The sequence below is a fragment of the Schistocerca serialis genome, chromosome 1 (assembly GCF_023864345.2).
Source record: "Schistocerca serialis cubense isolate TAMUIC-IGC-003099 chromosome 1, iqSchSeri2.2, whole genome shotgun sequence".
NCBI classification, from domain to species: Eukaryota; Metazoa; Arthropoda; class Insecta; order Orthoptera; family Acrididae; genus Schistocerca; species Schistocerca serialis.
This window is the reverse complement of record NC_064638.1, coordinates 94,471,207-94,543,295: the sequence shown is the minus strand read 5'-3', so window position 1 is coordinate 94,543,295 and position 72,089 is coordinate 94,471,207. Positions and strand designations below refer to the sequence as shown.

At 39.6% G+C, this 72,089-nt stretch overlaps 1 protein-coding gene across 2 annotated transcripts; it reads right to left on the bottom strand.

The window, feature by feature from the left end:
• Positions 1-14,791: 14,791 nt before the first annotated feature.
• Positions 14,792-71,761, bottom strand: LOC126462677 (UPF0692 protein C19orf54 homolog). Of its 2 annotated transcripts, XR_007585959.1 has the most exons (5): positions 71,232-71,761; positions 61,306-61,560; positions 54,948-55,143; positions 26,624-26,791; positions 14,792-17,573 (listed from the first exon to the last, which is right to left on the bottom strand). XR_007585959.1 is itself a non-coding variant. In XM_050096092.1 (4 exons), the coding sequence occupies exons 1-4, from the start codon at positions 71,492-71,494 to the stop codon at positions 17,478-17,480; spliced, it is 810 nt and encodes a 269-aa protein (XP_049952049.1). In that variant the 5' UTR covers positions 71,495-71,759; the 3' UTR covers positions 14,792-17,477. The 2 variants fall into 2 exon arrangements, 1 of the variants encoding a protein (XP_049952049.1); XM_050096092.1 differs by lacking the exon at positions 26,624-26,791 and having other exon boundaries at positions 71,232-71,759.
• Positions 71,762-72,089: the final 328 nt, after the last annotated feature.

Sequence of the window (72,089 nt, the reverse complement as noted above, 5' to 3'; positions counted from 1 at the left end):
TTCGTTTTATATACAGACACGTCTGACCGCCTGGCCAGGCACATGGCTTTGGGTGAGTGGTTCTGCTTTGGGCGAGTGGTTCTGCTGAGTCCGCCGGTGGCCACACGGCAATCAACATGCTGAATTGTTCCTCTCCTGTACCCATGATGTCACAGAAAAAAAAAACACTGTTGATATTTATTTTTTTATATGTAAATACACTGCCTGACAAAGTGAAACGCCTAAAGACATGGTCAGATGTCAATGCAACTTAGTGTATGTACACACCATCGGAAGATATATAAATGATTGGAGTTTCAATTCTTTGTGACAGGTAAACAACCACCTAAGCACATTCAAGTTGTTACTTGTCTTCGGAGGGTATGTAAGGAGCACAAATAGTGTCAGATCATGTCGATCACCAACGAGGACATGTAGATGCTGCTTACTTGTGTAAGGCAATGCATTCTGCTCCTGACAAAATTTTGAAGAGGTCTCACTGCCATTTGGCTGGCTGGTTGAATCATGCAAACTCCACATTTCTGGGGAATTTGGTTGTGGCAGTGGCCTGACGTTGGACTTTGTGAGAATGTAAGGACTGGCATACTTTTGGGGAGCCATCTTGTATGACTTCAGGTCATGTCTGGCAGTGATTGAAGGAGCTCTGACAGCACAACAGATACCTCATGGACATCCTGCATCCTCATGTGTTACCTCTCATGCGACAGTGTGATGATGAGGTACTCCTGTGGCCAGCAAGATCTTCACATCTGTTTCCAATAGAACATGCATGGGAACATGTCGGACGTTAGTGCCAACATAGCGACCATACCCAGGATATCGAGGACCAGTTACAACATTTGTGGGCTAGCTTGCAACATGAGACATTACGACAGGGTTACGACACCCTTCCAAACCAAATCAATGCATGTGTCAAGGTAAGAGATGGTGCAAAAGAAAATGGGGCCATAATGCCAAGTTCTTTGTAAATTTGACTTGATTTTGTAATCATTGAAATAACATCACACACCCTTCCCAAACTGGTGTCAGTGTCAGGCTCTGCTGTGGCCCATGGCAGGCACACAATGTAAGGCATGAGGCTCTGCTGTGGCCACCAGCAGCCTCACTGCCATCAACATGTTAAATTACAACTGAAATACACGGTGTCTGTAAATGTTTACCCTGATTTCAAGATGAAATATTAATTACATTTATAATCGTAACATTTGTTATTGTTAGAGGTCTACCAGGGAATCCATGAAGTTCCTGTACAGCTATGTCTCATTCAACACTTTTGCCAGAAGGTGCACTGTGTGAGCTATGTCATAAAAACACCTTTCCCCAGGAGAAAGCACAATGTGGTGCATGACTAGCAGAAAGCAAATCATCATTACTGTGCAATGGAAGTTTGCGTCCCATTACGGAAAGAGGCACCTGATATCAAGTTAATCAGAACATGGATGGAAACTTTTTTTAGCAACGGGGTTAGTTCAGAAATGGACAAGCGCTGGCAGACCATCAGTTTCGGAGGAGATTGTGCAGGCAGTTCAAACCACATTTATGAGAGTATCACAGAAATGGATCAGACAAGCTTTGTGGGAGCTTCAAGTGCCGAAGAGTAAAGTGTATAAAGTGGTTTGCAAACGTCTTCAATTGTATGTGTACAAGGTCCAAATTGTTTAGGCATTACAACCAGATGATCACCTAAAACAATTTGCAATGGACATGTTGAAATGTTTGGATGAGGACAATGATTCCTTGAAGCATGTGTGCTTTCTGGATTAAGCTACATTTCATGTCTATGGCTCAGGTAACTCCCATAATGTCTGGATCTGGGCATCAGAAAATCCTCATGTTGTATGACAATACATTCAGGACAGCCAAAAGTTAATATATGGTGTGGATTAATGTGTGATTGGCCCATTTTTTCCTCAAAAGCATTGTAAATAGATATGTTTGTCTGGACATGTTGGTGAATTATGCTTTTCCCCAGCTGCAAGATATGCAACGCATTATCACCTTTCAGCAAGAAGGTGCTCCCCACCATTGGGCTCTAGAAGTCTGCTATTTTCTTGATGAAACCTTCCCCAACAGGTGGGCTTGCAGAGAGAGCCTAATTTCATGGCCCCCGAGATCACCTTGCATTACCTCCTAAGATTTCTGTCTTTGGGGGTATATGAAAGCTACTGTGTACAAAAAAATGGTTCATATGGCTCTGAGCACTATGGGACTCAACATCTTAAGGTCATAAGTGCCCTAGAACTTAGAACTACTTAAACCTAACCAACCTAAGGACATCACACACACCCATGCCTGAGGCAGGATTCGAACCTGCGACCGTAGCAGCCTCGTGGTTCCGGACTGCAGTGCCAGAACCACACGGCCACTGCGTACAAAACAGCAGTTCCTCAAATTGTAACATTGCAACAACACATCAGAGAAGCCGTTGGCACAATCACACCAAGCATGTTGCAGAGTGTGTGGCAAGAGATTGTATACCAACTTAATATTTTGCATGTTACCAGGGGGTGCACATGCTGAAGTGATTTAATGTTGTGTATTACCTGTATTAAACGTGTACATGAGGTTCAAAACTTAATGAGTTGAGGCATATGTGGTACAAGAGATGTCATTTACTGTATCCAATAAAGAGTTACATTGTTTTGTTATGAGGGTAAACATTTATGGAAACCCCATACACTATTTTGAAAGCAACAGATAATTTCTGTTCTATCACACAGACATATTTCACAATATTTCCAATGTTTCATTTGTTTTAACATGCTCGAGCTGTGTAATCATTGGCCTGGTGGTGAAACATCCACTAGCATTCATACAGCAGTCAACTGTTAAGATGAAATAAAATTAAGAGTTGATGAAATCACAGTACCACCCTTGAAAAATTTTCAAAAGTGTTTAGGGAGTTAATTAACAAAAGCACAGCTGCATTTCCATAGATTTGCATCATATATATTGCAGACTGACAGCTCTTGTACCATATCTAAATGTCCATGCTTCACTTTGTTAGCTTCACTCTTGCTCTCTGCCTGAATCCTTACTTTTTCTGAAATTATGTAAATCAGTCCTTCAATTTGAGTAGTAAAAATTCAATTTAGAGTCATATATGAGGGTGGTTTGAAGCCTGGTAAAAAAAAAAGCAAGAAAGTGTTTCTTTCATAAACAAGTCACCTTACTTCTCCTATGAGGAATACACACTCGGTCCAGCAATCTTCCGGCTTTATCATCTCATCAGATAAATAGGTTCTGTCATACTCTGCAAAATACTCATCAACTGCAACTATTACTCCATAATTTGATGAAAATTTCTCTCCAGTAATTCAAGGTTTCAATTAGTGAACAGGAAGATGTCACTTTAGGCTAAGTCTGGAAGATGAGGAACCAATTCAAAGGCCAATACATGTACTTTCACCATTGTTGTGGCTGGTGTGGGGGATAGTACATTATCCAAGTGAAAGAGCACTTCTTTGCACCGATCATGGTCTTTTGTCAGCCAACGTAAGTTTCAAACGATCATCAATGAAGCATGATACAGTTCACTTATGGTTCTGCCTTTTTTCCCCTCCAAGTAATCTATTAGGATTATTCCTTGGAAATCCCAAAAAACAATGGCAATCACCTTACCAGCTAATAGCTTCGTTGGTTGATTTGGGGGAAGAGGACCAAACAGCAATGTCATCGGTTCCATCAAATTTGGGAAGGAAATCAGTAGTGCCCTTTTCAACGCAACCATCCCCACATTTGCCTGAAGCGATTTAGGGAAATCACAAAAAACCTAAATCAGGATGGCCAGATGCGAGCTTGAACCGTCGTCCGCCCAAATGCAAGTCCAGCTAACAAAATCGTTTTCTTTCAACAGCATTCATCCATTGTTTTGACTGCCATTTTGACTCTGGTATTGTTTCAACAGTCACAAATCAGTGCAAACAGTCTTGCAGATGGTCATTAAACATTGCCACACATTGTGCTGAAATGTTGCGTTGAATGTACTTTTGGTCAACTACGAGCAGTCGCGGCACCCACTTTGCACACATCATCTTTGTAGGCAATTCTCCTTGTGGGATATTAATGCACTCACTCAGTTGGAATGCCTACAGTCTCAGCAACCTCTCAAAGTTATATTTGACAGTCTTGCATTACCATTCCAATGATTGTCTCAATGGTTTCCTTTGTGGTGAGCTCAACTGGACAGCTGGAGTGCACGTCATATTCAGTGGTTGTCTGCCCATGTTTAAAGTCATTAACCCAAAAATAAATTGTCTTCAGTGACGATACAGAGTCCACACGAACTTCATCCAATCCCATTTCAATCTGTGCAGCAGTCCAACCCTACAGATGAAAAAAGTTTAACAACAGCACAAAACTCTGTTTTCTCCACTCCCAATTGCAGTTGACACACTGACCAATTCAGACAGCTGTCAACAATGAGCTGTACACTGTACATTGTTGAAATTATTTGTACAATTCTTGGAATAATCAAGCTTACCAACCACAAAGACGCAACAAAACTGTTCTTTTATTCTGTGGAAATTTATCAGACTTGTGAAACCACCCTCATATAAGTCATTATTTACTTTCTAGCAATAACAGTTAATGTGTCTAAACTGTGGGCGAAATAACATAGTTGCTTCAGTTTAATGTGTTACAGCCAGACTGAACATTGTTAGTGATAATGTTTTACTGATGCTAATATAAACAGCTACTTCATTCACATTACCTGTTAATGATTGTAACTCACTGGAGCCCTTCTCACATAAGGGAGGTGTCACCTACACAACTTACATGTGAGTTAAGAGGTTTGGTGATGGCAGCAACATCAGCAAGATCTAGGAAAGGACCTGGATCTGAAGTCTACTTGAATTCAAATATTAGCTAAGTTATAGAAAGAGCCTCACATCAATATTCATGTAGCTACACACATTTTGTACAGCAAAACTTACTAATTTCAGTATTCTCAAATTCAGCAAATTATGGTAAACTTATTGAACATACATGTCTTAGTAACCTACAATAATGTGTTTCATATGCAGACCAAAAAGGTTCACACATTTTATCCTTTTATTATGTCTAGCTGGAACACTGTATTACTCAAAAGCGAGGTATTACTGATGCTACTGAACTGGATGTGTTGTTTGTTTTTCAAAGTTTACAGTGAACCAATTTGTATAAAACCAATTAATAAGTAAAATAGCATCCTTTGCTATCTTCACCACTGTTGCTTCTTTGACTGACTTATTATTTGTGCAACCCATAAAAATAACTAATTCTGTCTCTTTATTCAAATAAAATGGCAGATCATTAACATAGGCACAAACAGTAATAGGTCTAGTCAAATGCTTTTGAGACTTTCAACAATGCGTATTGCCTGTAAACATTAATCTACAAAACTATATGCTTAACAGAAAAAATGCTGTGGTTTTCAGCCAACCCTACAGTCCTCAATTTACTTTTGAATTCACTGAAGTCTTCAGAAGCTTAGATCATATATTCTGAATGATACATTGGTCACTGCAGGCGAAGCTCACGCTGTAGGCAAACTTAAACAAAATTTCGGCTTGTTCAGTGATATTTTCTGCGTACTGATGTATAAAGAACCACTCTCCGGTGCCTGGCTACAAGGTAATAATGCAAATACGATTTATTCAATTTGTTATGCCAACCTATTAAAATACCTTCACAGCAGAAACAAGCCTACCATATACAATCACCAAAACGTACAACTCAGAACACAGAGTAACACAACAACATTCAGGTGCTAAAGTAATGTGATATGATTGTTGTTGCTCAGCGAACATCTCAGCATATCGTCATTGTGCAGCTTGTCCATTGCATTCAATGAATCCACACACAAGTTGCAAGTCAGGCAATTCATCATCCGTAAATTCATCACTGACTGGAGTGGCAAACGCCAATTCCTTCAAGTGTTCCCTAAAATCAAAATTCTGAAGTATTACGATTGTTTGCTGACCTGGCAGAGTCGGCATCAAAGTAGGAAACATATTAATGAAGAAGTCCTGATAACAAGCCCCATTTAACCTTAGTAGTAAAATATAAGACCCCATTATCTACAGCAAAATAAACATGCCCTTATATTGATTGAGAAACACTCCTTCTACAATTGCATGGGACTTTTCATCATCCTACACATGTTCATTATGAAAATTTGTGACACCATCTCTTGTGAACAGTGGATCTGCACTACTCTTTTGCCAGAGCCTCTGACAAATGTAGTGTGCCTCAGTAGTTTTGTTGCCTCAGGGCTGTAAGGCAGTAATGCCCACTGCTCAATGTTAAGGCAGTAGTCATGTGGGCTTGGCTATCAGCCACTGACGATGATCCAGGCAGTATGCCGGCTACTATTTTGAGGAAGGCGAATGGCTGTACTTCAATATCTTGAAGTGTTGGAATGAGAGAAAATGACTAGTGAAAACTTCTGGCAAGCTTGCAAATCCATAATGACATATAACACTGCGGTATGAAAAATCGCTGAAAACAGAAATAATGCACCACAACGAGCAATAGGCACACAATAATGCCAGATATATCAGAATGGTTATGACAATGAAAAAAAATTATTTCTACTTAGTAGATGGTTGTATAAACAAAATTACAAAGTTACATTAAAAAACATAGGTGCTCTGACTTACCGAACGAGAAGGCGCTGGTAGATAGACACAATAAAAAACACACACACGAATTTGAAGCTTTCGCAACCCATGGTTGCTTCATCAGGAAAGAGGTAAGGAGAGGGAAAGATGAAAGGATGTGGGTTTTAAGGGAGAGGGTAAGGAGTCATTCCAATGCCGGGAGCAGAAAGACTTACCTTAGGGGAGAAAAAGGGACAGTTACACACACACACACACACACACACACACACACACACACACACACATATATCCATCCACACATATGCAGACACAAGCAGACATATGTAAAGGCAAAGAGTTTGGGCAGAGATGTCAGTCAAGGCAGAAGTACAGAGGCAAAGATGTTGTTGAGGGCGGCAACTTCAAATTAGCGAAGGCTGAGGCCTGGTGGGTAATGGGAAGAGGATATATTGAAGGGCAAGTTCCCATCTCCGGAGTTCTGATAGGTTGGTGTTAGTGGGAAGTATCCAGATAACCCGGACGGTGTAACACTGTGCTAAGATGTGCTGGCCGTGCACCAAGGCATGTTTAGCCACAGGGTGATCCTCATTATCAACAGACACTGTCTGCCTGTGTCTGTTCATGCGAATGGACAGTTTGTTGCTGGTCATTCCCACATACAAGGCTTCACAGTGTAGGCAGGTCAGTTGGTAAATCACGTGGGTGCTTTCAAATGTGGCTCTGCCTTTGATCGTGTACACCTTCCAGGTTACAGGACTGGAGTAGGTGGTGGTGGGAGGGTGCATGGGACAGGTTTTACACCGGGAGCGGTTACAAGGGTAGGAGCCAGAGTGTAGGGAAGGTGGTTTGGGGATTTCATATGGATGAACCAAGAAGTTACGAAGGTTAGGTGGACGGCGGAAAGACACTCTTGGTGGAGTGGGGAGGATTTCATGAAGGATGGATCTCATTTCAGGGCAGGATTTGAGGAAGTCGTATCCTGCTGGAGAGCCACATTCTGAGTCTGATCCAGTCCTGGAAAGTATCCTGTCACAAGTGGGGCACTTTTGGGGTTCTTCCATGGGAGGTTCTGGTGGCTCTGGTTATTTGCTTCTGTACCAGGTCGGGAGGGTAGTTGCGGGATGCGAAAGCTGTTTTCAGGTTGTTGGTGTAATGGATCAGGGATTCAGGACTGGAGCAGATTCGTTTGACACGAAGACCTAAACTGTACGGAAGGGACCGTTTGATGCGGAATGGGTACTGTTGCTTGTTGGTGGGTTTGATGTGGACGGATGTGTGAAGCTGCCCATTGGACAGATGGAGGTCAACGTCAAGGAAAGTGGCATGGGATTTGGAGTAGGACCAGGTGAATCTGATGGAACCAAAGGAGTTGAGGTTGGAGAGGAAATTCTGGAGGAATTACAAAGTTACATATTTATGAACGTATGAGTATTATCCACAATGCTTTTAAAAATTTATAGCACATACAAGCATCGAGTTACATTTGGGAGTGCGAATTGACATTAAAACTTTCGAAAGACAGTTCCCCAAATACCTGCAGTGTCAATTAATGAACTTCTTAATTTTATCAAAAAACTGGACCAAACACAAACTGAAGCCATATGAATGGAAGTATTCAAATCAAAGCAGTGATGATGACACAGACTGCATCATGAACAACATCTGAGGCTTATGGTACCATGAATTACAGACCTCGAAGACAAAATAGGAATTCAGAAAACTAATATATGTCGCATCTCAGGTTTGAAGATGTATGAATAAAACAGTGATAAAACAGAAACAAAGACAACAGGAAAAAATACCACATGCAAGGGAAAAAGCACATATGTTCACTGTGAATGGAATACTTATCGATAATAAATTCTAGGGTAGATGGAACAGACACAGCAAGAAAGGTAAGGTGCAAAGGAAGACTGGAATAGACATCTTATTTAGTACTCCAGGAGTCAAAAAGGAGAACACAGAATTAATTCAAGTGGAGAGTTGCATGTCTGAACTAGAGACAGAAATGAAACCAAATGATGCAGAAATTGGATGCACTGAGAAGTCTGAAGAGGTCTCACGCAGCATCAACATCATAATGAAGTGAGGGAAGATAATTTGGTGGTTCATGTTGTTGGAGAAGTCTGCTTAGCAATGGGCACATAAGCAGTTGACACTCTAGATTAATGAATCTGCACTGACATAAGCAATATAGTAATGCACAGGAGAGGGGAATCTGATGATTTTCAACATGTACAAGTAATTTATGGTGAATCAGCATTAGGTAAGTACCTACCAGGGGAAAAACTTCAAAATGTTTTACGTGAGGCAGATGTAAGTGTGAGTGATATTGTGACTTCTGTCATGGGCACTTCTGAAGAAGGGATACGTATGTGCAGTAGATGAGGTGTGTGTGTGTGTGTGTGTGTGTGTGTGTGTGTGTGTGTGTGTGTGTGTGTGTGTGTGCGGGAGCACGCACGCACGCACGCAGACGCGCCCCCCCCCCCCCCCGCCCCCCACACACACACACAAACTGTGTAACAAAAGAAATGCGGTAATCTGAAATAACCCAACTGTGTTCCTAGAAAGCAGTATGTTGTTACTCTAAGGCAAGCTGAAGTGGATCAACACTGTTCACTTTCTCTTGGGATGTTATATGAAAGTGTCAAGAATTTGTCTATTTTTCTCAAGACTGTAGAGTGAAGGACATTCCTATTCCTAATAGGCAGCCACTGCACTGGGAGGCAACAGTGATAATGTGAGAATGTTTATTGGCTCAGAAGAAGGACTTTCTCGAAAAGACAGACAATTTTCAGTATGTTGACACGTCTGTAAAAAATATTCATTTTAAAAACAAAAAGTGGAAATAAACAGTTATGTTGTGTATGTTATACCACAACCTAGCAGATAATCGAGGTCACTGCATAAGTACCAAGTACTTTATCCAGTTCTGAGCAGCAGTTGTCAGATGTTATCAAAAAATCCAGCACTTTGGAACAGCAGTACAATTTGTGAAACAAGAGGAAACATCATTCAAATTGCCGTTAAAAATATCCATTGTTTTTGAAACACGAGAGCAGCTACTATCTTTGTAGCAGGTGTTACATGTGAGGTAAGAATCTCTCTGTAATGAGCAAACATACACACACCATGTTGATTGGGGTCCCGTAAGATTAGGGAAGGATGGGGAAGAAAGTTGGCCGTGCCCTTTCAAAGAAACCATCCCAGCATTTGCCTGAAGCAATTTAGGGAAGTCATGGAAAACCTAAATCCGGATGTCCAGACACAGGTTTGAACCATAGTCTTCCGGAATGCAAGTCCAGTGTGCTGACCACTACACCACTTCGCTCGGTCACACAGCATGTTATGGCAGAGGTTGCTGCTGTTCTTTTCTGTTTTTGAGCTCATTTCTGTCAACACCCAAAGTGAAATTAAAAAAAAAAAAACAGCCATTCCTTTCCATAAACTCCTCTACCACCCTCAAAAGAGATTTTTATGTTGTCATGTCTAGAGAGCTTTTTGAGACCAAGGATGTCAGGAAGTATCACACATCTCATTTAGTATTGAGGCAGTGTGAGATTGAGGACCTGATGTATGTCGTTGTGCCAGTGTAAAGCTCCATCCAACTGGAGCATGGAAAGTTGTGGAAAAAGTCACATCTGCAGCATTTTGTGATAAGTATCTGAAGTCCCCATGTATATATGTTAAGCTGGTTAGTTGGTTTGTGGGATTGAAGAGACCAGACTACTAGGGCCATCGGTCTCTTTTTCCACAAACTTGAAATACCTACAAAGAATAAAAACAAACAATGGAGATGACAAGAAATGACAGAGAACAAGAAATGACAGAGAACAAGAAATGACAGAGGTCAAAAAAACACAGAGACCAGAAAAAAGGAATTAAAATCGCACCGAGTGTGACAGTGGTTGGCCAACAATAGAAACAAAAATGGAAAAGCCAACCACCAAGAAATGCAGTAAAAGCCCCAGTCTAAAATCTTAAGCCAAAGGCCAGACTCAACACAAAAACAGGACGAACACTTACATCAAGCGATAAAAATCCCCTGCACGAATAAAACTCAAAACTAAGTCTGCCATCGCAATGTCATCTGATAAAAGTGCAGGAACGTATCAGGCAGCGCAAAGCCTGTCTGAGCGGAGTTAAAAGCGGGCAGTCCAACAAGATGTGGGCCACCATCAAAGCTGACCCGCAGCGACATAAAGGTGGGTCCTCGCAGTGCAATAAATACCTGTGTGTCATTCTAGTGTGCCCAATGCACAGCCGGCAGAGGACAACAGAGTCCTTGTGAGAGACCCGCAAGGAGGAGTGCCACGCACCAGTAGTCTCCTCGATGGCCCGAAGTTTGTTGGGTGAAGGAAGTGTGCGCCATTCTTCACCCCAGGTGCTAAGTACCTTCTGCCGCAAAACTGACCTGAGGTCATTCTTCGACAGGCCAATCTCCAAGGCTGGTGCACTGACAGCCTGTTTGGCCAGCGTGTCAACACATCCATTTCCCGGGATGCCGACATGACCCGGGGTCCACACAAAGACCACAGAGTGGCCGCAATGGGCAAGAGTATGGAGGTACTCCTAGATAGCCATCACCACACGAGAGCGAGGGAAACACCGGTCGATAGCTCATAAACCACTCAGGGAGTCACTACAGATAACAAAGGTCTCACCTGGGCAGGAGCAGATATACTCTAGGGCGCGAGAGATGGTGACCAGCTCGGCAGTGAAAACAGTGCAGCCAGCCAGCAATGAGTGTTGTTCATAATGATCCCCTGGAGTAAGAGCATAACCAACAAGACCAGCAACCATCAAAACATCAGTATAGACAACATCAGAGCCTCGAAACGCGGCAAGGATTGAAAGAAAGCAGCAGCGGAGGGCCTCAGGAGGGACCGAGTCCATCAGGCCCTGTGCCAAATTGAGCCAAAGGCATGGGCAGGGCATGCACCACAGGGGTACACGCAGAGGGGCTCAGAAAAGAAGTGGAAGAGGGATAACCTCAAGCAGAGAGAGAAGAGCTCTGACGCGAACCGCAATCGTACACCCTGACCGGAGCCGCTGTTCCAGAAGATGGACGACAGACTGAGGGAACAGGAGATGGTAATTGGGATGCCCGGGCAAGCTGAAAACGTGTGAAGCATAAGCGGCCAGTAATCGTTGGCACTGGAATCGCAATGGAGGGACACCTGCCTCCACAAGTATGCTGTTGACAGGGCTTGTCCGGAAAGCTCCACTGGCGAGTTGGATCCCACTGTGAAGGATGGGATCTAGCAACTGCAATGCAGAAGGGGATACCGAACCATAAGCCAGGCTCCCATAATCTAGACAGGACTGAATTAACGCCTGGTACAGCTGTAGAAGGGTAGACCGATCGGCACCCCAGCTGATGTGACTCAAGCAACGAAGAGTGTTAAGGTGCCACCAGCACATCTGTTTAAGCTGCCGAATATGAGGGAGCCAAGTCAACCGGGTATCAAAAACCAATCCCAAAAACCGATGCATCTCCACCACAGCAAGAGGTTCGCCGTCAAGATAAAGCTGTGGCTCAGGGTGAACAGTGCGTCGCTGGCAGAAATGCATAATGCAGGTCTTGGCAGCCAAAAACTGGAAGCCATGCGCTACAGCCCAAGACTGTGCCTTGCGGATAGCGCCCTGCAGCTGCCGTTCAGCAGCTGCCAGGACAGTGGAGCTAAAGTATAGGCATAAGTTGTCAGCATACAAGGAAGCTGAGACAGACGTTCCCACCGCCGCAGCAAGCCCATTAATTGCAATTAAAAAGAGGCAGACACTTAAGACAGATCCTTGTGGCACCCCATTCTCCTGAACTCAGGAGGAACTATGGGAGGCCCCAACTTGCACGCGGTAGGAACGAAGCGACAGACAATTTTGTATGAAAATCAGGAGCGGACCCCGAAGACCCCAACCATGAAGCGTAGAGAGGATGCGATGTCGCCATGTCGTATCGTATGCCTTCCGCATGTCAAGAAAGATGGCGACCAGATGCTGATGGCGGGCAAAGGCCGTACAGATGTCAGACTCCAGGGACACCAGATTATCGGTGACAGAGCGGCCCTTATGGAACCTACCCTGAGACGGAGCCAGAAGGCCCTGAGACTCTAGTAGCCAACTCAACCTCTGGCTCACCATGCGTTCAAGCAACTTGCAAAGAACATTGGTGAGGCTAATGGGGCGGTAGCTGTCCACCTCCAGTGGGTCCTTGCCAGGTTTCAACACGGGGATTACGAAGCTTTCCCACCATTGTGACAGGAACTCACCCTCAACCCAGATACAGTTGAAAAGGTTTGGGAGGCATCACTGGCAGTCCACTGAGAGGTGTTTGAGCATCTGCATCCTCCCGAGTTCACGAGAATGGGGTACCGCAAGGACCTGTCTTAAGTGTCTGCCTCTTTTTAATTGCAATTAATGGGCTCGCTGTGGCGGGGGGAACATCTGTCTCAGTTTCCTTGTATGCCGACTACTTATGCCTATACTTTTGCATCAGTGGATGCGATTTGGCTCGGGAGCCGTATCAGGGCAAGCGGTTAGGGCACTTTGGAATTCCCATCGACTGAATGGAGCATTGTACGATTCAGGGTGGCGCTTGTGAAATGAAAGGCTCCGACGTTCCAACCGCTCTTTCAGGGAGCGGAAGGCCAGTGGGTAATTCGCAGAAGCAGAACTCTGAGCAAAATGCTCCGCTAAGTGGTTTGCAATTGTGTCGGAGTCAGTACAGACTGCTCCATTCAGTGAAAGTGCAGGTACGCCTAATCTTGGCCCAAACATGCGATGGAGAGGTACAGAGGCCAATACATACCTTTCCCAGCATTGGCGAATAAGGCGGCGGGCTTGCGCACGGAGCTGTTTAAAGGCAATGAGGTGTACCAATGAGGGATGCTGCTTGTGACGCTGGAGTGCCTGCCTGCGACCTGTAATCGCCTCGGTGATCTCGGGTGACCACCAAGGCACAGTCCTCCGCCGAGGGGACCCAGAAGAACAGGGAATGGCAGATTCTCTGGCAGTAACAATGCTGGTGGTGACCAAGTGAAGCACCGCATCAATGGCATCATTGGTAAGAGGCTCAATAGTGGCAATGGAGGTGAACAAGTCCCAGTCAGCCTTATTCATAGCCCATCTGCATGGGCGCCCAGAAGAGTGACGTTGTGGCAGTGACAGAAAGATTGGAAAGTGGTCACTACCACACAAGTCATCATGCACACTCCATTGGACAGATGGTAATAGGCTAGGGCTGCAGATCGAAAGGTCAATGGCCGAGTACATGCCATACGCCACACTGAAATGTGTGAAGGCACCAGTATTTAAAAGAGAAAGGTCAAGTTGTGACAATACTTGCTCAACAATGCTGCCTCAGCCTGTTGCCACTGATCCACCCCACAGAGGGTTATGGGCATTGAAGTCACCCAGTAACAGAAAAGGTGGCGGCAATTGGGCTACCAGCGCAGCCAAGACATGCTGCGGGACATCACCATCCGGTGGAAGATAGAGACTGCAGACAGTAACAGCCTGAGGCGTCCAACTTAACCGCCAACATGGAATTTGCTTCATCACCAAAAATCACTTGTAGTATAATTCATGTCTTCTTCTCCTCTTCCAAGTTTCTAAGACTGGCAACACATTTCCTTCCTTCCTCAACATGAAGAGCTTGCACTAACAGTAGCTGGTAGGATTTGCAGGCCAAATGTCACCTCATCACTCACCAGACAGTCATAGGGGATATTGCAAGTGCTCTGCTTGCATAGTGAATAGACTTTTGTGATCTCTGCTCAAAGGTTTCCCAAATAAAAAGCAAGAGGTCAATCTTGAGTCTTAGCTTTGCACTGAAAACCTCTCTCTTCAAGCTGGCAAAAGAAATGACAATTTACTTCTTTTTTCCCTGGGGCAGGGGCAAACCATTTAAAAATCTAATAAAACAGAAACTGGATTGTAATCACCAAGTTACTCATTGAACTACATCAGACACAAAAACTTTTTGTTGACTTGACACTATGCCCCTTCAGATTGAAGTTATAAATATGATAAATGAATAAACTGGCATCTAGCAGTATTTCTCTAAAATTATACGCCACCTCATTCTATCAACACACATTTTCTTCCCACACTACTCATTGCATTGTAAATTTATATTGTTTTGCAATTGAATTTACAAACTGATCGTAACACAGAAAAAACTAAGATATGGTATTCTGGAATTTATCCTTGTTGTGCAGCATGTATCAATAGATATAAATGGCTACAATCAGTTAATTCATTTTGAAACACCCTGTACATCTGTCTTACATATTTCTAGTTTTTGTTATTCAGTGATGGCTGTTTGCAGTTATAACATTACCCACTGCTTACCAGTGCTCTTACCTTATTATCATAAACTCAATGTCCAAAGAGAGTCTTTCAGCTCTAATAAGAAGTCAAAGTAGTAGACACCGACAAAAAAATAAAATATTTATTCCTTATATACATTTTCGAAGGATAATATACATTCAATATCAAGTATTAACTACAGTGCGTCAAATTTTCTTCCATTGTATTCTACAAAAACTCAAATATAAACAATCCAATACAGTACAGTACTTTGTTATTTTGGAAAGAAAGCAAATACTGTCCACTTGAATACCTTCTAATGCATGTATACAATGTTCATAAAACTTTTGTATCACAGACTGTTAATTATGAAAGGCAGATATGTTATAAAATACACGTATCATGGAAGAACAGTAACAATACAGGTTACACACACATCACAAATTCAAAACTAACACCCTGAAATTACGCACAGCGAAAACAATTACTCGTCCAGTTGTCACAATAGGTAACATCAGGAAGATACAGTGCATATATTCTGTAAAAGCCAATTCTTCTAAAATTAAAATTGCTTTCTCTATGTGCGTAGGCCAGATTCATCAGCAACATCTTCAGATCACTTCCTGGTAAAGTAAAGGATATAGCCAATGAAGAGCTCGGTACTACCTCATCCCTCTAACTGTATATTTGTACTCTAAGTACTTGGAAACAATAATTAACAAGTCAAGGAGGGGAGCAGGGTCAGAATGAAATGTAAATCACACTAGCCTTTAAACATATGTGGTGAAAGAGATCCTCAAGAAGAAGCAGAAAACAAACAGGATTTACTATGTTGCACCAGGACACACAGCAACAGAATTTCTTGGTGCAGCAAGACGTGAATGTTCACTCCAATACTCCATTGATGGAAGCCTTTAAAATGTGGCACAAACTGGTACTTTTAGTGTACAATATTATGACTAGAGTATGCTAATTTACAAATGGAAAGCAAAGCTGCAATACAATAAAACTCAGTAAAGTTTTATATATTTTCTGTAAATAACATAAATGAGAATCAAATGCATTTTTATTCAACTCTACCTTAAATTTGAAACTAGCTTTAAATGAAGAAGAAGAAGAAGCACGTTAACACCATCAGTTTCAAGGTGGTGGCATGTTCATTTCGTAAGGAAGAACGTGAGCTTAATTGACACCAGAGTATTTTTTCTATAATGGTTCCACACCACTGAGAGCAACTGAAAAATGAGACATGCTCCAGGTGTAAGTAAAAAGTAAAACTGTCATCAACCTGAAGGTTGGTCTGAACACCACAGTACTTTATGAAGCATGGTCCTATTGGAGGTGATAAGTTGTTGCCTTCCTCAAACCTTTGAACTGACTTACAAATGTAATGAGGCAATAAAAAAAAGTAAAGAGAAGTTAAATGCAGGCTGAAGAACTGTATGGTTATGATACTCAGTGGTGCACAATTTCAAATCACATTATGAGAAAAATGTATTTCAACAGGAATACAAACTTTGAAGTAATTCCTTTTCATATATTTGCAAGTTCTCATTCACAATGACAAAAACTCTTGATTGCAGCATTGCAAATGTTAATGGTGATGCAAACCAAATATCACTCAAGTCATCACATTCATGTGATCCCAGAAACCAAAAAAAGAATGGCCAAAAGAGAAATTTTTGCAACAATATAGTGTCACAGCTAGAAATGCTGCTTTTAATTGCTATTCGGTGAGTATTATACGTCTATCAATGAGTCCAAAAATTCCATTACACACGACTATTCAGTTTCATACTGCACAACACGTTGAAATATTACAATACACGACTTAAAAATCTGCAAATTGCAGTATTGTCTTCTAATCGACCCAGAAACTTTTTTACATTTAAGACTGATGAGAAAATTACATACCACAAAATAAAAAAGAATATTTTAGTTTACATGTTTGTCGTCATTAACTTGTAGCATCAGACTAGTTCAGTTTAACAATGTAAGCTGGTTTACATTTAAGTGTTCACAAAGTTGGCACATACAGCAACTAAAAAAATTAAATGACATTAAGCTGCATGTGAAGGTAAGCCATTACCTATCCCAATAATCAATGTACCTGCAATGCCTACTACACATAGTGTAACTGTACTTATTTCAATATACCCAAAATAATGCAGCCACAGAAGAAACAAGGCAACCAAATAATTGACATCAGTACCAAAATATTACATAATAAATCCACTGTCTAAATGCCACAAATTAACGCCTGTGAGGTAAAAAATCTTGATCCATGATAAGAACAGAAATAAATTCAAATAATACCTTAAATAATAAAAGCATGGTTCTGTAAAGAAATCATTTTGCCCCTATCTTTATCTCTCTCCTTATAAGCAGGAAGTTAACTCTAAGCAACACACAACTGTGAATGAAGAACTTCAGTGAACACTAATAATTTAAAAGAACTACTATTTGTATCAGTAACATCAACCGTGACAACCATCAGTAAGCAGCAATGCCCAGCACAAAAGGATGGATTATGGCACTGGTGTGCACAAAATATCTAGTAAACTAATTGAGGCCATGTAAGAGAATGGCACGTCCACGTAATCCTGCTGCGACACCACCATGAGGCAATACATATCCACGGCCATCAGCTGCTCGTATCTGTAACAGGCACATATCCAAGTGTAAGCTTATATGACATCACAAATGCTGTTTGCAATCCAATTTGAAGAACATTTAAAATGGTCAGCCCAAAACACAGAACCATCAGGTTATAGTTGAAGGCATTGTTGTTGGTCATTTTTTAACTACTCCAGCTTTATTTGAAGCTGAAAAGCTTTATTCATAACTGTATCAAATTGGCTTTGGTCATTACATTTGCAGCATTACGGCATTTAAAATTACGGAATTTTTGAGGTGTCAGTTGTCTTATATACCAATTTATTTATTTATTTATTTATTTATTTATTGTTCCGTGGGACCACATTAAGGAGAAATCTCCATGGTCATGGAACGAGTCAATACATGAAATTATAACACGATTGTAGAAACAGATAAAATGAAATATAAGAAACATATGCAGCTGACACGTTGTTAGTTTAAATAAAGAAAATCAAGAATGTAACACTGGAATTTGCTTAATTTCTTAGCTCTTCCAGGAGCTCCTCGACAGAATAGAAGGAGTGAGCCATGAGGAAACTCTTCAGTTTAGACTTAAAATCGTTTGGGCAACTGCTAAGATTTTTGAGTTCTTGTGGTAGCTTATTGAAAATGGATGCAGCAGAATACTGCACTCCTTTCTGCACAAGAGTCAAGGAAGTGCATTCCACATGCAGATTTAATTTCTGCCTAGTATTAACTGAGTGAAAGCTACTAACTCTTGAGAATAAGCTAATATTGCTAACAACAAACGACATGAAAGAAAATATATACTGTGAGGGCAATGTCAAAATTCCCAGGCTATTGAATAGGGGTCGACAAGAGGTTTTCGAACTTACACCACACATAGCTCGAACAGCCCGTTTTTGAACCAAAAATACCCTTTTTGAATCAGAAGAATTACCCCAAAAAATAATACCATATGACATAAGCGTATGAAAATAGGCGAAGTAGACTACTTTTCGTGTTGAAATGTCACTTATTTCAGATACTGTTCTAATGGTAAATAAAGCGGCATTTAGTTTCTGAACAAGATCCTGAACATGGGCTTTCCACAACAGCTTACTATCTATCTGTACGCCTAGGAACTTGCACTGTTCCGTCTCGCTTATAACATGCCCATTCTGTCTGATTAAAATATCAGTTCTTGTTGAATTGTGAGTTAGAAACTGTAAAAACTGAGTCTTACTGTGATTTAGCATCAAATTATTTTCCACAAGCCACGAACTTATTTCATGAACTACATTATTTGATAATATTTCAATATTACACACGACATCCTTCACTACCAAGCTGGTGTCATCAGCAAACAGAAATATTTTTGAATCACCTGTAATACTAGAAGGCATATCATTTATATAAATAAGAAACAGCAGTGGCCCCAGCACCGATCCTTGGGGAACGCCCCATTTAACAGTGCCCCATTGGGACTGAACATCATTACCACTCTCAATATTGCGGAGAATTACCTTCTGCTTTCTGTTCTTAAAGTAAGAGGCGAACCAGTTGCAAGCTACTCCCCTTATTCCATAATGTTCCAACTTCTGCAGTAATATTTTGTGGTCAACACAGTCAAAAGCCTTCGTTAAATCAAAGAAAACACCTAACGTTCGCAACCTTTTATTTAATCCGTCCAAAACCTCACAGAGAAAAGAGACTATAGCATTTTCAGTTGTTAAGCCATTTCTAAAACCAAACTGTACATTTGACAGCAAATTATGTGAATTTAAATGCTGCAGTAACCTTGTATATACAACCCTCTCGATAACTTTAGCAAACACCGATGGCATAGAAATAGGTCTATAATTATCAACATTATCCCTGTCTCCCATTTTATAAAGTGGCTTCACTACCGAGTACTTTAATCAGTCAGGAAACTGACCACTCCTAAAGGAAAAGTTACAGATATGGCTAAGAACTGGGCTAACATACATGGAACAATACTTCAGTATTCTGCTAGATACCCCGTCATATCCATGAGAGTTCTTGGTCTTTAGTGATTTAATAATTAACTCAATCTCCCTCTTGTCAGTATCATGGAGGAGCATTTCAGGTAACAGTCTCGGAACACTTTTTTCTAAGAGCGCTATGTGATTCCCTGTTGGGACTAGGTTTCTATTTAGTTCACCTGCTATATTCAGAAAGTGATTATTAAATACTGTACATATATGCGACTTATCAGTAACACGGACATTCCCACTACACACTGATTCTATATTCTCGACCTGTCTCTGCAGACCAGCCACTTCCTTTACGACTGACCATATGGTTTTAATTTTATCCTGAGACTTAGCTATTCTATCTGCATACCACATACTTTTTGCCTTCCTAATAACTTTTTTAAGCACCTTACAATACTGTTTGTAATGGACTACTGCATTTAGATTGTGATAGTAGGGTTAAGTGACTGCCATACTAAATCTTTAGTGCAAAATAATTTGAATATATCTCTATAGGTTCCACTGCTTTCACAAAAACTGTAAAGACTCTGCAATTTGATAAATTTTACTATCTGCTACACTATCAATCACACAGTAGCAAAATGCACATTTTTAAAATCAATAATGGCTGAGTAGCAGTGAGTACTGCAACTAGCTGTTGTTATCCTCCAACTTAAAAGACTTTTCTGGGTATACTGTAATGGGAAGTTATGTACCACATGTTTAGTTGTTTGCTCTTATCTTCAAACAAAATGTCTAAAATTTACTTGCTACCTTCTTTTTTGTTGCCTTATTCCATGTCTTCAGGAGGTCTGCATGTTATTTTGAATTTGGTATTGTCTGTGGTAGGGGGTGGCCATATACCTTCCACCCTGGGATGGAATTCGTGTACCCAACCTGTTTGTATCTAGCGTTAGCCTACGCAGAAGTGTGAGAACGTTTTTGAAATATTTGTGAATTGTGTAACATGGGCGCCAGCTGGATATTCGCATAGCTGGATGTGAGACACTGCCTAAAAATGACATACAGTGTGGCCAGCACAGTCCTCATCATTAATCCGCTAGGCGAATTTGATCCAACATCTGTGTGCCTCTGTAAAGCCTGGAAGCGGCATGCTAAAGCACATGGTTAACCACATGGCTTCACAATTGCCTTGCTATATATTACCCAAACTGTGCTGCCTGACCATGCCTATGGATGCTTGTGTAATTCAGTACCGAAATTAAAGATGACATTTCACTAGCAGTAAATTTTTGGCTTGCCATTTTAGCACAAGACTCAACTTGAATATGTTGCTGTTGCATCTCTATCACTGTAAATTTCTATTTTCAAGTTGCACCCACCAGTAGCAAACATTACACCTTCTGCCAACATTTTTTGGTACTACTACACATGTACTTATCAAATAACGTAAGCTGCTATAACCTGACATGATATATTGGACAGTATTTCTTAAACATCCTTCAGTGAGTCATGCATGGAACTTCAAGAACCCATACGTGATTGCTGTCTATCAAAGGTTTTTTTTTTTTTTTTGTGGGGGTGGCTGCATTTTTGACAGTGCGATTACCTGAAGCATCTTACCACCAGTTTTTGTGTACCACACTCACGGAACTGTTTGACCATCAGCTGAGTGCAGTAGCTTCTGGTTCCACTGTGATGGAGAATCAGCATATTTCAGTGTTGATTCATAAACACAGTTTACTGTTTTTGGAGAATGGTGGATGAGACTAGCAAGACCTGTTGGCGAGGCTGTGTGTTTAACTGATTGAAACATTTTAGAATTTTTTTTCTTTGGGGGCATCCCAAGAGTTGGTTACGCATTACTCAAATCACCAACAGAGTTGAACTGGTCACTTTAATTAGTGCTCCCTTTCACAACAAAAATTAAATCCTACAATACTCAATAAATCTGCACAACTACTGTGCAAAGGTTTTCCTTGACAAAGGCTGAGCACCTGTAGTGAATTGATTTAGATATGCCTTAAAAATGTAATTTCTGTGTGAAATTATTCATTCTCAGTACTTTTTGAACTAATTTTCAAAACAAAACATGAACAGGGTGTATCAATCTGCATCTACATATACAAACATACTCCACAAGCCAGGGTATTGTGAATGGTGGTGGGTACCTTTTACTATTACAAGTAATTTACTTTTCTGGTCACACTTTTTTTCTGTTTTTCATGAGCCGAAAAACCTGTTACAGCTCGGAATTGAGTGCACAGCAAATCGAAGTTGTGAAAAATGGTACTGGGTGCTGCCAGAACAAAATTTTGCCGTTGAATACAAGAGCGCTATATATGCACGCTTTGTAGGAGCGAGGCTAAATACTGGCACCAAAACTTCTACATTAGTAAAAATAAATAAAAAAGTAGAAGACGAGACTACTTTATTCTAGTTTCAATCATTGAATTTTAATAGAGCTTTCAACAAAGGAAACATAAATTCAGTGTTGCTCATCTTCAAGTGTCAATATGGATGACACTACATCCCCGTGACAAGAGATGTCGCCTATGAATGTTGAATCGCACACACTTTGTGCTATAAGAATGTAAATGTTACGCCATGTAATTTTACATACTAACTGTTACCTCATTTAAATCCTGTCCACCTAACAAACTAGAGTGAGAAAACAGCAAACACAAAAGAAAATACATATCATTTAATGTTTACATTTGTATTATTGTTATGCTGAATAGCGATATAGTCACGAATGCAGCATGACAACTGACTTCTCGCACTGATTTTTCAATCTTCTACGACTGGAAATTCTATGCAGACAAGTGGTTTTAAATGTCTGAAAGCGTAAATTAATCTACGAAATAAGTTTCGACTGCTAAACTTATGAGTCAAACACAACTATTGTAGCTCTACCTTGATCCATTCTATCTAATTTGTATCTTGTGTTAGAATGAACCAACTTTGTTTTGGTTTTGAAGTGTGGCCCATAACTTTCTCCCCCCTGAATTTCGAGTCTTTTTTTTTTTTTTATGCGGCTTATACTCAGGCATTTTTTTTTTCCTTCCTTCAGGTGCAGCTTAGATTTGGGTAAATATGGTAGAGTGAGGGAAAAAATGACTTTACGCCTCAAGGAAATGTACTCTGGTAGCATTAGAATCATTCTGCAGTCTGCTTCAAATGCCAGTTCTTTAAATTTTTGCAGTAGTGTTCCACACAAAGATCATCGTCTTCCCTCTAGGGATTCTCATCCGAGTTCACTAAGCATATCCGTAACATTCGCGTGTTGATCGAACCAACTGGTAACAAATCTAACAGCCCGCTTCTGAATTGCTTCTATGCCTTCCTTTAGTCTGACCTGCCGGGAATCCTCAAAATTCTAGCAGTACCGAGGAATAGGTCGCTCTAGTGTTCTACACACAGTCTCCTCTTCTAATAAACGTTAAGTTGACAATATGCCTTCCCTACTTCCATCCTTAGGTGCACATTCCATCTCATCTTTCTTTGCAGCATAATGCCTAGACATTTAATTAATGTGACTGTGCCAAGCAGCACACAACTAATGCTTTATTCAAACATTATGGGATGTTTTTCATACTCATCTGCATTAACTTAAGTTTAGAGAGAGCTGCCAGTCATCACAATGAATTTTGCAAAAGTCATCTTATATCCTCCAACTGTCACTCAATGACGACACCTTTCTGCCATTAAACTAACCCAATGAAGATGCGGTTTCCAACGGGTGTTGCAAGTGAAGTAGAGTGAGGGATGGAAAGAGTATCAGAGATAAGCATCAGTTCAATGTGTGTGTACAAGTGCTGGCCACACAGCTACACTAATGTAGAACATGCAGATACTGTGTGCGTTGGGGCTTCTACAATGATAAGACTCCTGCTGCTGTCGAAGAATACCATTGGAGCTTTCAGCCGCATTGAATCCCTTATTACAGAGCGTTTACCAGACTTTTCAGCACAATGCATGAAGCAGGTATTCTTTCAAGTTCCTACTTGTCTTCTGAATGTGTTGTTCAACAACCTGGACAGGAACAACAACACGTTGTTGAAATAGTGCACCATAGTCCTGCTATCAGCAAATGGCAACTTTCTGCATGTATCAATGTCTCGTGAGCATGCATATGACAAATGTTACATGCAGAAAACTCGTACCCATTTCACAATCAGCATGTCCACGTCATTGGCAACAATGCCACACAACTTGAATTTTGTCATTTGTTAAATAACAATCATTATTCGTTATTCACTGATGAAGTCACACTGGAATCAACAACACACTTAATCATAAAGGGCCACACAAAAATCCATGCACTACAGTGGAAAGCAACTTCCAAGTTCATTTTTCGAACAATGTTTGGTACAACACGGTCGGTAACATGTTGACAGGTCCAGCCATTTTCAAAAAGGGAGTGATGAGACAGAATTACATTTTTTTAAGAGAATTTGTACATTGTGGTAGTACAATTAACAGGCCACCAAGATTGCAAGATTTTACACGATTAGATTTTTGTTTAAGAGGTTGGATAGTCTGTGGTGTACAAACAAATGCTGACTATGTGAGATTAATTGCTTGGTCACATCGTGGATGCTGCTGCCACCATTAGAGAATGTATAGAGGCACTACGACAAGCAGCTCACCATATTCTCCCAAGATTGCATTGAATTTATTATTGATTGTATGCGTATACATACAATTCAAGGCAATATTTTCACACCAAACTATAAAAGAGATATGCAAAAGCTCTAGTCCCAATTGACCTTACAGAGTGATGTTCAAGAGAGGTTATCCATTCCAATATTGCTGGAGAAGCATCAAACATATCCTCTCAGTCTCCACTGAAACATCTCTTGGGACACTCCTCAAAAATGTGGCCAATAATGGTCTGCTCTGAAGATTCACACTCACGTAATGCAGAGTAACTATTTATACATGGAGGACTTAGTTCTTCCAAATCAGATTCTGTTCCGTTTACACCAAGTTGTTCTATGTAGTTGCAAGCCTGATATATGCGTAGCGTGTTCTACTTTGGAAACCATTCAGAGTGGGGCATATGTCCATATGAAGTTTTTTTATTTCAAATTATTGTTCCTGTCATATTCCTGAATACTGACCATTCCTCCTGGGACATCCTGTACATGTAGATGTAGTAGGCAAATGCTGAATTTGTATAGTAAAATTACCTTGAGTAATGAGAGTAAATCACATAGCAGCCAAATTGTCCAACCATTTAGACTCAATGGTACAGATCTTATGGCGAAAAATCACAATTTGTAAACATAATTCAGAGTATAGTCCTTCCTTTACTTCAGGAACTCTGCAGTACTTAAATCTTTGAGGGAGGCAGTCTGTTCTGTGGTTGAACAAAGTAGGAAGCATGCTTTTTTCAACAATTATGAATCCAATTCCTTTTATGGAACATGGAAAAGATTTACTGCGTTTCCTGTTAGTTTTATATCCCTTTTTTCTTATCTCTACTCTGCCTTCTGTTTCTATCTGAAAGTGTTTCTTCTTTCTAAATAAACTTTGTAAGCAGTTTGTATTATTTTGGTTGCAGTGAGATTTTTATGTATTAGTAAATTTGTCAAACCAGAAAAATCTTTCTCATTTTAAATGCTTTTGTGTGTACAGGCCACTTTATAGCAAAACAAAGTAAACTGCAAATTTATGAAAGAACCAAACTTAATAAAATAATATGAACTAAAATGTTTGCGTAAAAAAAAAAAATTTATGCCTAAACTGCAATTTTCAATATTCAACTAGAGCACAATGAGTAATTCTGGTTGTTTTCTACAACTCTCTTCTGATTAAATTATTTCTTTTGGAACATTGTTCTAGGAAAAACAGCAATCTATTAATATTTAAACTTATTTCGATGCACACTATCACAATCGTATTTAAGTTGTCTACTTTCATTTTTAAATGACCGGTTTTGATCTATCTTCTATGAGATCATCTTCAGATCTTACATTCCTTTATGACTACAGGAACTGTTGGTGGGGAGCAGCTGTGAGGCATGGAGAACACTGCCAGAACTCCAGTCTGCCTGGCCTAGACATTTTTTGCCAGGCAGAATGAACTAGTGCCATTTCACATTTTATAAAGGTGACTATTTCATGACCCATGCTGGATCACTCCTTTGAATGCCATGCTGTGGAACAGCAGACAATTCTTGTACCATTGCATACATTGTTCTCACTATAATTACAACTGTACAATTACAAATCATGGGCATGTGATGCAAGTTTTAGTAATGCAACCAGCAATTTTCATTCTCTATTACCATCATCTTGCAAGATTATCATTCACAAACTGGCTTGCTCATGACGAAGTTTCTGATCACACACTGTCAGTGTTGTTGGCACACATTTTGAATGCATTTCATTGTGTGACTACAGTTAATGATGATGTTCTTCATCACTTTTTTATGATTTGAACAATCTGAAGACGGTTGTAGAAAACAATTGAAACTAATTGTCATTCTATAATTGTACACTGAAAATTGTGGTCTAGGTATAAACAGTTTTTTTCCATAATTTTTTTATGTTAATAAATTACATTAAGACTGCTGTCTCCTTCCTGACAATATTAGACTTCACTAACTTCATGTTGGTTAATGTCTCTAGCGAAGAATTTCACTTTCTTTTCCTCCTACATTATTCTGCAAAATGTAAGCAGAAACATGCGCTCACACACATTAAGTCTAATAAAATGCAAGCTACAGTACACTAAGAAAAATAATTAAAAATCATGTGGAAGATAAATTTAGTTGCAGGCTTACTAGGCAGAAAGGGGTGGGCCTGCCACTTGTTAATAAATTAAAGAATTTAATCCAACAGTTATGGGGCTGTTCAGACAGGTATAAAACTTTTAAATATGATTAACACTTATATGATCTCATCTCATCACATTCTGTAAACCCCAATTCAGTTTTAGAATTGCTCTCTTATCCAAAACAAATAAGCACTTGTTTAAAATAATTTACCTTGGAATGTTTACATTGTAAGTACAATGAATTGGTGGGAAATAGATCAGAGTATAATGCCATGTTTTGAAGAGCAGTACTGCATATAAAGACAAATCATGGCACATCTGACAATCAAGAGTATGCTGTGGTAAGACTGTGTTGGTTTTACTAACCTCATCTTCTTGTTCCTCACCTCCACTCTTCCTCCAACAGACACACGGCTCTCTGACAACACTGATATATTATCCTGCAAGGGAATGGCAAATTGTGCAACAGTGTTTCCCTGGAAGTCTCCTTGGTTGATATATCATTTTGCTCACTTCCCTGGCTTACAAAATGTCCTGAAACCCAGCAAAATCACATAGTCTTAGCCTCTTTTTGAAGCAAGAAAAAGTTGTCCATGGTGTTTAAGACCATTTTGTCTGCTGGATGAATCTGATGAACTTTGAGGAACAGAGAGAACTGAAGTAGGTGAAAACATTGCTCCATACATCAATTCTCATTTGTTTCAGATTGTGTGATCTGGTACAACTCCTCATTGTACACTAAACTGATTAGGAATGAGATTCTTAAAAACAATGTAGCTAAAATGTCTTACCAACAATTAGTTCACAAGAAATAAAGCACATTAATTAAAGACAAATAGCAAAACAAACCACCTATGGCTTGGAGGAAAATTAATCCCATAATTTGCCTAATATGATTTACATTACCTATTTGAACACAACTCCTCCTAAATTTGCCTTCATTCTCACGAACACTGTATTCCATCTAGCTCTGCAGTTCTAGCAGGCATATTCAAGGCCAAGAACTAAACAATTCTCTACATAAACCATATTCCATATATTCAGAAGAAAAGAGAGACATAAAAACAATAACAAAGTTCACACTCTGTTACAGGGTGCACATTGAAATGAAACTACCATTGAAATGAAACTACCTACACTCTGTGACAGGGTGCATACTGAAATGAAACTACCTGCAAACTTCAGAAGAGAACCATAGTGTAACGTAACAGGTTTACATTGGATATAAATTTTGAATGTGCCCGGAACTTCACTGCAGCATACAGTCCTATTACGCAGTGAAATATTTGTTGAGAAAACTGCACCTAAGTGCAGCTAAGTCATTCTACGTCATAACCTCCAAGTTTTAATGTCAGAATATTCTTCATGAATTAAATATTGAATGTTTTCCTCTGTAAGACTGTCCAGTTTACAACATTTCTGAATCTCTCTTGCGGCCAGAGATTGTTAGTTCAAACTTCATGGAAATATCAATGTTTTCTTCATCTAATTCTACAATGTGCATATTGAAGCAGACAATCTCGTGATGTACTGACCAGGTGACACAGCACTCCCATACAATAGCCACGCAAGAAAGGCACTGGTTGCACCTTTTGTAGGCACGGGCCCAGGGCCAAGGGGCCCCTGGGGCATTTCACTCGGTCACTATTGTATGGCACGAGAATAAACATTCTTAACACTCTTCGCAGATGTCTTCCTGCTATGATGAGTGTGGGAGATGTAGCCAACTCAAACAAACATTGTCAGCCTGGAAAAAAAGGGGATTATCAGATGCAGATGTGGAGGTGGCAGCTGGGCAACTCCACAGGATGAGAGGCATCAATGTTAAATGGATGACATGCAATTTGCCAGGTGAGAGGACACCTTGTCAGAAATAGCCTTTTTAGCATCTGCATGTACTCTCCTGCCAAGAGAATTCTGAGAATTATTGCAGAGCCAAAACACTATCAAGCTGAAGTGAATAGAGATGTTGGCAGTGGCAGAGGTGACAAATGGGTACGCTGGCAGGTCATAGGACGTCCATTCTTGATTGACAGCTTGCAGTTTGATAGGCAAGAGGAATTCCAGCTACAGTAATGTGCATGTGGTTGTCCAGCCATGGGAATTGTGGTGGTTACAAAGCTTTTAACAATGATACTGAACAGTAATTTGACTGGCCATAGGATGAGTTAGCCAATCGAGTGTATGGACACACCCAGGGAGTGAGCTCTGGAGAACAACACAAGATTGCCCTGGAGGACACTTTTCATCGATACAGCAAAGAACACACCAGTTGCTGATACAGCAAAGGAGACATTTTCCTGGCAGAGAGACAAGAGGGGACATTTGGCCTCTGAGTGCCACTGTTGCAAAGTGGGACATCCAAGCCTGGTCGCTGCCCACACACACACACACACACACACACACACACACACACACACACACACACACACACACACGCATCCTGCCTTCACACCACCACAAGATGTCACGAACCTCCAGTTCTGCTGCCAGCAGCCTTATCACCACCTGGTAAAATGCATTTGAAACCCAGGTAATGATGATGAGAATCTTTTTACTGAAAATAGGCAAGCTATTGTTTCATTTCATTAATAATAATAAGTTATAAATTGTACCTGTATAGCTGCATTCCAAAAGCACTTTTGTTCCTAAAAAAAATAAAAGTTCATGACTGATCATCATGCATTCTTGTGGCTGGCACTCTCAATCCTTTATTTAGTGTGCAAATGCCACACTAAGTGCAATTTAATATACCTTCAAATGCCGAGGTACTTTATATTGGCCCACCTATTATTGAACATGCTAAGGTCAGGTGTTGGTAAATCCAAGTATATGCTTGTCAAATGGGAACTTTCCAAGAAACTGGTTCAATTTGAATGCAGAAGAGAACAGACAATAGATCACCAGTACCAATTTCCATGCCGTCTTGTGTCATGTGGTGATAAAGAGTAAACTAAGGATGAAGGCAGTATTGTTGTTGTTGCTCACTCCTGTGTGAATATCATTTAGTTTATTATGTATACTATCTACACTGTAAATGACAAATTATTGTTTTAGTAGTATTCCCATTAATATTGTAGTCACATGATTTAGTTTTGTGCTACTTCTGTCTCATGTAAATAAAATAAAATTACCGAATGCCAAAAAAAAGTTTATCACTACTTAAATTGTGCCCAACATGAGGCACGTTTTGTTGTTAGCTGCCCATTGGTGATTTTTTGTTTTTATGCACATTTCTTAATGCTTTGAAACACTGTTTTTCTAAAGTAATGTAATTTTTGTGTAATATTAACATAAATTACCAGAAAAACATGGCAAGTAGTTATCAACATATTTATGGACAAGATGTATAATTGCATGTCGTATGTTATCTGAAAGTGGTTATCATCTGAAGTGCTGTTTCAATTGTAATTTGCTGTGTTTGATATTCTGTACGATTTGTGTCATTTCAGCATTGCATATCAGCATTGTGTTGATTTTTTTTTGAAGAAATTAGCAACCTTTTTGTGTTTAATATTTCCAGTAGCCTAGCAGAACATAGTTAATGATTATGAGACGTGGAACTGAAATCAACAAGCATTCAGATGAAGCAATGCTTGACATGAATGTGATGGAGTCTCAGTATTCAAGAAGTTTGATGGACAGTATAGGACAGAAAGAGTGGCAAGAGTAGAATTAAATAAATCATGGGGATACAAAAATTTAATGTGGAACAAAAGGTTATGAGAGTTGTTTGCAATGTTGAAGGACAATGCTGATCGTAGGGATGCACAGTTCATAGAACACAATAATTTGGAATACGTAAAGACACAGAGAGACTTTGCCAGAGGTATGAAAGATTTCTGGAAGAAACTGACAGGAACTCTAAGCAAGAGCAGAAGGCAAATCTACGGGCGGAAACCCAACAACAAGAAAGTGAACACACACCGGCGACTGAAAAGAAAGAAGAGAATTATGATAGAAGTGTAAGAAAGACACAGAGCAAAATCGCTGTCAGTGTAAATGTACTTAACAAAGCCTCTGCGTGTATTACTGTAGCACGAGATTTTTATAGGCCCTCACAGAGCTCCAATAAGAGGTCTTTATGATGGAAGATAGTGTTGTGAACGAAAATAACTATGATGGAAGACAGTGTTGTGAACAAAAATAACCATAGATGCACCCTTTTTAAGTATCCCAGCAATTTAAATTCCTTTACCTAGATACAGGCGAACAGAAATTTTAAGCCAAAAGCGCTTCTCATAAATCTTGAGGCATATTTTCACTTAAAAGGAATTACTGAGGAATAAGATGTTAGTAATCTAACAAGCATTAGACTGCAAGGTATGTGCGTGGTTCGCAGCCTCATTTTTGAAGCAGGCAATGTACCAAGGACTTAAGGTTAAGTTCTTGGCAACATATTGGAACATTTACAAATTTAGACAACATAGTCTAGAGAGAACAGTGACCTGATTCTATATTAAAGTTAGAATGAACACTAATGATCACAGTAATATTTGTTAATTTACTGATTTCAACTTATGTAAAAGCCATCTTCAGAATTTTTGGCACCCCAAGGCTGGTGGTGGCAGCTCCTCAGTTGTCTCATGATACCATAATCATACACTCAATTGTACGACTGTGGTATCACGAGACAACCGAGGAGCTGCCAGCACCGGCCATAGGAGCTACGAATTCTGAAGATGGCTTTTACATAAACCGAAGCCGGTAAATAAACAAATATTATTTTGATCTCAACTGCTCATTCTAACTTAATTATATTGGAACATTTCTGCACAGTTAGCCATAAAACGGACAATACAATGCAGATTCAAGGCAGAATATGGCAATCTATGTCTCTTCACTTCGCCATTCTTGCAGGTCATTTGCATTGTAAAACATCTGAACAAGAGTGATGTGATGCTACCAGGTCACTTTTTCCAGACAATGTGCACTTGTTGGCACAAAACCAATCAATGACATTATTGAAGAGCTTAGATCTTTGAATGGCTTGAAGCATACGAGTGGTCAGCAGTTGCGAAATTACATAACCAAGGAGGACGTACAAGACTACAAAGATTCATCCACAACAATAACAATAGTTCCCGTAGCATCTCTTGTGACAGAAGACAGGAACTGAATGGAAGTGTCCTGCGAAATTTCAGCAGAGGTTATAGAGATTGAAACATGACATACAGAAATCATCAGTCTATGAATACTAAGTGCAGACAGGAGGGATGTGACTGTGGAAAAATACCAGGGGTTCGCCTCTACATGAAGGAGGCAACAGTTTTCTGTTCAGTCAAAGTAGAGTATTGAAAGGGGACATCCAGGAAACACCATTAGTAATGCACATAACAAGAGTGAAATATTGGAAAGCACAGGCACAAAGCAAAGATATAGGTCATATAGATTGCGAAACAAATGAAGTGGTCCAAAACTAAATGTCCTCAGATTCAGATGAACACCAATGGCATTGAAGTAACAACTTACATTGACAATAGATCAGATGTGACAGCAATATCCAAAGCTCTTTTAAGAGAATAAAGGTTACATACCAGACAAAAAAAAAAACACTCACAAGAGGTATAATACTGCTACCAGGATTAGGAGATAAAAACAGTACGACAAGTTTGCAGCACTGATTAGATTAGAAGTCAGGTGGAAGTGATAGCACCAGTATACATGCAGTGAAGAGCAGGGATGGAAAATGGACTATGGGAGCAACATTTGCTTAAACAAGGTGATCAAAAAACACCCACACAAATTTTCATATGTACCAGGAAAAACTGAGGGAATGTCACACAAATTTCATTTTATTGAAGGCAAAGATCTACGTATCAAATCGTATTCTTTTACTGTCAAATAACAGAGAAACAGCCTGAGACACAATACAGGTAATGGAGCAGACAATCTCTCATGCCACATAAGGATATGTAAACCTGATCACAGTTGTGTCAAAAAAGGATGGGAGTGTCCGATGTTATTTAGATGCAAAAGAACTGAATGAATGGTTATAAACATACAGCGTGCAACCTGAACCTGTACAACATATCCTCCATCAGTTTTAATGAAAAGTACGGTTGACCACTCTAGACATTATGCTGCATTCAACCAAGTGGAGTTGGACACATCATGCCAAAAATACAATGCACTTTTGTTCTTGAATGAAACCAATGTGTGTACAACAGAGTTCCACTGGCATAAAAGACTAGAGTTAGACATCTGAGTGAGCAATAATGAAATTCCTAATATTAGAACTAAAAACATTCTGCACAGTGTATATTGATGATATTATAATTGCATTGCCTACTTTTGACAATCATTTGCACCATCTGGGTGAGATTTCTGACATTCTCAGAGCATGTGGAGTCACACTGAGACCACGTAATCCCAGGCTATGCATTAACATTTCAAATTCCTCAGATTTGAAATTTCACAAAAGGACATTAGTCCTGCAAAGAAAAGATCACCAAACTAGTTAACATGAAAAGACCATTGAGAAAGGAGGGCATCGCCAGCTTTTAGGATCATGCTGTTTTTATCCAGAACATGTGCTGAATTTTACTGTTATTGACTCTACTGGATGAGCTACTCAAACAGGGGAGGAATTGGACATGGAGTGAGGAGCAAGAGGAGACTTTTAGTAACACCAAGGGAGCATTTAAGGACTGTGTGTGTTTGGGACAGCCACACTACACAAAAACTTTCCATCTCTATTGGGATGCAAGCATTACAGGGTTTGGTGTGTGCTTACAACACATTGATGATGTAGGAAATTTGTGGGTAGGAGTGACATGCAGGCAAAAACTACCAAGATGTGAAGAGGCAGTATTCCACAATAAAATTAGAAATACTGGCCACAGTGTTTGCTATCAAGCAATTCAGAAATTATATGGTGGAAAGAAAGATGTATCTTGATACCAACCGCCATGAGCTGATGTTTATAAAGTCTGTCAGATTCACAAGCAGCTGTGTCACGCATTGGGTAATGCTGATCCAAGATTACGACCTAGAGATTTGATTCTCTGAAGGTAAACAAAACAAGCTAGCTGACAGGCTCAGCTGTAACCCAGTGCAGGGCACTGGTAATAATAAGTATTTGTGGCATAGTGATGAGGTGTTCATGGTAATGACAAAGTGGGACCATACCTGCTTTCCATAATTAGGGAAGGAAGAGTGTTACAGTACAACACCTACAGCCAAACATAAGAAGGATAAAAGACTTCATTCACAACTGTGTCTGGTGGTGCAGATTTATGGCTCTAAATATGGCTTTAATGTGCAAAATTAAGAGATGTACCTGCCTCACATAGAATGTGACGGATCGAAGCCACCAGAGAAATTAGTAGAGGATGTTGAAAGAATGTACCATCGTCACCTTTGTCACATCAGTACCAAAAACTTGTAAGAACTATTTGTATTGAAAGGGAATGCAAGGCACTACAAAACTGGATTGCAACAATCATTAACAGCTGTGACCTGCACCAGCATATGTAGCATACACTGTGATTTGTGGTAAGTTTCAGGCTACAAAACCATGTGCGCCGAAAGAGTTTCTCTGCTTGGATTTCTATAGACCGCTACCAAAAGGGCAATTTGGAGGACGTTACTTCTTTGTATTTTGGATACATTCACTAAATACAACTGTATGCAACTAACTGTTCCACAATGACATGGTATCTCCAGATTCTGAAATTGTGCATACCAGAATGCAGGACGCCAAAATGTAGTTTCTGAGATTAAGTCACAATATTTACATAGTCAATGTGGAAGAATGACTTGGCAAAGAATGGGATAAAAGTAAAATTTTCATTGATTTACATCATTCAATTGAATATGGCTGAAAGATATACACATCATTTGGGTGTATACTTTAGGATATTACTATGGGACAAGCACTCAAGCATGGGTCACATTTCTTCCAGAAATCAAGAGATATTTCAATAAAGTGTTCATTGCAGTACCAGATACGGCCACTCTATTTGCATTTCTTGAGATGAAATCAAACTATGGGCACAAAGCTTGTAAACGGAGAAATGGGAAATGAAGGTGAAAATTTTGACGAGAGAATTGAAAAAGCATGACAATACATACTCATACTAAAGAAGGCTGACATGAGAGAGAAAAGAGGGGGGAGGGGGGAAGCAGAAGACGACTTTCAAAGTGGGAGATCGTGTCCTCATCAAAAGTCATGAAGTATCTAAAAAATGCAAACAGAAATAGCAAAGTTATTCCATTTATGCACTGTGTCATATACAGTCCAAAAGGCTGTGGCACTGAATGCTTATCTGTTGGTAGAAGGTATGAGGCAAGTTGAAACCTTTAGTGCGAGAAACATGAGATAATATTTCCTAGCATAATGGCATATTTACGAAAGGCAGGTTAATATCAAGTAGAAATGAGGCAGCATTATATCTACTGATACTTTGTAAGTTCATGATATGAATGTTGTACGTTTGCAGTATTAAACCGATGGATGAATAAAGTTTTGTAAGTCTATGATTGCTGCACATGAAGAGAGCAAAGCCCACCAGCAAATAGTGTAAAGTGCAATTCCTTGTAACAACCAATACACTGAGGTGTCAAATCACAAAATAGCTCCTCATATAGTGCCAGATATCCTTTTGCCCAGCCCTGTGCGACAACTTGACATGGCATGGACTCAACAAGTCATCTGAAGCCCCTGCAGAAATACTGAGCCGTGCTGCCTCTATAGTGTCCGTAATTGTGAAAGTGTTGCTGGTGCAGGATTTTGTGCACCAACTTAACTCTTTATTACGTCCTATAAATGTTCAATGGGATTCATGTTCGCCGATCTGGGTGGTCAAATCATTCACTTCCATTATCCAAAATGTTCCTCAAACCAATCGCGAACAACTGCAGGCCAGTGACATGGCGCACTGTCATCCATAAAAATTCCATTGTTCTTTGGGACCATGAAGTCCATGAATTCTGCCAGTGGTCTCCAAGGAACTGAACATAACTATTTCCAATCAATGATAGGTTCAGTTGGACCAGAGGACCCAGTCCATTCCATATAAACACAGGCCACACCATTATGGATCCACCACCAGCTTGCACAGTGGTCTGCCGACAACTTGGGGCCATGACTTTGTGGCATCTGTGCCATACTCAAACCCTATCATCAGCTCCTACCAACTGAAATTGGGACTCATCTGACAAGGCTACAGTTTTCCAGTCATATAGAGTCCAACCGATATGATCATGGGCCCAGGGAGCTGCTGCAGGTGGTGTCATGTTGTTAGCAAAGGCACTTGCATCAGTCTGCTGCCGTAGCCTATTAACATCAAATTTCACCACGCTGTCCTAATTGATACGTTCATTATACATCTCACATTTATTTCTGCAATTATTCCATGCAGTGTTAATTGTCTGTTAGCACTGACAACTCTATGCAAATGTTGTTGCTCTGGGTTTTTAAGTGAAGGCTGCCAGCCACTGCATCATCTGTGGTGAGAGGTAATGCCTAAAATTTGATATTCTCAGCACACACTAGTCATTGTGTATGTCTGAATACTGAATTCCCTAATGATTTCCTAAACCAAATGTCCCACGAGTCTAGCTCCATCTACCATTTCACATTCGAAGTCTTAATTCCTGCCTTGCGGACATAATTACATTGGACACCTTTTCAGGTGAATCACCTGTGTACAAATGACAGCTGAGTCAACACACAGCACTTTTATATCATGTGTACATGGTACTACCGCCATCTGTTTATGTGCATATCACTATACCATAACTTTTGTCACCTCAGTGTGTAGATCAATAAACATTTTAAGTAAGAAAACAGTACAAATGACAGCAAAAGGACTGTTACTTGTGCTTACTTATGAGTGTTAATAATTAAGTTTAATTTTTGATTGAATTTTGTTGCATTATTGTATTTATTTTCATTTACATATCTTTATTTTTGATTCTTACTGTGTTTCTTTCATTTCCATTTTATAATAAAATGGTACGTATGTAAACACTGGGGGTGAAAATGTCGCTACAACACATGCAAAATATTTTGATTCAATGTAAACTGTATCTAGACCTTGGGCCATGGAACTTAGGAGCATTCTTGTTTTCACGCTGTACGTGTCTACAGCTACTTCTACATACACATGCTGCAAGCCACCAAATGGTGCATGGTAGAGGGTACCTTGCACTATCATTAGTCATTTCCATTCACAAATCGACTGAGGAGAAAACTACAGTCTGTACACCTATATACTACCCGTAATATCTCTTATCTTCATGGTCCGTATGCAAAATGTACATTGGTGGCAGTAGAATCATTCTGCAGTCTGCTTCAAATACCAGTTCTCTACATTTTCTCAATAACATTCCATCTTCCCTCCAAGGATTCTCACTGAAGTTCACGAAACATCTCTGTAATACTCACATGTTGACTGAAGCTACTGGTAACAAATCTAGCAGCCCATCTCCCAATTGCTGCAATGTCTTCCTTTAATATGACCTGGTGGGGATCCCAAACAATCTTAACACCTCTCAAGAACTGGTAACACTACTGTTCCCAACATAGCCTCCTTCACAGACAAATCACAGTTTCCTAAAATTCTCGCAATAAACAGAAGTTGAACACTGTCTTCTCTACCACCATCCTTATGCACTAGTTACATTTCGTATGACTTTGCAACATTACACCTAAAAACTTAATCAAAAAATCTACTCACCACGCAGCAGCAGGAGAAGAGACATGTAAAGGTATTAAAGTTTGCAAGCTTCCAGAGCCAATGGCTCCTCCTCCTAGAACGAGGGTTGAAGAGGAAGGAAGAGGAGTGAAGTAGAAGGACTGGTGAGGCCAAGGAAAAGGGATATAGTTCAGAAGAGTCACGCAGAACACTGGGTCTGCAGAGACTTACCAGACAGGATGAGAAGGAAAGACTGACTGTCAGGGGCTGCACCGACAGAGATTTGAAAACCTGAGAAGCTTAAGCGTGGAAGATACGGTACTATGCAAGACAGAGATTACTGCCAAAACACCGTGTATGAGTTGTTAAGAGCCTATAGGTGGGAGAACAGCAGTGAAAAACAGACAAGTCAGAAATATTTACACACACACACACACACACACACACACACACACACACACACAAAGTGTAGCTGGAGTCAGCCCACACAAATATTGCTCATTCCTCCTTGCATGCGATGCCCAATATAAATTGACAGAAAGTGTAGATTTGTTTTCAATTACAAGGAAAATATTTTTACAGCTGAAGTTTATATGCCCATTTTACAGAGCAGACTCAAAGTAATCCAGTGTGATATTCACTTTATCCGTACATATTAACAAGGACAATAAAACAAGAAGTATCACCAGTACATTAGTGGCACTCCTGCATAGCGTTAGTAGTCAGCGCACGCCAGGGCAATGCTGTCACAGCTGGAGTACTGGTTATTCTCCATGTTTTATTGCCACTGTTAATACATACCAGTTAAATAAATATTGTACTAAACAGTTTTGGGACTGCTCTGTTGAATTGGTACATAAAATTCCACTTCAAAACCCAGTTTCTTTATAACAAGAAACAAATCTGTGCTTTCTGTTGACAGTAAGTGACTTGATGAGCAGAATTTGGGCAGACTCCAGATACACATTGCAAAAACAAAATTGCAAATATCTGCCAAAACGCCCGAGAAAATGTGCTCATCATCTCTTAAGGGAGGCAGGGAGAGAGATAGAGAAAAAGAGAGAGGGAGAGATGGAGAGACAGAGACAGAGATGGAGAGACAGAGAGAGAGAGAGAGAGAGAGAGAGAGAGAGAGAGAGAGAGGGTGGAGTCCTCTCTGACTTTCCTGGGGCACTTCTGATGACATCCGTATCTCTGATGATCACTTGCCCTCGAAGACAACGTACTGCGTTCTATTACTTAAGAAGTCTTCAATCCACTCACTTATCTGGTAACTTATTCCATATACTCAGATGTTTATCAACAGGCCAAAGGAAGCACCATGTCAAATGCTTTCCGGAAAGTTATGAATATGGTATCTGCCTGTTGACCTTCATTCATAGTTCACAGGATATCATGTGATAAAAGGGAAAACTGAGCCCAGAATGAATTTTTCACTCAGGTAACAGAGCATTCACTAATATGACTTTCTGGCAGTTTAAAACTGTGTGCCAGACCGGCACTCGAACCCAGGATTTTGGCCTTCCATGGGCAAGTTTGTTGACTGAGCTGCCCAAGCACAACACACAGCCCAACCTCACAGCTTTATTTCCACCAGTACTTCACTTCATCTCCAACCCTCCAAACTTCACAGAGGCCCTCCCACAAATCTTGCAGAAGCAGTACTCCTGGCAGAAAGATACTGGGAGATGTGCCTTAACCACAGCCTGGGGGGCGGTTTTCTAGAATGAATTATTCACCCTGCAGTGGTGTGGGCACTGATTATATACAGACGCACTGATCGGCCAGAACATTATGACCACTGAACTACTATCAGTATAAACCCATCCAGGCGATAAGCAGTGTCACCTGGCAAGGAATGGCTGCTAGTCAGACACACGCACGGTGTATGTAGTATCATTGAGCGTTCTGTGCATATGTAGTATGAGGAAGGTGTGAATTCTATCCGAGTTTGACCAAGGGCAAATTGTGGCAGTCCAAAGGCTCGGCATGAGCATTTCAGACACTGCATGACTTGTCTGGTGTTCGAGGAGTGCAGCGGTAAGTGTCTCCAAACAGCAAAATCAAAATGAAATCATGTCCAGATGTCATGGGGTCGGGCAGCCACCCCTCATTAGAGATGTCGGACGTCGTAGGCTAGGCAGACTGCTAGAACAGGATAGGTGGCGAACTGTGATGGAACTAACATCAGACTTTAATGCTGGGAAGAGTACTAGTGTGAACACACAGTGCACCGAATGCTCCTAAAAATGGGCCTCTACAGACAATGACCCAAGCATGCACCAATGTCAACACCATGACATTGCCAACTACAACTGAAATGGGCATTTGACCACTGGCACTAGATGTTGGTACAGTGGCAGAGCTATTCCATCATGCCGATGGGAGTGCGTGAATCTGTCCTCTTCCAGGAGAGCAGCTCCTTCACACCTGAACAGCAGGACGGAGACTAGCTGGTGGTGGCTCCATCATGCTATGGGAAACATTGATGTGGGTGTCCACGGTTCCAGTGGAGCTTGTGCAATGTCCTAGGAGTATCATACAGAGGTTGCAGACCACATACACCCCTTTATGATGCACATGTTTACCGAAGGCAGTGGCATTTTTCAACAAGATAATGTGCCATGTCACAACACCAGGAGTGTGATAGCGTGGTTTGAGGAACACAGTGGCCAGTTCCCACTGACGTGCCGGCCCTCTCATTCGCCAAGTCTGAATCCAATCAAACACAACTGGGATGTGATTGAACATGGCAGCAGAGCTCGTCACCCCCTTCCCCCCAGAATTTACAGGAATTAGGTGTGGCTTCTGTGTGTAGATGTGGTGCCAACTACTTCCAGTGACCCACCAAGGCCTCATTACTTCCATGCCACGATTTGTCACCGCTGTTACCATGCAAAAGTGGACATACTGACTATCAGGTACGTGGTCATAAAGTTCTGGCTGATGAGTGTGTGTATACGTTTTTTTTATGTATTTCTGACGATGTTTGCCTAAGACTCATGAATGGCTGACCATTTATGTATTTCTGAGAATGTTCAAATTTTGTGTTGCTGCACAGGTAAACATATAATTTTCTTTATAATGCTACAAACAGTAAGAGATGCCCTAGTTCAGAGACATATCTCCACAATGGCTATGTTAAGTGCAGATCTGGATCTCTTTTAGACAAACATGAAATGCAAATAGTTACATGTGAGTTGAAAGACAATTTACAATTTTATTTGCAGACCTCTGCAGCCTAAATGGAAGATATTTTGAAGTCCTTAAAAATTATCAAAATTAAAGTTTAGAGTTGTTGGATACTATTTATGTAGTGATACTTTTTTTAGGATTTGATAATAACAGTATATTAAAATGCATTCGAGTGCATCATTTGGACATTAAATTATGGATTGGGAGCACTAGCTCAAATAACATATGGAGTCTCATCATGAACCTTTCTTTTTTATTAACAGAAGTGCTTTTGGACGATAGTTCTAGAAGTACAATTTACAAATCACTATTATAAATTAAATTACATAATAGTTTTCCTATTATCAGCAAAAAAATACTCAGCGTTACCAGGGTTTCAAGTTGTGGTTGTTAAGACACATACTGAACTGGCAGGCAGACTTGGATGACAGACCTGTAGTGCACTTTACCAGGTGGTGATAATGCTGCTGGCAGGAACTGAAGGCGCATTGGAGTTGGGTAATAGCATCTTGTGGTGGCATGAAGGCAGTGTGAGTGTGTGCTGAGGTTGGATGTCATCATCTGCCAATGGTGGCATGGATGTGGTAGCAGTCCATATCTTTTGACAGCCGCTATCTTGGATGTTCTGCTTTTGGAGCTGTCACACTCAGAAACCAAGTGCCCTCTCTCAACTCTCGCCAGGAAGATGTTCCATTTGCCAGTGTGTTTTTAACATATCGATGAAGATTGTCCTCCAGGACAATCTCTTCTTGTTCTTCAGAATTCTCTCCCTGGGTGTGGCCATACACTCAGCTGACCAGCTCATATTCTCCTATGGCCTATCAAATTATCGTCCAATATCATGTTAAAAAGTTCTGTACCATCCACAATTCCCACAGTTGGATGACCACATGCGCTTTACTATAGCCAACGTTTCTCTTGCCTATCAAATTGCATGTTCAATTAAGAGTGGATGTCCTGTAACCTACAACTTGTCTATTTGTTTCCTATGCCACTGCTATAATCTCTTTTCACTTCAGCTTGACAATTTGTTTGGTCTGTGATCATTCCCTTTTTTTTAAACACATACAGATGCTAAAAAGGATATTTTGAATATGTGTTTCCTAACCTGCATACTATCCATTTAAGTTTGGGTCTGGCCAGGAGTGGTGCAGCACGGATAGCCAAATGGTAAGGCGACTGCTCGCGATAAGTGGGAAATCTGGGTTTGAGTCCCAGTCCGGTATAAATTTTCATTATCATCCCATTGTACAGCTGATGGTAGTCATTATTCGCAACTGTGAATTCATCTGATGTATTTAACATTGGTATCCCGCATTCTGTGGATTTGCCCAATTGTCACTTCCACCCATCAATATGATAACATCCCCTTTTCTCCAGCTTGACAATGTGTGCGTGAGTTGGCAACTTCTGCCACACTCCTCACAGCAGAAAGACATCCATATGCGGTGTTAAGAATTTTCACTTTCCTGCTGTCAGTGGCAGCTGGGTGAATCACACTGGGGGTCCCTCACGTGTGGCTGCAATACATGCTGCCAGTCCCTTTCTTCAACAGCTACTGTATGGTAGCACTGTATCATCTAGTCAATAAACCACAACCTCTATCTAGTCGATATGTCCTATAGCCTAAAATTTAGAATTTTGGACTGCTTTATGGCATCAAGTCTGCAGATTCTTTTGGTTTGATACTAAAGGAAGCATACAAACATGTGATACCTAAAAACCTCACTGAATCTATAAACAAATGCACAACTTTGCAGATGATAAAGTGAAACTAGTTCTGTCTATCCAGTTCTCCTGACTTCTAGCTGTCCATGGTCACTGACATGTCACTGCTGACAACCTGATGTGGAACAGAACATATAGTTGTTCATAAATGTAAACAATGGCCATTTACCATATTTTACAAAATTCACCGCAACAGCAGAAACAGTTACAGATAAAGTACTATCTTGACGTATCATTCCCAAACAAATCTGAAAAGGTATTTTAAATTTGGGGTATCTAAAATACATCTGAGATAGAAAAACCACAGAAATATGCAAAGACAGTCTTCAATAATCTGGATGCCAGGTGTCTAATGATACTCTGCTCCAGCAAATATCACAGAGCATTTAAAGGTGAAAGGAAATACTTAACGGTTAACACCTGCATAGAAAATCATGTAGCACAATGAATACCAACTGTCTAACAATACTGTCTTAATTTTTTATCATTACCAGGTGGCCACAAGCATCTAATTTGCCTTACTGAGAACTAATTTCAGTTGCTCAAAATGGTAAGTGAGAAGTGTCCAGTGGAATATCACATGCTGAATGCACTCGTGAATAAAATGTCAGTTACAGTAGTAAGTAATCTCCTTACTTGTTTGTAATACATCTTTCACTTCAGTGAATATGCAAATTTCTGATGTAGACACTCCATAAAACAGTAAACAATGATCAGGCTTTTATACCCATCAGTCACTATACAGCCATCTTGCCATCCTGAACAGGACTGAGGTCAGATGAAGCTAAGATCCAAACAAGTATCCTCATGTCTGAGTGTTTGCAGACACATAATGTGGTGTCACCGCCAGACACCACACTTGCTAGGTGGTAGCCTTTAAATCGGTCGCGGTCCGTTAGTATACGTCGGACCCGCGTGTCGCCACTGTCAGTGATTGCAGACCGAGCATCGCCACACGGCAGGTCTAGAGAGACGTCCTAGCACTCGCCCCAGTTGTACAGCCGACTTTGCTAGCGATGGTTCACTGACAAATACGCTCTCATTTGCCGAGACGATAGTTAGCATAGCCTTCAGCTATGTCATTTGCTACGACCTAGCAAGGTGCCATTACCAGTTTATATTGAGATTGTAATTAATGTATCAACAAGATCGATGTTCTCCAATTGTGAATTAAAGTTAAGTATTCCAAGAGCTTCGTACTTTATTAGACTCAACTCCTTTAACTGTTCCAGACCTCACGCCAGCCTGCGTGAGCTTAAACGCGTGCATTTCGGCCTCCTCTAGCAACACTGTGTTGGCTCTTCTGTCAACACATCACATAAGATAGGATTGAGTTGTGCATTATCTTGTTAAATCCATTTATCTAGGGCAGTGTGTTGCAGACAAACAAATAGTGTGTTTGGTCTGCCAGTTGATTCCTATATTTTTCACTACTGACTGATGATAGCAGATCTATTTTCCCTGCAGTTTCTTTGCCACATTGAGAGGAGAATGCAAGGAGCAAAGTGATGAAGTCTCATCCCAATTTGCAAAATATTGCACACAGAGATGCAGTGTGGATGGGCAAGGTGCATATTGCTCATATACTGATGGTAACAAAAGTTAAAATGACATACAGAACTTCACACATTTGCCTGTTACTGATGATAGAAATGCCTTTTTAATTAGCATAATGTAATATTGTTATACTACATCCTCTACTGTCAAAGTATTACTTTGCTGCAAATGTCGTCAGTTTCTGGTGCAGGGGTGCTACCTGTAAGAGATAATTTCTACTGTCAAGAACTGTTGAGCTGAAACACATAGAAATTAGAGTGCAGGTAATATCCTTGGTACTCTCTCATCTGATATTAAAAAAGTATCGAGTGAGGACACAACTACTAATCTGTGCTCTCCTCTGCTTGCAAGAGAAATCCATCTCCTCGTACTGTGTCATTCACACATTTCAAAGGATAACATGATATGTCCATCCAGGCAATGTTCTCTCTCTCTCTCTCTCTCTCTCTCTCTCTCTCTCTCTCTCTCTCTCTACGGCAGGGTTCCTGTACTCGTGCTTAACTCTGCAAGCTGTAGCATATGATGAATGTGTCCATCCAGGCAATGTTCTCTCTCTCTCTCTCTCTCTCTCTCTCTCTCTCTCTCTCTCTCTCTCTCTACGGCAGGGTTCCTGTACTCGTGCTTAACTCTGCAAGCTGTAGCATATGATGAATGCAAGTGCTCATGTTGTGTGTCAGTGGCTTCCATGTTCCAAAGCAAGCTGATGTTTCTGCGTAGTCTAGTTGCTACCACATTTTTGTTATTCTTCTAGTATAACACTTAATTAGCAAATAATTTGTCAGGGTGTCTGACTCAATCAACTGTAGTCACTATAAGAGCTATGTAGTAGCAATCAATATTATTCACATGCTTTTCACCAAGGCACCTGAACTGTTGGTAGTAGTTCCAGCAGAAGGAAAGTACTTGTGGCAGACCCTTGACACAACTGCCCACGGACAGTCCAGTATTGGTGATTTAGCCATGGTCAAATGCAATTAAATCTCACGTCTTTCCCATCCTACAGATCACTGTCATACAGCTGGTCAAAATACAGTTTTACAACACCATAGCTGTCATGGCGGCTGCAGTGTAACACGTGTTAAGTTCGGCTCGCGAAATTTAGTTGAATTCGAAGGTGTTCTCGCAGGTGGTGTTGTCTAGTACAAGTGGAAATCGTGAAAACAACAGTGTTCTGTGCAGTAGTGCTATTTTTTTTTCTGTGCTCCGCCAATATCTTCGAGAAAATGGTAAACAGAAGAGTGAACAGCAGCGCGTCCAGCAGCGGGGAAGCAGCAGGTGCGGCGGGCCGCTCTTGGCGGAAGGTGCGGCCGGGGCTCCCGGTATAGCGGAGCTGGTCCGCTCTGAGGTAAACGCTGCGCTTCGCGATAAAAACAATCTCGATCTGATAGCAGGCACTATATCAGATACTGTAACGGCAGCAGTATTGGCCAAAATGCGTGAAACTGTTGGGGCCAATACTGCCGAAATTACAGCACTAAAAAAGTCTGTGTCTGAATACGAAAAAAAGGCACGAGAGTTGGAAGTGAAACTATCTGCCGCAACTGACGAACTAGAACAGTACCAAAGACGAAATAGTCTACGACTGTTTGGAGTAGTAGAAAATAAGGAAGAAGACACGGACAACCTGCTTATACAGGTTGCGCGTGAAAAATTAGGCGTTGAAGTGACCAAGGCAGACATTGACAGGAGCCATCGGGTGGGACGAAAACTACCAGGTGCCACCAAACCCCGTCCAATAATAATTAAATTTGTCTCATACCGAAAAAGGGCAGAGATCTTTACCCAGAAGAAGAACATAGCAAGGACAGGGCTTACAATAAGGGAAGATCTGACACACGAACGGCTAAAGATTTTAAACAGTGCCATATCCCATTTCGGTCTTCAGAATGTGTGGACTCAGGATGGCAGAGTAATCATTAAGACAGCAGCTGGAAAGAAGACAGTCACAAACATGACTGAACTGAATAGTATTAAGTGAAGCTACTCGAGCCAAAAGTGCAAACTTAACACCATTTGCAATTGTAACAGCCCCAATACTCAGATATAGTCTTGTAATTTTATTAATTTTTTAATTATACCCATATTTGTACCTTCAACTAATTGTTTTTGTAACTGTATTAACTTTTCACTATTTTTTTTAGTGTCTGTAGCTCCAACCATTACTTAATTTTAGTTACTGCTAATACTTTTTTCATTTTCTCAGTTTATTCTGTTCCGTTCTGAAATAGTTCTATTGCAATTATTAGTCTCTCCTTTAGTTCATTAATCACCCATCTCTTCGGTTTAAATTGTTCATAACAAAAATCACTATCACTATCACTTTAGCAAATTTCAATCTAATTGTAGCTTCCTACGATAAGCACTACCAGTATCACTTTAGTAAATTTCAATTTAATTTTAGCTTCCTACGATAATCTATTAATTATTAAGCTTACTTCTCTCTGCTGGCAGCATCGACCTGTTAAATCACTCCCTTCTCCCTTATTTCCACCCTAAGCTGTTTCAAATACGCTAATTACATTTCTCCTCTTACGACAGAGGATACACAGTGACACACAGCCGTCACTATTTTGGTCATATTCTCCTTGCACCGAATACCACTAATCCATTTTCTATACTCCCGCAACCTCAGGAAATCTTTAAGTGTCGCCTTTCTTTCGGCACTCGCGGTGTCACAAACAGGGCACGCAAAATCTCTGACACCCCTGTGTTATGTCACTTGGCGGAAGCAGCGGCCAGTGCCCCTCGCGGCAGGTAGTGCCTAACGAAGGGACAAACCAGTCTGCCACCCTACTCCAGGCTGCTCAACGAAACGCGTCAGAGCTTTTAGCAGCTCACTGCAACATCCAGTCTTTACCTGCACATTATGAAGAACTTAGCCTCCTCTTCAACCAACTAAACTACCACATAATCCTCTTATCCGAAACGTGGTTGAAACCACACATATCCTCTGCATCTTTTCATCTCCCAGGGTACACATTTCTTAGGGCAGACAGATCAAAAAAGCGAGGTGGCGGGGTCGGCGCGTATATACGAACAGAGCTCAAAGCGAAAGTCTTATGTACGTCAAATCCTGCTGAAGAAAAAGAGGCTGAATTCATGTTCATTAAAATATACATACAAAGTCGGAAATTCTTGACTGGCGTCGTGTACAAGCCGCCAAAAATAAGCTCAATGAGTTCCTTCCAGTCGGAATTACATTCACTTCAGTGTCAATACGAACATGTCATCGTAATGGGTGACTTGAACATAGACCTGCTAAGAGACACTCCCTCCGCAATAAACCTAAGAAGACTGTTTAGTTGCAATAGCATGAACATTCTTCCATTACGACCTACACACCATAAGGCGCACAGTCATACTCTTATAGACGTAATCGCAACGAAACAGACTGACAAAGTAAGAGATGTTGGCCAAACATCGGCCCCTGGCCTCTCAGCACATGATGTAGTATTCCTGGCCTACTCTGTGCAGCCCCCTAGGATCAAATCGCGTTACATAACTTGTAGGAACATGAAACGTATTGACCTTGACGCTCTAACAGCCGATTGCTCCGAAATCTCATGGCATCAAATAATCAGAAAACCCACAATCGACGGCAAAATTAATGAACTTGGTGATAAACTCACTGCCCTCTATGACAAACATGCACCTGTGCACACAATCCGTGTAAGAAAATCTCCTGCTCCACGGCTGACAGCTGAATTACGTCAAATGATGACTAATAGGGATGCTGCCCACAGGCGTTTCAAGGCAGATCCAAAACCCGAGCGTTTCGAAGAATATAGAAAGCTACGGAACAGAGTGAAACAATGCATTCGCAATGCTAAAATCAGGCACGCTCGCTCCCTTGTACGCAGCGATCTGACGCCCACGACTCTATGGAAGAATCTCCGTAGCTTGGGGGTCAGAAAGGCAAAATCGGAAACTACTTTTCATGTGTCAGCTAAAGAATTAAATGAATTCTTCTCTGCACCTCTGAATACCAGCACAGCTGATAATTACCGTCCACAAGAATCACCAAACAGGATAACTAACAACGATACCTTCCATCTAAGACATGTAACAACAAATACGGCAATAAAAGCAGTAATGAGAATCTCTTCTGATGCAATAGGCAACGACAGTATCGGTATAACCATGATTAAGAATGTTGCCGATATCTTAGTACCTGTCTTAACTGACATATTTAATTTTTCCCTCGTGAACGGAATATATCCCACTGCATGGAAAAGAAGCCTAATTCGACCCATCCCTAAGATCAAAAACCCGCAACTGCCTAGTGATTACCGACCAATTAGCATACTGCCTGCTGTTTCAAAAGCACTTGAATATATTGTTCATGACCAAATCACTGAACACTTGCATGAATTCAGCCTATATGACAAATTTCAATCCGGTTTCCGTAAACATCACAGCACAAACACTGCTCTAATTAAAGTAACTGATGACCTGAAATATGCCATCGACAATCGAAAGGCAACAATATTGACGCTACTGGACTTCAGCAAAGCTTTTGACACTGTTAACTTTGACATATTGCTTGGAAAAATGCAACAGCTTAATTTCTCTGATAGTGCAATGAGATGGTTTGAAAGCTACTTAAAAGACAGACAGCAATGTGTTGTCTGCGTAAATGAAAAATCTTCCTGGAAACATGTTTCCTCGGGAGTGCCACAAGGATCAGTCTTAGGACCACTTTTGTTTTCTTTATATGTCAACGATATTTCGTCGGTTCTGTCCTCCTGTAAATATCATTTCTATGCCGACGACCTCCAGCTCTACCTAAGCATCAGACCTGAAGATGTAAACACTGCAATGATCTGTCTTCAGTAGTGACATGGGCGAAAAACCTGGGGCTTAAACTAAATGCAAAAAAGACGCAAGTAATCTTAATAGCCCATTAGAAATTAATAAGTTCAGATTTCCGCGAACGGCTACCTCCTATTCTGCTCGACGGTACTCCAATACCATATCAGAAAACAGTGAAGAACTTGGGTGTAACTTTGGATGAGCATCTCAACTGGGCAGAGAATACAGTCGCAGTGTGCCGAAAGACGTCTGCTTGTCTCTATGCTCTCAAAAAGTTTCAGAACATATTTCCACAGGACTTGAAACGCCAGCTAGTGCAAGCACTCGTTCTACCGAACCTCCACTATTGTGATGTGATTCAACAAGGCATGAGTAGTGAAAACAAAAGACGGCTAGAGCTAACCATGAATGCCTGTGTGCGTTACACCTGCAACATTCACCGATATGATCATGTTAGTGCTTCATACTCCGAGCTAGGGTGGCTGCGGCCGGACAAATTGCGTGACTACCACACTCTATTTCTACTCCACCGAGTCCTCGTCGCGCAAGCACCCCACCTTGCTTCAGAGATTAAAAACCTGTCATGTCATCATAATCGAAACACGAGGTCACTCTTATTTGGTATCCTAACTGTGCCCACTCACAAAACAAAAACTTCTGCAAACTCCTTCTCAGTTGCCGCTGTCCGCCTCTGGAACAAACTGCCCCTTACCTTGTGCAAAATTCGATCTCCTGCTGCTTTTAAGAAGTAGTTGAAGCATTTCCTACTATCATCCTCATAAAGTTCTCCACAAAATTAATGCACAAGGACAATCCCCTCATCTGTCAAATAGCAAAGCTAGCGTCCCCTATCTTGCTCCTGAGATGCCTTCCTCTTCATCTATCTCTACTAGCCACGCAATCTTCTTTTCCTTTATATTTCCTTAATTATGTTTCATCATGTCTCTATTCTTCTCCTCCCTTCACCATGAGTCTCCTTCATACTCCCTGCTGCCAGCACTCCTATCTAAAATCTGTCTCTGCAATAATGTCTAATTATAACAGTACTTGTGACCTAAGAATATAAACTCTATATGTATGTATTTTTCCAGGTGTACCTTTCAAATTTTTTTATCTCACTTTTTGTACTAGATGTAGTTTAACAAGCCTACTAAAACATATGAATGTAAAATAAGTAGAATGCCTGGTTAGATGTAAGAGAGGGCCTGATGGCCCTAATCTTGCCAGGTTAAATAAATCAATAAATAAATAAATAAATAAATAAATTTTGCTTTGCTGCATTAACTATTCCATTCATCACGCAGATACAAGAGATCTCTCTTAATAAAGAAACTATCTCCAATGCAACTGTTCATCAATTTAAATCTGACATTTTCCTTTAAAGATCTTGCTGCAATGGAAAATGGTTGACACCCCAACTAATGTATTGTACATGTGTCACACTTTCCCCTATTTCACAATAATACAAAATGAGCTGCCCTTCTTTAAACTTTTTCCATGCTCTCTGTCAATCCTATATGGTACGGATCCCATACTCCAGAAGACCGACAAGCACACTGTTGCAGCTCCTATAAGTTCTGCCAATAGAACACAGTCTTGGGTTTGATTTCCACACGACATTTTCCATGTCGTCATTCCAATTTAAGTTGTTTGTAATTGTAATCCTATTAATCAAAACAGATACATTTAATCAAAGTTCAACATGTAGTGAATGAAGCCAAATGATAGTAGAGGGAGCAGCACTAATAAAGTCATGGAATTGTCCTGGATACATTCTCAGAAGGCATTCTTTGACAATACGCTCACTGGTTTGTTATTGGGCCCTGCAACTGCAGGCTGCAAAGTTTTGGAGCCCCCACTTGTGCTGCATAGCACTGAATCTGGTGCAACCAGCTATTCTGTCTTGTCCACTCCTCTTCAGATCAAATCCTGGTACGCTGGCTGATGGATATTTTAACTCTTTATTGTTTTATTGTTGAAGCATTCCATCTCTTGCACCACATTTCTTTAAAGTAAAACTACCTGTTGTTTCTTCCATTATGCCACAGGTTGTTTCTTCCATTATGCCACAGTGGAGTGCATGATATCATGCAGTCAGGAGGGGGAACATTTAAGACTGTATGAACTGGAACGTCTTGGGAGTAGTAAGGGTTATGCAGCTTTCTCAACTGTTTTCTTCTTGGCATCACAATTCAGATGGTGAAACTTTACTGATGGCTTGCAGCCAAGACATCAGTGTGGATTTTAGTGTACCTGTAATAATTCTCACTGCTCCATTCAGATGCATGTCTAGTTTCCTTACATGAGCACTGTGTTGCCATATTAGGGCATGGTATTGACTATGTGCTGACAGATTGTTTTCTTCAAGTTAATTCATAATGTTTGAACAAAGTATATGTTCTAAAGTCCTAATACAAATCAGTGTCAGTGATATTGTATTTCAGCAGATTACTTCTGTTTCCTTTCTTGTATACTGATATGACTTTTAAAACTTCCTAGTTGTTACATATAAATCTTTCGCTAAGCAAGCAGCTGTACACATTGTTACATCAGCACACTGTGAAAGAAACCTAATTGGTATACAGTCTGAAATGGAAGATTTGTCCTTATTAATTAATTCACATTACTTTGCTACAAAGAGGGTGTCTACTTCTGCTGTTCTTGGGCTTTATAAAGCTCCATCACAGCTGAGCAATTATGAAGCAAATTAACTTCTGTCTCTGTGTAGCACAGAAGGGAGTTTACTACTGTGTCATCTTGCAATACTCCAAAAATCTTCCTGAATGTATTATAGCAACACTTATTTCCACGATTTTGTACTTCAGGTCCACCAAAATTTCATCAGCAAGATCAAGTGTGACTGTCTCTGCACAGCAGCCTTTACACAAAATAAACTAAGAAGTTGTCAACAATGTATTGACTGGGATGTATCACAGTCCATTTTCTCAACTTGTGATGGCTGTAATGACATTTCCCTATCCTAATTTCATCCATTTCAACTAAGGATAGTGTGTGCATTCACAAAATTACCGTATTTACTCGAATCTAAGCTGCACCTGAAAAATGAGAATCAAAATCAAGGAAAAAAATTTTTCCCGAATCTAAGCCGCATCAGAAATTTGAGACTCGAAATTCAAGGGGGGAGAAAAGTTTTAGGCTGCATCTCCAAATCCAAACAAAGTTGGTCCTTTGTAATATGAGACACAACTTAGGTTGTATGAATGACGATACAGCTACAGTAGTTTGGTTCGAGTCGTAAGCTTAGCAGTTAAGCTTTACCAGGTAGCCATTGCTATGCGTCAGGAGGTCCGTCCGTATTTATACGGGTACCCTTCCTTTTTCACGTGCTTCGTCTGATTTGAATTGATTGCTTATTTTTCTTTGATCTGAGAAGTGCCATTTTCTTTGTTATAGGTGTTTACGTCACTCTAAGCTGAAAATGCATTACTGTACTGTGTCTTGCATTGTTTATCGCATTTTGATAGTGCATGTTTAAGGCCTGTCGCCGCTCGCGGCAGGGCTTGCTTTTGTGCGGGAAAAAAAAAAAGAGAGAGAGAGAGAGAGAGAGAGAGAGAGAGAGAGAGAGAGAGAGAGAGAGAGAGGAATCGTCTCATTATGGAATTATGGAAACAATGGCAAGAGACTGCTATTTGTTGTTACTTACACAGCTGCTTTCTTTGATAATGATCAACAAGAACCAAATAATAGACTGCGTATGATAGAAGATGTTCTGAACGAGAGTTACGCAAAAATTTTTCTCCTTTTGAAAATCTTTGCAGGCGCCTCTTTAGAACATTACATTCTGCACAGAAATTAGAGTCATCTTAGATTTAAAAATCTAGTCAATTGCTGTGCTTCATTTCTGACTGTATCACTATTAGGCATAAGAATAATACGAATATAAATATGACATGATACGTATATTCTTCTGCGTTTGCTGTTGTCTCACTCTAGTTTCGTAGTTTATTAGGCAGACAGGATTTAAATGAGATAGCAGCAAACACGAAACAATACATGGCAAAATGTTTATATTCGTATTATTCTTATGGTGAACGGAATACTGCATGTGATTCACAATTCATAAAAGTTCCTATTAGCAACCATCTCTTCTCACAGGTAGGAAAAAATTCAGAACGTAGAGTTGGCCATATCGACAAACATACCAAACAGTCTTGCCAGACGGATTTTCGTAGTACATTGAAATGCTGCTACATTCGAAGATAAACAATACGGAATTTGTATTCACTTCATTGGATAATGTATGAAAATGCAGTGGTCGAAACTTGGGGCAGAGAAAAAAAGCTCGTCTTCCACCTTTTTTTTTTAATTTATTTACTAACGCTGAGGATTTGGTGTCAGTATTTATCTTTGTGCCTACAAAGCATGCCTGTGTAGCGCTACATATATTCAACAGCAGAAGTTAGTTGTGGCGGCACCCACAAACATTTTTCAGAACTTCTGCTTGCTTTGCACTCGACTGTAAGCCGCAGGTGGTTTTTTGGATTACAAAAACCGGAAAAAAGTGCGGCTTCGATTCGAGTAAATAAGGTACCATGAATTAGTATGTTTAGTTTATTTGGAACTACAATGGCCTGAAAGTAAAAAATCATACTTTAATACATAGAGCAAAAGAACTGACTTCATCCCCACTGAGAAAACTTACAGTTCAGATTAATATAAGAGTCACTTTTAAGTTTTTAGAAATACCCACAAGATAGTCCCACTGAACTGTGGCACAACTATCATTTTAAAATTTGTCATTTGTTATTGTTTCAATGATGATAGCTTAAAACACTGGGTAATTTGTTTACAGTGAGTTTTTAATGTGGAAATTTCACAGGAAAGTTGCTTCTGGATTTGTTTTTACAATTTTCGTAAAGGCCTTACTGAACTACAATGCCACAAATTCATTCGTTCAACTTTTGGTAATCAGCTACTTATAGAAATGACTGTTTGCAATTGGTATACACGATTTCGTCACAGCTCTGTTTCTGTCAATAATTAATTTCATGAAACAAGGAAAGAAGATTAGAGTTTAACACCCCATCGCCATCGAGGTCATTACAAATGGAGCACAACCTCTGACTGTTTCAAGGATGGGGAAGGTAATTAGCTGTGCCCTTTCAATCATCCAGCATTTACCTGGAGTCATTTAGGGAGATCACGGAAAACCTAAATCTGGATGGTCAGACGCGGAATGGAGCCAGCATCATCACAAACGTGAGTGTGCTAACTGCTATGCCACCACACTTGGTAGCTCTACCAAAATCTGTGGCTGTTACAAAAAATATGAGTGTTGCGTGCAAGATGATTGAAGAAGATCAGCGCATGACTCACCGTAGGGGTACAGGTATACTTCAGCATATTTAAGACTTGCAAATTTGTTTGCCACAGATCATCAACAAAATCAGTAAAAACAACCTAAGATGCTGTACCTTTCTCCACAATGCTGTCACATAGCATGTCAAACAACTGAATATTTAACTGAAGACTTTGTTGGCAATTTAAATTCTTTTGGCTCTAATCGGGTACATTCATTCATACTACACAACTTTTCAGGTGCCATCAGTTGGCCCACTGCTTATTCCTCTTAAAAAAGGGTACACAAATGGCCCCACTCTCCCCATTCCTCAGCAGTTCATTGAGGATGTCAGCAAGACTTCTTGTTGAAAATTTGTATGACATTAATGACTACTGGTTGAATACCCAAGAACAATTAAAATGGTTACTTGACAGATAAAAATGACATCAGTAAATAATTGTTTTCTTTTGTTCCCTTATTTAAAAAAATTGTGGACAGTGAGATTAACCATACCAGAAAGCTGCTGAATCTTTTCAAAACAATGTTGTTATGTACCATCATCAGAGTAAATAAACTCAGAGTATTTTTTAATGCATGCAAAAGTGTGTAAATTTTGAAGGCAAATAGGCTGAGACATAATTTGCACCAAAAACATATTTTATCTACACCTCCAATCTAGAGACGATGGAAATGTATATCACAGGGAACTGCCCACTGTACCACAAAGTACAATTTCTCCCCATTCCACTTTTTTGGCTCATCCTTTAATGTTGCTCAGTTGTGTGGAACCAAACATGACTAATAGGAGATATTGAACAGCTACATAGAATACTAGGACGAATGGTCACAGGTTTATTTCACACTAGGGATAATGTCACAAACATGGTAAAAAAAAAAAAAAAAAAAAAAAATGAGCTGGCAGATTTTTAACGAGAGACACAAACTATCCCATGAAAATCAATGTACATATCACTTCCACAGGGAACGCGAAGACAAGATTAGATTAATGTGTGAATGGAACTAATAACTGGTGCAACGGGATGTACCCTTTATCATGCAATTAACAGTGGTTTGCAGAGTAAATATGTACATGTTGTGGAAGTATATGTATATGGAAATGGAAAGAATGATTGCTTAAATGCCACTATGCACACTGTAATTAGTCTAGTCTTAATTTCATGGTACCTGCAGGAGCACTTTATATAGATGGTTGCGGTATATTCCTGACTTAATTGTAATTTTTTTTTTAATAACTTATAATATAACCCTCATATTCATTCTCTTATATTCTCTATACACGAGCAGCACATGAAAACTAAATTTCTATGGATAATATCATTTCACAATTTCAACTTTTTTACACAATCTGAAGCAACAGTTATATTGTAACATGCAATTAATGTGTTATTTAAATGGATGTAGCATGATGCACAAGACTAAAAATTCAACAAACCGGATCAAGCTCAATGAGGTTCTCATTGCTGAGGCGGAGTTCTTCATATGACCACAAAGCCAGACGACGACTCTTTCCCTGTCGAGCAACTACATAAACAGCAGATGAGTCCAGTCTTACTGCCCCACACACAGCAGCCCAGTGAGCTTTGTGTCCACGTCTAAGACATGGTGCGTGGTTAGCATCTGCATCATAGCTAGGAGAAGGTAAGGATTACAACTTCTTCAAAGGTAATAAAAAAAATATTTTTCAAAATTATTGTTTGACATTTAGTTTAAAAAATGGGGTGGATTTTTAATCCATCTGAAAGTGGACAGTTACTTACAAACAACACAAAATAGCTCACTACTATAAACACTGTGCATTAACTCACAACATTATGGGATCATAATAGAAACAATGTGCTCAGAATATATTTCATTTTTTAATTCCCTGAATTCCTCTTCACTGTCATCAGTTTTATTGTGCATCACATATTCTGTCATTTTAGATTCTACACTGTGTCACTTTTACGATCACAGCATAATTCTATAACGCCCAATCTAATTTCACAGAAATGCTATTTCATGTAGCAGTTGAGAGAAAACTACTGTGTTCATGTGAAAATGGTAATGCTGGTTTATCTTAACACGTACTAGTGACCACCACTATGATCTAGTGGCTAGTGTTACTGGTGCCTGATGCAAAACGAAACAGGGTCAAATCCACAGATCCACCTCAGCTCAGAGAGAGGTCTGGAAGCGACCAATGACAAGTTGCTTCTGGATCGAACACAAGTGCAGTGGTAATGTAGGAAAGATTGTATATGGTGTGGGTTCTTTGACAGGTGCTCTGCCTCTGATGAGGCAGAAAACAAAAGTGACAGGGCTGTAATAGAAGCCAGTGGGCAGATCAATGGAAGATGGCTTGCACCTGGGTCTGCCACAAGGATATGACCCATGGATCAACATTTGAGAGTACGAAGGACATTATGACAGAAAATGATATTCCATAGGTAGAGTGTAATAGTACTTTTAGAGGGATGCAAATAAAAGTTATGAAGGACATACACCAGGTGGGGAGGCTATATGCCAGAGATAATATATGCCTAGCAGAGTGTATGGTTTAGCGTTTTCAGTTGTAACATTGCATGTATTTAGGTGAGAATCGACCATCCAGTATTAATTCAAGATGAGATGAATTTGTTGTACGACTGAACACTAGCAGGCCCAGGTTTCAGGGCATGCCATGGCAGGTCCGACTAGATGACTGGTACAGTTAAGTCCAGGTACAAAGGCGAGAAGCATCACTGAAAATGAGTAAATCTCAGTATTTGGAATTTTGGTGATGATGGTCGCTTAAGGGATCAGATAATGCTCTACGAAATGGTGGATTGTCAGACTAGCTTCTTCCAGCTCTTTACAATCTTCAGTTAGTCACAGTCAAGTATTAAAGCAAATCTGAATACATCTGCGATCTCATGAAAGTGAAGTGCATCCGATGACCCAACAATATTCCAGTATCTCTAAAGTTACAGAAGTCAGTGTTTCACAGTAAATATACATTTTCATAATGAACCTCTGAATTAACAATTTCTTAACACTACTTGCAACTGCAACATACAATATCTTAGATAATAGCATAGCCTTATTGCCGTCATTCCTGGAAGCTACCTGCCTGTATTTATTTTATTTCTTAATTTACAATGTCTTTTATTCTGAAGAACAAACAGTTGGTTGCTACATGCTTGACTATGGATTCTCTTAGTTGATTGTTTACCTATGCTAAAGATGATTTCATGAACAACTCTTCAGTGAAAACCTGTAGATAAGCCACACTTCCTGAAGATTCTAGATAAACAGCATTTTTGCAGAATCTGCAACAGTTTCAAAGGAATGGAGAAGCCAGGAGCAAATGGAAGTTTGAATTGTTCTATGAACTATGATCACATTCTTATGGAGAAATGACACAAGGAGTTCCACAGGGCTCCATTTTGGGTCCACTCATATTGCTTGGTTATGTGAATGACCAACTTTACATTCAACAAGCAGAATTGATACTTTTTTGCAGCAGAATTAGTGTTACAATAAATCCCATTAGAGAGAAAGCCATAGAAGGAATTATTAATTTTATTTTTCAAAGAATTATTAAGTGGTCCTCTGACGACGGAATCTCCCTAAATTTTGTGAAAACACAATGTATTCAATTCTGTCCAACAAATAATCATACCAACAACTGGTGTAGCACATGAACAGGGGTCGATAAATGGAATGTTCCAAATTTTTGAGTCTATATACTGATGAAAATTTTAACCGGAAGAGGCATATTACTGAGATTCTTAAGCAACAAAGTTTAGCTATGTTTGCTGTTCATATAATTGCTGGTCAAGGAAACAAATGAACCATCGTGCTGACATATTTCCTTTCAATAATGTCATACAGAATAACTTTCTGGGGTAGCTCTTCACTTACAAACAAATTGTTGACTGCAAAAAAGTGAACAGAAAGAACATTATGTGGTGTTCACCCATGATCACCATGTATGTACCTCACCAAGGAGTTAGGCATTTCAACTGAACCATCACATACATATATTCACTTGCAAAATTTGTCGTAAACAATCCATCACAATCTGGGAAGAATAGTGATGTTCATTCCTACAATAATAGAGGAAAAACTGACCTTTGTTACTCATTTTTAAAGTTGGCATTGGCTCAGAAAGGAGATCAATATGCAGCAACAAAATGTTGTATCACTTGCCCAATAACAAAAGTGTTTGACAGGAGTAGCAAAGCATGTTTTAAACCTAAACTAGAATCGTTTCTCCTGGACAACTCCTCATATCGTATTTCCTGAACAAATTTCGTTTAAAAAAAAAAAAAAGAGTGGTAGCCAGGGGAAGGGGGGGGGGGGGAGGAGGAGGTTGGGGGTTAAGTGTAGATGCACATGTAGGACTAAAAAATATGTTCACTAATTTTAACACTAAGCACGCATACATATCCTGTAAACTGGCTCATTTCACATTTTGATTTAAAAAAATCATTCAAATGATCTATTGAGCATATAACTACATAACTATTACAGTAATTGGTAGTGCACTTCCCACAAAAGCAAGCATACAGATTTCAGGGCCAGTCTGGCAAACTGTTTTAATTGGTCATATATAGTTAAATGTACATTTAGAGCTTTCTTCAAGTAAACCCTGCTTATTTCTGTTTATCACAATAAAAAAAATGGCAGCTCCCATCCCTCTTTCCTGTATGCACGACGTCCCTAAAATTTTTTGCAACCATATTTACTCCCTACTGGTCACCAGTAATGCAGTATTTGCATGTAATGAGAACATCACATGCAGATTCTGTATTACTGGTGAACAGTAGGTCATTTATGTGTCTTTCATCTTGTACTTTGTTCGTGTTTTCAACATATATAATCAAGTCCACCTATGGCCAATTCATTTCTTTTTGTGCACTACTGGTACCTCTTTTTTCTAGCTGAGTATTTTACCATTAGTCCTGCCATCATATCCAAGTCTTTTTTTTTTTTACTTTCTGTTCTTCAACTTTCTACTCCAGCTATGATTACAAACTGTGAATCATTACACACATTAATGTTTCAATTCAACTTGTGAAACTGTATGCTTTCGCTCCTGCTTTCACTTGTGCTTATAACCACATAAGAAAATGTGTTAGCAGCAACATGTTTTGGGGTCAAAACTATAAAGAGAAGACAAGTAAGAACTCTTGGAAGATGTGAACAGATGGCAGTTGAAAAGGATGGAAAAAATATGAAAACAGTTCTAAAGATATAACTACGTTTGATTGAAGATAACTACAAAGGGAAAACTGTAAGTTTGGTATGATATGTTTATGAAGATATAATCCTGACTATGCAAATAAAATCAATGATAAGTGTTATCACATGGCTTAATGGCTGCATATAACTCTAAAGTATGAGGTGTGACTATAAAATAACAGGACTGCGGCTGCCATAGAGTATGTACGCATGTACCAAAGATTTACAAACCAATAGCTGAGTAGCATGAAGCTTTCTCAGTCGAATGCAGCATCACTGGTATCTGCAGACAAATCAGTGTGGCCGTGGTCTCCATTTGTGTGAGAGCTCTTACTTTGTTTTCCCAGAAAAATGATAAATGTAACAATAGAGCAATGAATTGTCTTGAAGTTTCACACGAAACTTTGAAAAAGGGTTACTGAAACATTTCTTTTACTAAAAGAATTGTATGCTAAAGACTGTTTATCACATACGTAAGTTCCTGAGTAGTTCAAGTATTTTCAAGATGGCCGCCGATCGAGTGATGAAACCGTAAGAACTGATACAGAATGCATAAGGCAAATTTTACATAACCAATTTAAAATAAGAAAAATGTGTGCAAAACTGGTGCCGAAAATTCTCATATTGCACAAAAACCTCCTGAAAATGTATCCAGAAACTTCACTGAGAGTGAGAGAAATTCAAATGAGCAAATCAAGATTCAAAGAGGTGGTGAATGATTGGGGTTTTTTTCCCCAAGACTTCAGTGTTCGTGTAACTGTATCTCCACTGAGTTTCCGAACGTCAAACTATGAGGTTGTTGCTCCGTGAGAAAATAGGAACAACCTGAATTGTGGAAGGACAGCGCATTGTTTCTGCATTAAGACACAACACCAGCTCATACTGTACTTTCTGTTAAGAGGTTCCTGGTGAAGTACAGCATCCCAATGTCAAACCATCTACCTTATTTGCCTGATCTAATGCCACATGACTTATCTATCCCCCAAGGTCAAATCTGCTTAAAAAGGAATAAGATTTCAGCCCACTGAAGCAGTGAAAGAAAAAATGACAGGTGTCATCAAGACACTCACATGGGAAGATTCCAGCACTGTTTCCAGTAATGGAAAATTCACATGAAGTGTTGTAAGGGTAAAGGTGGGGTGTACACTGAGGATGACAATAACTGCATATGTATGGTTTTGAAATTAAATATTTTACCACAATAGTCCCATTATTTAATAGCCACATCTCTTATAGCATATAATTCCTTCGCTGTTAAAACCAATGAATACAAACAGAATAAGAGGTAGTTAACCAAGTCTGGGGGCAACCTCTGTAGATTGAATATCAGCCTACGACTGATAAGTGGGGGACTTCAATTTGAATTCACTTACTTGTGAAGACTGGTACTTACTGGAAGATTATTCGCTGGGTTTAATCAGCTTCACATAGATTAATAAAAGAACTACCTGAAGGAGAAGTAATGGCTCTGGTTTGATGAAGATGGTATTAATGGCCTGGATTGCAGAGTGCTAACAAAGTGACATCCAATGATATTGCTAGATTATGACGAAGTGACCGACTGAAAGCACAACACTGGTCGATCGTCAATGTTTTTAGTTCTTGTGTGCGAAGTCGATGGTATGCTACAGGAACAACAAGTTCATCAAGTGGAAGAAAAAAGCAATATGAATTACAAATTAAACAGACTATTGAAAATTAAAGGAAACCACACACTGATTGGATGAAAAAGTTGAAAGAAGCAAAAAAGCGACAGTGAAATAGTGAGATCAACAAATGAAGAAATAAAAAACAGAAGTATCAGAGGAAAGGACAGAATTTATGCTGTAGGGATTTTTTTTATGATTTCACATCTTCTGATACAGTTATTATAACTCTAATTTTCCTTGTGCTTGGCAAACCATCATTTAATTAATACTATAGTCAGTTAAGTCTTTCACCAATACATTTTTCATCAAATATATCCCAGAAAACAGATAACTCTTCTATTTCCTAATACCCTAACATACCACAACCAGGTTAGCATCACTGCCTGTAGACTGCAGGGTCCCAGGATCAATTCCCAGCTTGTTTGAAGATTTTCTTCATCTGGGTACTAAGTGTTGTTGCTGTCCTAATAATTTCATCCCATCTTTATCACAATGACGTGGACATCACCAGAGTGGCATCAAACAGAAAGAATTGCACCAGGCAACCGAACAACCCAAAAAATGGGGTCTCCTGGTCAATAACACCATAAATATGATCATTTCAGCTTTACCTTCCCTGTTACTTTTATTCTCGGCTTTCTCTGTCATCACATTTTGGGAAAACTCAGCTGGTTTTGAAAGGAGGCACTGATTATTACTGCTCTTCACCATTTAAAACTCCAAAACAGCATTCTGCAGAGTGTAAGGATTCTTGAAAACCCAACAAATATTTCACAAAATGTGGCAGATGACTATCGTAGAAGCCTACAACATTACTGATGACAAAATTAAGACAAGTTACATGTAGTATAGATGCATTTCATATTTCAAAACTTACACTAAATACATACATAAAATGTCTTAACAAACAAATTCAATGAATTGAGAAAAGGATACGGGACAAGAAGAATTGCACCATGAGCAAGATGACCTAAAATGTATGTCACATCATGACCAAGTCCTCTGTTCAGTACCTCAACTTGCTGACAACTGTCTTGCAATGTTTCTGCTGCTAGTGCTGCCATATTGTCCACAGAAAACATCTCTCCATGGTGACTGAAGCCACGGTTAACTGCCTTCCAGAAAAGTTGCTCCACAGACAGTGGCTGCCTTGTCAAAGTCGAAGCCATACTGAGAGCGACAAGCCCACATCTAAGGATTAAATAAGTTGTTATACTAACAACAACAACAACAACAACAACAATGAACAACCACCACCACCACCACTACTATTGAAATGATTTTTCCCTGAAGCAACGCTACATTAAAAACATATCACACAGTCCTGCAAAATTTCTGCAAGTGTTGAAAACAGTAAAACGCAAACAAATATAAGGGGCCATCAAATAAAAATAATGACAGATGGAAAGAAGTAGGCAAACTGTTCATTATTTTAAAAGTTATCGCCGTAATTTCGCACTGTGAGACAAGATGGTCAATGTCTTCATACAAAAGTGCTTGAGGTTGCCTATGGAACCATGATTGTATCCAGGCAGGCACCTCTTTGTCTGCAGTAAATCGACAACCATGATCATTTTTCCTTAGGGCTCCAAAAATATGGAAACCACTTGTGGGGAGATGAGGACCGTATGGAGGATGTGCAAGTACTTCTGCAGCATTGTCTAAACAACCTTGGTGACGTGGGCCCGCTAACATTTTTATATGAGTGCACTGATTATCTTGTCTCTAAGTAAGACAAATGTAGTAACAGTTATGTTGATTAATGTAGAAATAATAAACAGTTTACTTAGGTTTTTCCCCATCTGTCTCATTTTCATTTGACTGCCCATTATGTCAGATAATGGTAGGTATTATTGTAAAGCCTCTGCTGTATACTATGACAAAAATGAGTTGTATAACAAATATCAACTCCTTTGATTATTAACTTTCTTTTCCATAGCTTGGAGAAAGGTATTGTATTTAAAGCTGGTTGAGCATATCTGCAAATATAACCTTCCGGGTGTCACAATTTGTATTACAAAAGGGCATCACCACTGTACATGTCATCTACCATTTCACTGATTATGTAATAAAACATCTGAATGATAAGATTTCACCTACCAGTACATTTTTGATCTGTCTACAGCACTTGACTGCACAAATCACAATATCCTTTTATAGAAATGTTAACGTTATGGATTTTGAGCCACTGTGTAATTGTAAGTGATTCACTTCATAAATAACCGATAGGAAGAGCAAACTGTCATGTTAATTACCTTACACAGCTCTTGAGATGAATCTTCTTCTCAGTGGCAGAAATCACAACTGGTATTTCAAAGGGCTTAATTATGGAACCATTCCAGTTCTTTGTACATATAAATGACCTACCAACTTATATTGATAAAGCGGGAATAGTGCTCTTTGTTGTGATGCACGTATCATAACTACACCCAACAGGGCATCAAGAACAGGAGGTACATTAAACAAAAGTATTTGCAAGTATTGACTGGCTCTTGATGAAAAGCATATCACTTAACATAAGGAAAACATAGTTCATTCAATACTGTAAAAGGTAATTTGTTCAGAACTTGAATTGGAAATCACACAGAGCCTATCACAAACACTTTGGTCCAGCAATATTTACTGTACATGTAACCACTGATTTTTGGCAATGACAGCATTACAAAGTTAGCTTACTCTGCACACTTCCGTTCATTGTTGTGATACAAAATGATTTGCTGAGTCAATTTCACAAAGAGAGAAAGTATTCATTGCATAGAAAGTTACTGTAATATCTGCCATCTATCTTGAATGAAACTGTTCTGGCCAGCAATTCTGTCTCATAATGCCCAGTACATTTACAGGCCTATAAGGTTCGTTGAGAGGAACAAGGCACATGCTGATAAAACATCATTCATAAATTCAACATGAGTGACAAAAATAGCCTCCACTACTAACAATTTAACCTTAAATTTGGACAGAGATAAGCTGATAATGCTGTCATAAAAATATTTGACCATCTCCTTTAAGAATCAATCTAGAAAGAATAGTGATTACAAAACACTTGGCCACCTCATTCTAGACTACTGCCCAAGTGTGGGATGTTGAAAGAACTAAACTGGCAGACACTCAAAGACGAATGTAAAGTATCCCATGAAAGCTTACCTAGAAAGTATCTAGGAACAACTTTAAGTGATGAATCTAAGAATATGCTGCAACCCACTACTTATCATTCCCACTGGGAGTGTGAAGAGAAGATTAGACTAATTGCAGCTTGCACAGAGGCATATGAGCAATCATTCTTCCCACATACCATATGTGAACAGAACTCAAAAAAGTCCAAATAACTGGTGGAATGGGAAGTACCCATTATCAAACACTTTACAGTGGTTTCCAGATTAAAGTCTAGAATTGGAATAAAAACACCAGCAGATAATAAAACAAAATGAAATCAAACCTGCATGACAACACCACCTACTCTACAAATAAATGTTAGAACAGAAAGAATCTGTATTGATCCACATAACACACAAAAAACTGAACTAGTCTGTATACATTTCATTTATATGCATACCGGTAGTTCATTTAATTTAACATCTTTCATGTCAGATAAGTCCCTGCATAGCAGTCTCTTAGTTTCCTTATTATGTCTCTTTCCTGGGTGATTTGTTTCAATAATCAAACGAAGCTCTCTTTCTTCTCTTTTCCCACATTAATGAATCATGAATTGCATCATATGTATCATTACAGCATGAAAGTACTGAAACAAGAGTGTCTGAAACCATTGTTTTAGGGGAAGGATGTTGGTGCTTGGTTCCTATTTGAACCAGGAACACGAAGTAAAAAGGTTTTGGTTTAGCCCATACCAATGAACATTTGTATAGCCATTCAAACAACTGTCTTATTGTAGTTATGTTACATTACATCAAACAAGGTTTGAACAAAAAATCAGAGCTGGCACCCAAGCAAATTGTGTGAACTGATTAATTCCTTCTTCAAAAAAATTTTAACTGGGATGAAATTAATGCTCAGTTAATGGCACCATTTGTATGTACTCAGCTCATATTTTACATGCAAAAATAGTCACTCTATGGTTTTTCCAGGTTTAAGTTTGCAAGTATGTACACTTCAGAACTTTCTACCCTGTTTATTATTTCTTGTTGGTGAACTAGGTTAATATGTGGTAGGATATTTTTGACAGTATAAAACTGGACAATTTTTTCCCCAGAAGTTTAAAAATAGCCAATCTGTGTAAAACCAGTCAGTAACATTCACAAAAAAAAATATTATTTACAATTTCTTCTGCTGATTCTTTGCTCAGCTTCACACCAATGCTTGCATCATCTGCAAACAATTCGAATTCTGGCTTTTGAGGCAGATGATGTGGAATGCTTATTTGTATTCTTGAGCAGCCTAGGAAGCTTTCTAAATTCTTCTTCTTCAATAGCAACAAAATCAGAGATAGGCTGATTTACATATTCCATACATAACTAACGTTTCTAATAGAATATTATGAGTGATATAATCAATGACCTTCAATAAGTCACAGATGATCTCAACTGGTGATATTTTATCATTTACATACACTTACATATCGGCCATCACAGACCCTGAAGATCAAGTACTGACCTTAAAATGTTCCTCCATAGAGGGCAATCTTATACACTTTGGACCCACTTCGCATAGAAACCCAGTCACTGAAGATCCTACTGCAGTTTGTCCTTTCATCAGTTCCCTAGTCTTCTTGCTGGACGGGTTCCATGACGTTTTCGTGAAAGCAAAACTTTGGGCTAGTAAGTGTCCGGCCCCCTGGCAATGTGTCCCCAGTCTTATTCTACGTGTTCCCATTTTCAGCATGATGTTCAATTGTTTCATCAAGTTGCACAATTCCTAGTTCTTTCTACATCTCCATGTGTCCTATTCATGGGTTGGACAAAAGATTTTTCTCCAGATTTTCTGTTCATATGTCAAGAGGTTTTCTTCATCTTTTTCTGTTCAATATAAAAACACTAGTATTATCACTGCATTATAGGTTTCAAGTCTGGTTGTAATATATTTTTGATGACATCTCTGCTCCAGACAGAAATAAGTTTCAGACTCAATGACAGTATGTTATTAACTTCTTGTTTTATGTAATTACGCCTGTTGAACCAGATGCCATCTACTCTGGCCACCTTCCTCACTCCTATGTGTAATGAAAGATTATTAGTGGCTTCCCTGAATACTCCATTTCTGCCTTCTTCGCATTAATGCTCAGTCCAACAATGGCATTATTTGCCAAGTCTACTATAGTTCCTGTCATCTCCTCCTCCAACTCCACTATGGTTGCAATGTCATCTGCATATTCCAATAGCTGTGTTCTTACATTTAGCTTCATTCCTTCGCCTTATCTTTTCATTCCCCAACAACTTTCTCCACGACCAAATTAAAAAGCAATGGAGAAATGGCATCACTTTGCCTCACAACTATACTGATGACAATTCCTTGGGCTGGTTCCCCTAGTATTTCGCCTTAGCTTTTGTCTCGGCTGTACACACCTTCACCAAGTTAATTAGCTCCTTCAGTATGCCCTACTTCTTCAGGACATTGTACATACTTAATCTGTTTACAACATCATAAGCCTTTGAGAAATTTACAAATGTTACCAGAAACCAGTAGGTTAATTCCAAGTACTTCTCTCAAATTTGTCTCATGATGAAAAATTCATCCACAGTTGACCTTCCTGTCTGAAAACCTGCCTGGTACACTCCAACAATTTCTTCAGCAAAAGGCTTCAGCTTTCAAGAATTATTAATCATAACACTTTGTTTTGTACAGTCAGAAGAGATATCCCTCTATAATAGCTACAATTCATTTTATTGTTCTTTTTGTGCAGTGAGACAATGCCCACAACCATTTCCTTGTCTATCAGCATATTTCCATCCTGATCATTAAAAACCAACATTGCATTTTTATCATTCATAGATCTTACTATGTGCTCATCAAATGTACAAATACCTGTCTCAGTAGAGTGGCCCTTTTGAAATCCAGCACTGACTGGCTAAGTATCTCATTACTACACAGGTAGGTGATAACCCTGGTGTCCATTAGTTTCCAGATATTCTAGTAAACAATGTAAGGAATGACACTGGGTGGTAGTTACTGATATCTGTGGAAAAATCTTCTTACAGAGAGGCCCAAGAATGACGAATTTTAACCTGTGTAGGAAAACCCCTTGAATTAATTGCATTACATGCGTGACTAACAACATTACATGTTATTGGGACACAAGTTTATAGTGAGTTATTGGATCTGTTGTCCACCCCATAGCAAAAATTTATTTTTTAGTGTCCTGGTGACCTTTCTTGTTTCAGATGGGGAAGTGAAATTAATTTTTATTTCTTTAAATGTCCTCTGTATCACTTCACTGGTTTTCTGTTTGTTATCTCTCATGAACTACTTGCACCAATTTTCTCACTTATTTCTAAAAAGTGATTATCACATCTGCTACACATCAACTGCCTTTCAATATGTTCCCACTGTCTTTCATAGGAATAGTGCCATATTCTATAGCTTCTTTCCCTGTCTTTCTTACCAATATTCCATATTAACCTGTTTTTACTGTCTGATCTGTTGATCTCAGACAAAATGTTAAGCAACACAGATAAGCAGTAGAAAAAGCAACATAGATAACAACTCTCTCTGCCACAACAATTGACCAGATATATACAAACACAACTCTGGTAGAATTTTGCACAGAGCACAACATAATCATAATCATAACTAACACTTGGTTTAAGAATCATGAAAGAAGATTGTATACATGGAAGAACCCTGGAGATACTAAAAGGTATCAGATAGATTATATAATGGTAAGACAGAGATTTAGGAACCAGGTTTTAAATTGTAAGACATTTCCAGGGGCAGATGTGGACTCTGACCACAATCTATTGGTTATGACCTGTAGATTAAAACTGAAGAAACTGCAAAAAGGTGGGAATTTAAGGAGATGGGACCTGGATAAACTAAAAGAACCAGAGGTTGTACAGAGATTCAGGGAGAGCATAAGGGAGCAATTGACAGGAATGGGGGAAATAAATACAGTAGAAGAAGAATGGGTAGCTTTGAGGGATGAAGTAGTGAAGGCAGCAGAGGATCAAGTAGGTAAAAAGACGAGGGCTAGTAGAAATCCTTGGGTAACAGAAGAAATATTGAATTTAATTGATGAAAGGAGAAAATATAAAAATGCAGTAAATGAAGCAGGCAAAAAGGAATACAAACGTCTCAAAAATGAGATCGACAGGAGGTGCAAAATGGCTAAGCAGGGATGGCTAGAGGACAAATGTAAGGATGTAGAGGCCTATCTCACTAGGGGTAAGATAGATACTGCCTACAGGAAAATTAAAGAGACCTTTGGAGATAAGAGAACGACTTGTATGAATATTAAGAGCTCATACAGAAACCCAGTTCTAAGCAAAGAAGGGAAAGCAGAAAGGTGGAAGGAGTATATAGAGGGTCTATACAAGGGCGATGTACTTGAGGACAATATTATGGAAATGGAAGAGGATGTAGATGAAGATGAAATGGGAGATACGATACTGCGTGAAGAGTTTGACAGAGCACTGAAGGACCTGAGTCGAAACAAGGCCCCCGGAGTAGACAATATTCCATTGGAACTACTGACGGCCTTGGGAGAGCCAGTCCTGACAAAACTCTACCATCTGGTGAGCAAGGTGTATGAAACAGGTGAAATACCCTCAGACTTCAAGAAGAATATAATAATTCCAATCCCGAAGAAAGCAGGTGTTGACAGATGTGAAAATTACCGAACTATCAGCTTAATAAGTCACAGCTGCAAAATACTAACACGAATTCTTTACAGACGAATGGAAAAACTAGTAGAAGCCAACCTCGGGGAAGATCAGTTTGGATTCCATAGAAACACTGGAACACGTGAGGCAATACTGACCTTACGACCTATCTTAGAAGAAAGATTAAGGAAAGGCAAACCTACGTTTCTAGCATTTGTAGACTTAGAGAAAGCTTTTGACAACGTTGACTGGAATACTCTCTTTCAAATTCTAAAGGTGGCAGGGGTAAAATACAGGGAGCGAAAGGCTATTTACAATTTGTACAGAAACCAAATGGCAGTTATAAGAGTCGAGCGACATGAAAGGGAAGCAGTGGTTGGGAAGGGAGTAAGACAGGGTTGTAGCCTGTCCCCGATGTTGTTCAATCTGTATATTGAGCAAGCAGTAAAGGAAACAAAAGAAAAATTTGGAGTAGGTATTAAAATTCATGGAGAAGAAATAAAAACTTTGAGGTTCGCCGATGACATTGTAATTCTGTCAGAGACAGCAAAGGACTTGGAAGAGCAGTTGAATGGAATGGACAGTGTCTTGAAAGGAGGATATAAGATGAACATCAACAAAAGCAAAACAAGGATAATGGAATGTAGTCTAATTAAGTCGGGTGATGCTGAGGGAATTAGATTAGGAAATGAGGCACTTAAAGTAGTAAAGGAGTTTTGCTATTTGGGGAGCAAAATAACTGATGATGGTCGAAGTAGAGAGGATATAAAATGTAGGCTGGCAATGGCAAGGAAAGCGTTTCTGAAGAAGAGAAATTTGTTAACATCCAGTATTGATTTAAGTGTCAGGAAGTCATTTCTGAAAGTATTCGTATGGAGTGTAGCCATGTATGGAAGTGAAACATGGACGATAAATAGTTTGGACAAGAAGAGAATAGAAGCTTTCGAAATGTGGTGCTACAGAAGAATGCTGAAGATTAGATGGGTAGATCACATAACTAATGAGGAAGTATTGAATAGGATTGGGGAGAAGAGAAGTTTGTGGCACAATTTGACCAGAAGAAGGGATCGGTTGGTAGGACATGTTCTGAGGCATCAAGGGATCACCAATTTAGTATTGGAGGGCAGCGTGGAGGGTAAAAATCGTAGGGGTAGACCAAGAGATGAATACACTAAGCAGATTCAGAAGGATGTAGGTTGCAGTAGGTACTGGGAGATGAAACAGCTTGCACAGGATAGAGTAGCATGGAGAGCTGCATCAAACCAGTCTCAGGACTGAAGACCACAACAACAACAACAACTAAGACGTATGACCATAATCTTGATGACTGGTTTAGAAGACCACACTGCTGCCAAACATTTCTGCTGAATTAAATGCTAATTTCGAAACACAGTTACGACACAGACCCGGCCACCACATGAACCAAAACACCCTCCATGAATACCACCCAACACAAAACAAAAATACATTTGATTACAATGTGTATGCATGCCATGCTCATAACAACACAGCTCACACACACACTTTTTTTTTCTTTGCATCTGTATTATTCTCAGGGATGTAGGTTAGGGTGACAGACTGGTCTGTAGCACAGCCCAATACCTAGATTAGGTTGAAATGTGAGAGTTTGGTTGAGAGCCGGCAAAGCATAAGTGATGGGTTCAGTTGTCCCAAATCATCAATCCTGTTCAAAAAGTATTGAATTTGCATATGATACAAATCTACTAATTTAAAGGAAGATCGTAGATCCTACTGAATGAACAGTGGTGTGTGTATCACAGATTGCTGTGTGGTTATCCTAAAACTAGCCGTTTAAGAAAAAAAGCTGCAACGTATTTGTGTCTCTCACGAAGGTTGAACCATATACCATAAATAATAAATTAAGAACCAATTGGTATTGTGTGAAAAAATGTGTACTGTGCACAGACAAGACCTCTTGTTAAGATGTTGATTTATTTTGTTTACGGAAATTCTCATTTCAGTGGATGATTTTAACACAAAAAGATAATTATTTGAAAGAGACCATCCAGAAACTCGTGCAACCATTGTTTTAAAAATTACAATTCCTTACACTGCCTTGCTTATGTATCTTGGAGATCACATAATTTGTGAAAATAATTATGAGGAACAAACACAGCCTTGTTCATACAAAACAAGATGTTCACACATACAATACTGTGTGAAAGATGCATTTACACAGACAACACAAACAAAAATTAAGGAAAAGTACCACTGTAAACAAGTAACCAGTTTTATAAAAAATATGAACTGACGAAATTACAGCAATACATCTACCTTTCTAAATAAGTTCTATAATAATGATGATCTTTTAATGGAACTTAATAGGCTAATTGATATTGGTGACCTTCCAGACTTTCCTGTATATCCTAATGTTTCAAATAGGCTACTTTGTAAATTTTTAACATTGGCACAGTATATTTTTCTCCTGGCTGTAAAAGCTGTAAAGTGGCAACTGGAGTTTCCAACTGTGATTACAAAAGAAGATACTACAGCTGTGTCAAACAACAAAAACAATGATACACTAACAGAACAGGGAAGAATACCAGCTGTTAATGATTTGGTTGAAACACAGACAAACTAAAACTTCTGCATGAAAATTATTTTGAGCTATCATATAATGAGGCAACAGTTTATATATGCAGACACAAGTATCAACAACAGCTGGATTCATCTGAGTTACAGTTTTTGTGTCGCTTTTCACAATCCACCACAAAACCAAACAACTTTATTGGTTAGTAATCAACTACTATTCAGTCTAAATTCATTTAAAATTCCTGATAGTCCTTTGAGCACAATGGTTGGTTCAAATGGCTCTGAGCGCTATGGGACTCAACTGCTGTGGTCATAAGTCCCCTAGAACTTAGAACTACTTAAACCTAACTAACCTAAGGACATCACACACATCCATGCCCGAGGCAGGATTCGAACCTGCGACCGTAGCGGTCGTGCGGTTCCAGACTGTAGCGCCTTTAACCGCTCGGCCACTCCGGCCGGCTGAACACAATGGTCATGCATTCGCTGCACCTTCAATTCTGAGTAAGATAGATAAAATTTTTGTGCCAGAAAACTTACTTTGGTCCATCTTGAAGTATTGGCTGTATGTGGTTGTAACATAATACTTCTGGAGGATATTCGCTTCTTTCTCGTTCCCACAGCAGTCTCGTTGCCTCAAATAACTCTTGCTCCGGATGCTGAAATCCGCATGGTATTACACTGACTGGTACAGTAATGAAGCCACACGCACTAATCGGATTTATCTGCGGGATGCTATTGAGCAAAACAGGCATAACAGGTGGAGGTGGTGGTGGGAAGTACATGTCATCTCTTCCAGACATCTGAGCAGCTTTATACAGGGATGACGGCAGCTAACAATTTGATTTATAATGTCAAACGCTGTCAGCTAAAAACATTACATTTAAATGTCTGCCGATGAAGCGCGCCGTAGCCATCAGACATATAAAAATCAATTCATAACAATGAAATTTGTGATCTACATTATTCAAAAAATATATACACCATTTACTCTAGTATTCACTATTCACCTACACTCTTCTTGCATGCTATTTGACACCTCCACCACTGCATCCCACTCTCAAAGAGATAACAACTAAATCTCAGAAATCGAACAATGTTGTTTGAATTGTGACTGCATCTCTTCATAAAGAAACGCTTTGCTAGCTGTTTCAAATCCACAATCGACGTTCTCATCCACTCTCTACTACTCAACCGAAACTTAGTTCCTATAAAATAACGATAAAAAGTCATAACTCCTGATTTTGACCCCTGGCAAACTGACGTCAATATTTCCTTTTAGAAGGGTTATAAATCGACTGCAACTAAACAGCATATTTACACTTCGTCTCCACTTCCCTACGGAAAAATCAGTAGATTTTATTGTAAGTTTTTCATTCAGTTTGCTGATCAGTTTTG

Excerpts from the sequence above, each read along its gene's own strand:
- LOC126462677 (XM_050096092.1), bottom strand. The coding sequence starts at position 71,494 with ATGTCTGGAAGAGATGACATGTACTTCCCACCACCACCTCCACCTGTT. Across the intron at positions 61,561-71,231 it reads ATACTTCAAGATGGACCAAA|ATGTGGGCTTGTCGCTCTCA; the intron begins GTAAGTTTTCTG and ends TTTAATCCTTAG. Across the intron at positions 55,144-61,305 it reads GGTGCAATTCTTCTTGTCCC|CTATGATGCAGATGCTAACC; the intron begins GTATCCTTTTCT and ends ACCTTCTCCTAG.